The sequence below is a fragment of the Oncorhynchus tshawytscha genome, linkage group LG03 (assembly GCF_018296145.1).
Source record: "Oncorhynchus tshawytscha isolate Ot180627B linkage group LG03, Otsh_v2.0, whole genome shotgun sequence".
NCBI classification, from domain to species: domain Eukaryota; kingdom Metazoa; phylum Chordata; class Actinopteri; order Salmoniformes; family Salmonidae; genus Oncorhynchus; species Oncorhynchus tshawytscha.
Genome location: NC_056431.1, coordinates 16,455,942 through 16,516,889, shown reverse-complemented (window position 1 = coordinate 16,516,889; position 60,948 = coordinate 16,455,942). Strand labels below are relative to the sequence as shown.

The 60,948-nt window shown below is 43.1% G+C and overlaps 3 protein-coding genes and 1 pseudogene across 6 annotated transcripts; 2 read left to right on the top strand and 2 right to left on the bottom strand.

Moving 5' to 3' along the window:
• Positions 1-1,161: 1,161 nt before the first annotated feature.
• LOC112244939 (gonadotropin-releasing hormone II receptor-like) lies at positions 1,162-5,382 on the bottom strand. Its single transcript, XM_024412833.1, has 3 exons — positions 4,756-5,382; positions 1,755-1,956; positions 1,162-1,583 (listed from the first exon to the last, which is right to left on the bottom strand). Exons 1-3 carry the CDS (start codon positions 5,380-5,382, stop codon positions 1,162-1,164), a joined length of 1,251 nt encoding a protein of 416 aa, XP_024268601.1.
• An 8,299-nt stretch (positions 5,383-13,681) lies between these two features.
• On the bottom strand, positions 13,682-28,271 carry LOC112228644 (tetratricopeptide repeat protein 24). Its single transcript, XM_024394135.2, has 13 exons — positions 27,930-28,271; positions 27,259-27,513; positions 26,600-26,893; positions 22,207-22,408; positions 21,892-22,098; positions 20,297-20,425; positions 19,939-20,060; positions 19,712-19,804; positions 19,394-19,472; positions 19,081-19,264; positions 17,356-17,438; positions 17,032-17,080; positions 13,682-16,944 (listed from the first exon to the last, which is right to left on the bottom strand). Exons 2-13 carry the CDS (start codon positions 27,466-27,468, stop codon positions 16,833-16,835), a joined length of 1,764 nt encoding a protein of 587 aa, XP_024249903.1. The 5' UTR covers positions 27,469-27,513; positions 27,930-28,271; the 3' UTR covers positions 13,682-16,832.
• Positions 28,272-28,902: 631 nt separating this feature from the next.
• Positions 28,903-39,159, top strand: LOC112244662 (annotated as a pseudogene).
• A 1,991-nt stretch (positions 39,160-41,150) lies between these two features.
• Positions 41,151-60,093, top strand: LOC112228625 (transcriptional repressor p66-beta). Of its 4 annotated transcripts, none has more exons than XM_024394103.2 (11): positions 41,151-41,442; positions 51,443-51,846; positions 51,961-52,090; positions 52,476-52,607; positions 54,953-55,123; positions 55,476-55,640; positions 55,938-56,298; positions 56,445-56,644; positions 56,755-56,865; positions 57,740-57,989; positions 59,090-60,093. In XM_024394103.2, the coding sequence occupies exons 2-11, from the start codon at positions 51,449-51,451 to the stop codon at positions 59,224-59,226; spliced, it is 2,055 nt and encodes a 684-aa protein (XP_024249871.1). In that variant the 5' UTR covers positions 41,151-41,442; positions 51,443-51,448; the 3' UTR covers positions 59,227-60,093. The 4 variants fall into 4 exon arrangements, with proteins under 4 accessions (XP_024249871.1, XP_024249863.1, XP_024249890.1 ...); XM_024394095.2 differs by having other exon boundaries at positions 41,155-41,442; positions 55,935-56,298; XM_024394122.2 differs by having other exon boundaries at positions 41,158-41,442; positions 54,953-55,081; positions 55,935-56,298.
• The last annotated feature ends 855 nt before the right edge of the window (positions 60,094-60,948 follow it).

Below are 60,948 nucleotides of genomic sequence, written 5' to 3'. Positions count from 1 at the left end.
TTGCACAGTGCTCCTTGGGATGTTTAAAGCTTGGGAAATCTTTTTGTATCCAAATCCGGCTTTAAACTTCTTCACAACAGTATCTCGGACCTGCCTGGTGTGTTCCTTGTTCTTCATGATGCTCTCTGCGCTTTTAACGGACCTCTGAGACTATCACAGTGCAGGTGCATTTATACGGAGACTTGATTACACACAGGTGGATTGTATTTATCATCATTAGTCATTTAGGTCAACATTGGATCATTCAGAGATCCTCACTGAACTTCTGGAGAGAGTTTGCTGCACTGAAAGTAAAGGGGCTGAATAATTTTGCACGCCCAATTTTTCAGTTTTTGATTTGTTAAAAAGGTTTGAAATATCCAATAAATGTCGTTCCACTTCATGATTGTGTCCCACTTGTTGTTGATTCTTCACAAAAAAATACAGTTTTATATCTTTATGTTTGAAGCCTGAAATGTGGCAAAAGGTCGCAAAGTTCAAGGGGGCCGAATACTTTCGCAAGGCAGATATATATATATATATCAGGGGACAGCCAAGGGTTTTAATGGTTCGTAGAAAGTTGTGGAACGGCGCTTAAAATGAGTTTGCCTTTCCATGTGATAGTAATTGAAATAGAATGGCATGTGCTTAACTGTTGCTGTATAACTGGATATCCAACATTGGCAGAAACGTGTTGCAGTCCAGTTGGTTCTGTTCTGCCTCCCTCTGGACCTCTTGGAAACAACGAACCATTAATGTAAGCTCACAAGATCAGGGTGGCTCCCAAGTCTACCTCTGAACTGCCTTAGCCATGGTGCTTAACGCTGTAGATTAGGCCCAGAAAACATATATTTTCTGGGTAAAGTAATCCTGAATGATTTGAACCCTTCAACCCTTGGCTTCCAAGATAGTTTTGTCTCTTTATCCATCTATCCCTTTCATCTCAGGTTGGGCTTGACCCCTAACTCAAGTGCCTCCTCCCATGCTTCAACAATGTCCTCAAAATGTTAAAGATGGGCGTACAATCAGAGGGGAGATATTTTGGCGGTGCTGTTAAGCCTGCCATTGTCTTCACCTCACAGAATAAGTAGGTCGGTCTACATACTCCTTAGTAGCGCTCATTTCCAGGTCTGCTCTCCCTCAGCCCTCCAACCTTACAGATGTACTTACTGTCAGCTCCAGTCATCTACCGTCACCTCCAGTCTCTTTGGTCTGTTCCACACCGGGGGCGTCAGAGTCCTGCTCTCCGCTGTGGGGGCCCTGGTGGGCGGACAGGCGGTCCAGAGACCTGGGCGACATATTAATGTCCCTTCTTCTATAGCACCAGCACATGGCCAGGTCGGCCCGGAATGAGGGCATGTAGAAGCCATAGATGACCGGGTCAAAACATGTGTTCAGGTTGCCGAAGACAAACAGGGCATGGTGGATGTATTCAGGCGTGACCTGCAGCATCTCCGGCTGGAACCAGTACCAGATACCCAGGAGGTAGTAGGGTGTCCAGCAGACCACGAAGGACATCACGATGATGATGGTCATCTTTAGAGTCTTCATTCGTGCTTTGGGGATCATGTCTGTGCCACTGCGTCTCAGGCAGGACTCGCCATCTGGAAAAGTATGGCACTGGTTAGTAGCTTCCTAAAGCCAATGTAGCTATCAGATCTCTCCTGAACATTGTTAATGTATAATTAATGTTGGAACAGCATATAGGCCTACTGAGGTTGCCATTTTGGCCATGCAAGTATTGTGGTTGCCAGATTGGAATAGCTAGCTTGTACCTTTGTTCCTGTGGAGTTGTTGATTGATCTCAATGAGGATGTGTGTGTAGCAGAAGCTCATGACCAGCAGGGGGAACACGTAGAGAGTGACGAAGTAGAACATGTTGTAGACCGTCTCCTGCCATCGCTCTTTGAAGCTGCCATGGGTCACACACTGGGTGAAGTCTACGCCCTCGGCCTTGATGGCCCGGAAGATGAACAGCTGGGGAACAGGAAGTCACTGAGTAACAACAACCACAACATCTAAGATGTATGACAATCCACCTACTGTAAATACAGCAGCACCTTTCACACAGGTATACACTGGGATACTACAGTACTACTTTAGGTTATGTTGGGGATAATTTAATCTACCTTCAAAGTATAAAACTCAGTTGAGGTCTTGGCTGCTATTTTGTGCCAGAGCACTAGCCAGAAATGGGTAGTTTAATGAGAAAATGCAGTGGCTGAATCATGTCTGAAGTATTTTCTGATTAATGAATGCAATGGTCAGTAGCATCACAGTAACTTTCAAGGTGGATCCATACTCTGCAATGGCTTTCAAAATTATTTGGGGACATAAATCACTATGACAGACATATATAAATACTGAATTGATTTATGATTTTATACTAATTGTATCCAATCTGAGTTGGGGACGGAGTTGTTCGCTTTTTGCAACAATGCAATTTGACTTGTTTTCCAATTCCCCATGTATTAATAAAACGTTAGATTGATTTCAGTGTTTAAATACTTGCTTTTACAACATCTCCCGCCTCCCACTGCTGATGTTGCACTTTCCTAATTCTCAGGAATATAATCACATTGCACACTCTGGGGGGCACAATTAACTAACTAATATCAGCATGCCAGGAATTTAAAGATTTCTTGCTGAAATGCCTCCTCATTTCCAGGAAGACTCCAGAAGGCATATCCCTATCTGTCTATCTACCCCCTTGTCCTTGCCCCAGTGCTGCATAGGGGCGGTGATTACGTGGGATCTCTGACGGTGTGGCACTGATACGTAAATCCTGTTGTGCCCCTCTGCTGCATAGGGGCGGCGATTACGTGGGATCTCTGACGGTGTGGCACTGATACGTAAATCCTGTTGTGCCCCTCTGCACTCTGCAGCCCTGAGAATTAAATTACAGGGGAAGAGCCTGAGGCAAGACATTCAAGATGCTCATGCCCTGTGGTGAATCACTCGCCTACCAGCAGGTGCACTGATAAAACTCCCCAGCAGCCCCGGCGCCACTCTGACAGCAAATTAGGCTTATTTGTCTACTCAGATTAATAAATCTATTCTCATGAGGGACACGTGCCGCCCCCCTGAACCTCCCGTCCCACACCTTGACACTCTCCCCATTCAAGCAAACAGTCACTCTCCTGCCGCTTGAAGTAAGTCATCCAAACAATGTAGAGAAGGCTGGACTACTTTGAAGTTGTGCTGCAGTAGTATGCCATTACTCTTTGAAACCATTTTACACACTGCGCAAGAATATACCTCAGAATAATCTATGGTAAGTTATGTACTGTACATTTTATATTTCCTTAGGCTACATTCTAAATCAGATGACTTGTAATATATTTATTTATGTATTTTTTACAGGGGAAAAAAAGATGCCCCGCAGTGTGAATTTGAATAGGTTGTAGCCCAAAACAAATTCAAGATCACACTGTGAGGCATCTTTAATTTCCTTTTTTGATACAGCAGACAGGATTGTGTTTTTGATTCAAGGAACACCATGCCAAAGAGCCAGGGAGATCCCCAGCCTATATTCATTAAATCCCCATCTAGGTCCATCAGTATGTGTGCACAGATGACAGTTGAGATGACAGTTGAGTACAGTACACCATGCAGGAACAGAATCGTAGGTAATGCCTCCTCGTTCGTCACTGTGTGTGTATGTGTGTGAGTGTATTAGATGTACGCTTGACCTTGACCAGATTAATTCAGTATCTGTCACAATTGGTGACCTCAGCCATCCTTTCACCTGTCATCTCCCATCAGCCACTGGGTCGAGAGTGTTAATTGGTACTTGAAGCATCTGTGCAAACTGATTGATAATGTGTACACTTCCGCTCAGACCAGTCAAAGCTCTTCTCTGTCCTGGCACCCCAATTGTGGAACGAGCTTCCCACTAAAGCTAGGACAACAGAGTCTCTGCCCATCTTCCAAAAACAACTGAAACCCTTCCTCTTCAAAGAATATCTTAAATAAGACATCTTAGTCTCCCCCCCTCGCCACCCACCCAAAAAACTTCTGTATTGAGGCAAAATGTACTTATAACAACTGTGATATGTGGTTATCTCACCTAGCTATCTATTTTTAAATTTATTAATGTAATTTCTAGCCCCTTTTTCTTACAAATTTTGTGATTCCGATCTTGTCTCATCGCTGCCAGGCTCGGGAGAGGCGAAAGTTGAGTCATGTGTCCTCCGTAACATGACCTAACCAAAAGACGCTTCTTAACACCTGCCCCCGTAACCTGGAAGCCAACTGCGCCAATATGTTGGAGGAAACACCGTTCAACTGACGACGAGGTCAGCCTGCAGGTCGCCCGGCCCACCACAAGGAGTCACTAGAGCGCAATGAGCAAAGTAAAGCCCCCCCGGCCAAACCCTCCCCTAACCCTACGATGCTGGATCAATTGTGCTCCGCCATATGGGACTCCAGGTCACGGCCGGTGATCAAACCCTAGGCTGTAGTGACACCACAACATGGCGATGCAGTGCCTTAGACCGCTGCACCACTCGGGAGGCCCTCACCTAGCTATCTTAAGATGAATGCACTTACTCTAAGTAGTTTTGGATAAAAGCATCTGCTAAATTGCTCAAATGTAAATATATATTTCTAAGTACCTTGACTAACCCACAGATAGAGCTGCACTTGGCATGAACACGACATCTCAACAACATACCAGGACTTATCAAAATCACTTTCACTTTAAGGAATTTACCTTGAATTTCTTGGAGCGCCACACTATTTATAGTAAATAAGGCTACCAGGGTTTTAACTCACCTGTGGTAAAGCCAGAAGCACGCTGAGGCCCCAGGCCAGACCCAGCATCCTCTTGTTCCGGTGGTGGGAGTTGAGTGAGTCCAGCGGGTGCAGGATGGCGTGGTGCCTGTCCAAACTGACCACCACCAGGATGAAGGCTGACGAGTGCATGGCAAACAGCTTGAGGAAGCATAGCATCTTACACATGGCGTCCCCGCCATACCACTGCACCGTGATGTTCCAAATGGCGTCCAGTGGCATCACCACAAAGGTCATCATCAAGTCGGCGGCAGCCAGGCTCATGATGAGTGGTCGCAGGTGAGAAGCCAGGCGCCGGCCACGCCCCCGGCACACACTGACCAATAATGCAAGGTTGCTGCAGGCGGCAAATAGGAAGAGGATTAAGGTGGCGCCGACACGGAATTGGGCGGCTCGGGTGAAGGTGGGCGCCTCCCAGTCAACCAGAGGGGGAAACTGGGACATGTTTGAGAGGGTGGGTTGCATTGACCCGGTGACACCCACTAATGGAGGCCTCAGGAGGGACAGGTTGCCAGACATCCTGGGTTGGAAAAGACAAGGTTTATATGAATGAGTGTAGATAAAGTAAAACATGTATATCCTTATCGTGATTACATACATTATTATCATATACACATCAAAGTTTTTATGTGCCGTCAGTTATTCTACATTGCTCTTGATAGGATAAGTGATTATTAATGTAAAATAAGACCTCATGCGACTGAGAAACAGCATACACTACATTAATATGGTAGTTTTTCATTTCACCACTTAGTCCACCAACCAACTCATCAGAGAGAAGCGTACCCACTGGGCACACCACATCATTTCAACGTGGATAATTGGGTAATATTTGGCTGAGAAGTTGATCAATGAGATTACAACATATATTCACCCACTCAAAAAGACAGCCAAAAGTTAGTTGAATTGCCAATGTGTTATCACTATGCTTTCAACCATCTAAAAGCACAACCAAATTCCAATGGAAAAACAATGTCTGATTTTCGGTTTTAATTGTCACCCAAATGTCTATCACTGCACTTTCAACCATCTAAAACCACAGCAAAGTTAAAATGGGAATACAATGTCAGATATTTTGTTTTTAAATAAAAAATTTAAAAAACATTTTTTAGCCTTTATTTAACTAGGCAAGTCAGTTAAGAACAAATGATTATTTACAATGACGGCCTACCCCAGACGACGCTGGGCCAATTTTGCACCGCCCTATGGAACTCTCAAACACAACTGGATGTGATACAGCCTGGATTCGAACCAGGGACTGTAATGACACCATCTTGCACTGAGATGCAGTGCATTAGACCGCTGCACCACTCGGGAGACGTTAATGTTTAATGTGTTATCACTGTGTTTAATTAATCTAATAGCAGAACCAAATGACCTGTATTGCTTTTGAGATTACATTAATGCCGTTTGAGATTCTGTGCAGATTGTTACAGCAATTGTGAAGATCTCCATTGACCTGCAAGGTCCTACGCATACTATCTTGAACATGTTTTATATGATTACATAAGAAGAAATGTATAGTTACAGTAACCTAAAAATGTGCCAATGGACGTAGTACTAATTTTAAGGTTGAATGTTACATTAGTTTGGAAGATAGTCTTAACTTTAGGCTATTTACTCTATTACAAAAGTAATATTGAATTCTGTTTGGTTGACAACTCAACCAAATATCAACATATAAAGGAGATGTATATACTGCTTGGATAGTTAAAGCTAAGCCACTGTCTTAATCCATTTCTTTAACTTATATTTTTGGTTGAGTTGGAGACGTGAATCCAACATCTAATTTGTTAACTTGTGGACATGTTAATAGGCTATTTATTGTATTTCAAAAGTGATATTGAATTGTTTTTGGTTGTAAATGCAACCAAATATCAACATCTGAAGGAGATTTATATTCTGCTTGGATAGTTCCATCTGTACCACTGATTTAGTTTGGCTTTAATTCCAGTTTGTCTACAAATTAATAATTTATATGTTGGATTCATGTCTGTATCTCAATAAATAAATAAAAGTTAAAGAATAGGACTAAATCAAATGAAATCATACTTTAAATGCACCTTAAATTAAGTTTGTATTGTCTATTTTTTTGTTGAATTCTGGGTTTAATTCAAAGAATAGCTGTTGAGGACTTTTCAGGCCTAAATAGCATCATTGATGTTATATGAGTGATAAAGTATGGTCACATTTCATTTGCTCTGTTAAACCTACCCTTTGGAATGGCTTTAATAGCAACAGTGAATCTATTTAGTTTTAAGTGGAGATTTCCCAACAATATTTCTCATGATTGCACATTAGTAATAGTCAGTGACAAATATCATAGCTAAGCAGGGCTGGGATTGGTTAAAACCTTAAAACCCTGGATGGGAGACCAAAGGGTAGATTCTCCAGTAGGAGGTACTGCCCAGCCTATTGTTGTTTTCTGACAGTGGATTATTTAACGTTGAAGATCTGACGTTGTTTTAAAGGTACAAATTCAACATATTTTACACACGGTTTGTCTATGTTTAAAAATGGTTACCATAATGACATAATCCTGAGGCTGAAATTTCACCCTCAAAACCACAATTGATGACTTTTTAAAAATCCAATGTATTTTACACGCAGATTCCACATCACAATACGTTGGCAAATGAAGTTTAAACATTGTTGATTCAACCAGTTTGTGCATGGTGCGTAATGGCATCAAGATGATAAACAATTATCCGAATGACAGAATCGCACGGTGACATATTGTAATCTCCTGGTAATCAGAATATGACGCTGCCTGTTATTGCTCAACTATACACAGAAGGCCAGTGGAGAAGTATGGGTATTCAACACACTGTTTTGTCACGACTGAGACGAGCCAGCCTCCCCTGCTAATAACAAACCTCTGCGGTATAACTCACACAGTAATCGCACCAGCGCTGCATCTTCCTCTCTCATAACTGCTGTTTTTATGGCTCTAGTTGGCCCTCTATTCTGTTAGCTAGACACAGGTTTGGCATGTCAGCTAAACTCTTGTCCAGTGTAGCATATTTATCTGTCGTCTTGAACACCAGGAAAATGGCCATATTGATGCTACTGTAATTTTCACAACAGATGTTTGGGAGGAAATGTAAATAGTATGTATGCTTGAATGGAAGGCTCTGTGTGGAATTGGAGTTGGGATAAATGCTCTGTATTGAAAAAAACAGACATTAAATCCGATGCTTAATAAGCAATACCGGACTTACTGTTTCAAATAGGCTGTAGTGTTGGTGAGAAGCATTGCAATCATTTCTTTGGAAAACAGTGATCCAACCTGATCCGATTCTGTGACCCCAATTGGGTTGTAATAGAGGCCTTACCTACCAGTAAATAACCACGTTGACTCTGACCATGATGGATCTGTTTTTATACCACTTTATGGCCAATGCAATCAGCCCACACACAGAGCACAATAACATGGCCTGTGTTGTGTCCTAGCCCCAGAGGACTGCAATCAGTGCCCTACAGCATCATTGTGTGCACTGTTTGTGGACTGTGATTCATAATGGCACAGTGACGTACAGTACACCATGGACCATAGTGGGGGAGTGAGATGTCTTTGCACATAAAAGTGTAATGACAAAGCCTCAAAGTGAGAGGCTGATCCAGGAGGACTTTGTGCACTGTATACCACACACATATCAGAGGTAATAAGGTTGGAAATAGGATTATGATAGAATGATCAGATAAATTATCTGTATTCATCATCATTCATTTGATCTTACAGCATAATATCAAATGAGATAAGATTATCAGACAGTATGTCACAGTGACTGTACATCTTCTCTTAGCAAGTGCAGTAGATTTAAACACCACCAATCAACAATCGTCAAAATATGATCAAATACTCAAACACATGGACTGTTCACCTAGAGTAAGATGGAATGACACTGAACCTGGAAACACGAAAAGCCAGTGTTGTTTAGGCTACATGTGCCATCTGCCTGATGTCTATTGGCTTGAAAGTCGATGTAGAGGACTGCAGAGCCTGACCTTACCCCACTCCAGAGCTGTCAACACACTCTCCAAACACATTGCCCTGTGAATACTAAAGAAGAAGATCATGTGTTTCTACAGCAGGGACATTGGGACCGGGAGACTTCTGCTATCCGCCAGAGAGAAATGTCAAACCAGAATGTGCCGAAAAAGCCAACTGGTGCCACGGATTCCCCATTTAGTTTGTCAGCCTACCCTGGGAATGAATGGAGTTTATAAATCTTTTTAACAAAGGGCATTGTCATGTGTAATGACTCATATGCAGAGATGGTGTTCATTCTTGGTTTGTAGTAACACAGAGAAAGATTGATTAGATTGATTAGATTGATATAATGGTCATTTTCAGCCTCTTCTGACCATGACTTGTTTCTATTCGGCCCCGTCAGATCCCTGATGGTCCCAGTACTGATGCTGAGAACATTGACACAGTAGCAGCACAAAGACAGCCTTTCTCTTCCTGATATAGAATACCCAACCATATAATAGCGAAAGTAGATCTACCTGGTCTGTCATAATTTTTATTCATTTTAACCTTTATTTAACTAGGCAAGTCATTTAAGAACAAATTCTTATTTTCAATGACGGCCTAGGAGCAGCGGGTAAACTGCCTGTTCAGGGGCAGAACGACAGATTTGTACCTTGTCAGCTCGGGGATTTGAACTTGCAACCTTCCGGTTACCAGTCCAACGCTCTAACCACTAGGCTACCCTGCTGCCCCATCAGTTTAGATGACCTTGGACCAAGTGTGTGTGTCCTTATGCCACACACACACTCCCGCTCTCTATCACTTTGTCTCTCTCACCATCTCACTTTAATTAATTCAACATTAATTATGCCTTTCCTATGCCACACACACACACACACACTTTCTCTCTCACCATCTCACTCTCAACTAAGTCTTTCAACGCTGATCCTCACTCTGTCTCCTCTCAGTATGTTAACATTTTCAAAACGAAGTCTTGAATGCGTGTTAATCATGTAATAGAATGATGAGTTATTTTTAGTGGCTTTGACTGTTCTCCCATCCACTGAAGAATAAATGGCACCGGCACGCGAAGGTGTCTGAAGGACATTGGGATCAAGTTTCACGCAGTAAATTGATCATCCCAGCATGCACCAGTAGCCTACTAGGGGCTAGGGCAGTGTTTACAGTGTACATTCATGAATTATTTTTTTGGCGTCACTGCAAAGCGGCGGTAATATCAATCCTATATCGAAACCCCGAGCCATTCTACTCTTGAGCAAGGCAGTTAACCCCCAACAACTGCTCCCCGGGCGCCGTGAACGTTGTAAGGCAGCTCCCCGCACCTATCTGATTCAGAGGGGTTGGGTTAAATGCGGAAGACATATTCCGGTTGGCGTCATTGCTTTTGCTATATTAGTGTGTGTGCAAGGTAAAAGGTCGCGGTCGATTCGGAAACTGCAGCAATCTGATGGATGGGTCAATGGGATTACAAACTTTAGGTGGAGGGAAAAACCTTTAACCTAACCTTTGAAAATGGAAGGTAAAAAAAATAAAGTATAAGACCTATATATTTGTAACGTTTTGCCTTTATATTTTGGACATTTGTTTGTTTTCATGTTGTAACTGGACAAGAAGCGTAGATATGCAGGGATATTGCATATTGTATTCTATTGATTGTTTCGTACCATATAGTCCTTTAACAAATTAGGATATTTTGATTGTTATGCCACTATAATGTAGGCTATACAACAGTTAGTCCAATTTATCCTATAGCTATCCTATATGCTAGTCATCTGTCCACATAATGACAACATGCAGTCAGATATATTACAGGACTATGCTCACTCTTACCTTGTTTAACGCTCAACTCACTTGGAATTCGCGCATTCCCTCACAATACGCCACAAAGCACACTTTCTCTCTGATACAATGTTGTGTATTCCAATTGATCAGCTAAACCGTCATGCAATTAAATATATGTATTATCTTCAGTTACCGCAGTATCAAAAATAATTGAAACCCAAAATGACGTATTCTTCTCCAAAGTAGGCCTACAACAATTTCAGCGTTTCGGTTGATCCATCTTTCACTCAGTTTTCTTTTTGGATATGTCAATATCCATGGGAGTTTCCCAAATGATCCAATGTCCAATCCTTGTCGGGCTCCGAGGTTGGTGAAATAGGCTCTGCAGCTACAGTGCAGTTCAACAGACCACTCTATCCCACTACTTGCGTTCATCAACAATAGACATGGGAGGGGAGCTGTCCATACACGCAGGTGCTTAAGTGCTGAAAATAAACCTGGTGCATCAAAAACATAGACTACAGATTATTTGGCAATACTGATTTGCAGGCGCGTGCACAATATGGGTCTACCTGTGCCAGAACACCTGCCCCTTTTCCCTCCCACTTGCCAAGTGTTCTTTTGTGTGGTGGTATAATTTTCTATTTTTTGTATACAGTTTTTGTCATTGTTGTTCTGAACCCACTTCCACCTAGTCGTCGCGATGACGTCATATTCGCCACCCCACACCTCCACCCCAACCGTTGGTCTGCCTTGAATGGAGCTCATGTGAGCCCGGTTGTGACTTTTTCCCAGTTTTCCCTGCATGGAGAGAAGTGCTGAGCGATTAGGGCTTTATGAGGTAGGTTCGGTTTCAATTTCAGTTTATTTTTTAGACATTAAATGCACTATGCATTATGTGGGTCGAATGTCGTAACAACACAGAATAAAACAATTAAAAGTAAAAAAAATAATAACATATGTATAAAAATATCCAAAAAAAGACATATTCTGTATATATATATCATGTTAGTGATGCCCATTACTGCTTATCACTTATTAACCATATTTTATTAAAGTAAAGTGAATAAATGGTTTATTATTTCATTCCAAGTCATCATTCCATCTCTGTAGACCTGCTGCCTATGCAGTCTGACAAAAATCAACATTTTAGTAGTTCTTCAAAGTAAATAAGACATTATTTATTGACTGCTGAATGCCAAGTATCAATCACCCCGTGTCTGCTCCACACCGTTCTTATTATAGCTCAGTGCTCCACACAGACCGGACAAGTATGCAGGTGCGCAATGGATTATTGTCATTGTAGTTAATTACCATTTTTTCTGTGCTAATGTATGTAGAATATTGGCCTGTTGGAAACTAAACCTACTACATTGCATAGTTCAGGCTTGATCCGATTTATCTCTATATAAACTGCCCATTGAGCTGACAGAAAAAACTCTAACAAAATGGAATTCAAATCATTTAAACGTACATTGGTCAATTAGTTGTTTAAAAACCAAAAAAGAACCGACATTTCGGTTAATTGCTCAGCACTCATGGAGCTTGCGCTCCCCCAGTATCCAAACATGCATGGCTTGAAATGCAGTCACTGGTGGAGCGTGTGTAGCAAGCTAACTAGTTTAAATATAAACAGTAATACCAGAGCAGCATAACATTTGATTCACACTTCATAACACTTGATTTATAACACATCATTCATTTTCGATCTGGATTGCGAATAGCCTATGTGCAGCAGCACTTCATCATGCATTTCCTTATACAATCATAGCAGCGAGAGCGGTGCTAGAGGTGCTGCAGCACCCTGATAAGGGACTGCACGTTATTGACAATGAGGGATACCTGGAGAAAATCGGACCTCCCTGAAATTAAAATGGATGACCCTCCCTTCAGTAAAATATATTTTTACCTGACCCATTCTGAAAGCTTGAAAAAAAAGTGATCCTCCCCTATACCCAAAATAATAATTCAAAGAAAGTGGATAACAGAGAACATGCCTACGTTTACCCTCACTCCCATGATAGACAAGGGCTGGGTTTCCCAAAAGCATCGTACCACTAAGATCATCTTAACTCCACTGACACTAAATGGACAGAATAGTATCTTAGTGCTACGATGCTTTCATGAGACCCAAGCCAGAGCCTTAGATATGCAGTTTTAGAAACTGTTCTTCGTGTTGTAAGCATTACATAGCAAAGTAGCTAGAAGATTGTGGATTTGCAGACAATTGTAGGGATGAAAAGATATCCATTATAATAACAGCACTGCACGAATGTATCATCTTATTTGCAGTCCGAATTTCTTTTGCCTTTTATAAACACATTTCTTGCAATTCTACGTCGTTTTACATGACTGGAGAAAAGATGAATAAATAAAAAAATACCGCAACAGAAGATGACAACAAATGAGTGCATGCTGCAGCACCAAAGACATTTAGATTTCTATAAAGGCTATTGTAAAAAAATAGGATAGTCTAAGTTTGGAACAGTGCTAAAGTTGTCGATCAACTGTAAAAATGTTGAGCAACAGAATCAGTTACAACGGAATTATCTGATCATCAATGACAAAAAGCCATTTGTTATTTAACACATAGGTTTAAGGTTGAATTTATTTGCACAAGAAGAAAATAAGTGATACAACAATACAGTTCAAAACAAATAAATAAAAAACAGTGTGCAAGTGTGGTTGGAAGCCCAAGGGCTTATAAAATAAAAACACAAAAACTATATTCAATACATAAGTACAAAAATAAAAAAGGCTTGTTAAAGCAGACTCCCTTTTTTCTCCCCATTTCATTTTTGTGGTATCCAAATTGGTAGTTACAGTCTTCGCTGCAACTCCCTACGTACTCAGGAGAGGCAAAGGTCGAGAGCCATGCGTTCTCCGAAACACGACCCAGCCAAGCTGCACTGCTTTTTGACACAATGCCCGCTTAACCCAGAAGCCAGCCGTACCAATGTGTCAGAGGAAACACCGTACACCTGGCGTGCATGCGTCCGGCCCGCCACAGGAGTCGCTAGAGCACAATGGGACAAGGTAATCTCGGCCTGCCAAACCCGGACAACGCTAGGCCAATTGTGCGTTGCCTCGTGGGTCTCCCAGTCACGGCCTGCTGTGACACAGCCTGAGATCGAAACCGGGTCTGTAGTGAAGCCTCAAGTATGGCGATGCAGTGTCTTAGACCACTGCACCACTCGAGAGGCCCCCGCAAATTGATTTTAACAAACAATTGGTCCCCCAAAAAATGCGTCCCTCCGTTGAATTTCAAAATCCGGATGCGGCCCTCGAGCCAAAAAGTTTGCCCACCCTTGGCCTATAGTATAGGCTACAGATCATTTTATTGAGACCACACTAGGAATGCTTGATATTGCACACCCAGTAGAAAATCAGGGATAAGGGGTATCATACTAATTCTAAAACACTGAACAATATGACATTTAATCGATTACAAATTACATGACCCTCACCTGGACTAAAAAAAAGAAAAGACTAAACCCTCCCCCTGACTGAAATTGAAAAAGCATGACCCTCCGCTGGGTAACAATGGTGTACATTTCCACCTCTCCCTAAATTGAAATACATTTGCAAAAGTTAGAGTTACTGCTGTCTGTTCAGTAAGAAATGGAATAATTCAGAATAGTCTACTACACCATGAATTGGGAGGTGCTGGAACAAAAAGTGAGCACGAGGGGGGGGGGGGTTGCTCTCAGTTACTCACTTTTTGTTCCAGCACCTCCCGATTTACAAGTTAATCACTGAACACAGGTAGTCTAGAATCTAGCTAACCACCATATACTAAATTATCCACACAAGCCACATATCCCGAGTTAGAAGATTGAATAATAAGGTATATTATGAAGTTATTATTTAATAGCATTGAAGATAAATCCTAAATCAGTAAAAAAACAAATAATCAAGCTAGCTAACTAGCAGATTTACATCAATCATCAACGATCAGCTGATCATCTTTTCCCAATGTCAATCATGTGTTTAGGAGGCACTGTAACTAGCTTGCTTTCAATTTGTGATGAGTTAGTGTGTTGTTGCAGAACTAAATAGGCCTATGCTAAAAGAAAATGAATTAAAAAATGCTACAGAGGCATTTAGTAGGCTATGTTCTGAATTTCGAGATGGTTAACAATTCTGAAAGTAAAAATAAAATAGATATATATTTTGTTTAAATTGAGTTGAGCAGGGGGTGCCCTTTTTCATGTTGAGTACCTGCCCTCTGAAAGGTCTGAAGTAAAAAAAAAAACATTTTGAATACGGTTTACTCGCTTTCAGATTGAAAATTATCCGGCTACATTTTATTAACCATTTAAATCGAACCAGTTTATTAACCAGTTAATCAAAGATCATTCGATATATTAGGTGATATTCGATAGAGACCGACTCCGAAGAGTCAGAAGTTACGACAGCACTTTGACAATAAAAGGCAGGATTTTATTGACCATTTGGGCAAAGTAAACTTGAGCCTACATCATGAGTGACGCATGTTGCCCTGCGCGTCATTGGCATCATTTCTACATTGCCACTGAAAAGCGGCAAAGGATGTGATTACATATAGTTAAAAAAAAGAATACAAATTGTAGACCTATTATCAAGCCATGTGATGGGTAACGCTTACAATTGATGGGTAACGCTTACACTTTAGTTTAAAACACTCTTTACCATAAACAAATGCATGGAATGTGTTTTCTTTACAATAGATTGACTCTTGCCATCCCCAATTTGACTTGTGAAAACTGTGAACATGACCTCTGCCATAGCTGAGGCATAATGAAAATGTTTCATTAACATGTTTAACAAGTCGATTGAAGCGGCCAAGTTTAATTTACCCTCCATTTGCATTTAATTAAAAGTTAGGCCTATTTTCTCAAAGTGTGCCCTTTAGGAAAACCAATTGAAAACAGATTGGGTGCTCGTTCTTTTTTGTGTTCTCTTGTAGCAATGATCAACGGCGATGGCTTTGTTAAGCCTTGGGGTGACTATTAATTTACAAAGGATCAGAGTTAAATACTTCAAAAACAGATTACATTTATTTCAAATTGTACAACCATGATTCAAGAGAAGAGCAGAGATTTAAGTTAGCATGATCAAAGAAAAAATATCCAATATGACAATCTTAGAATATTGACTACCAAGATACCTTGAAATAAGGCAACAGTAAACATGTCATCCCCCACGAATGACTAACGTATGTACAGTTGATTACTATAGCCCCCTTCCCCACCGGCCCAATAAGTGTAATTTTGTCAATGCCAGATCTCTATGGCATGACTAATCATTCACCCAAATTTCATCAAAATTGTGCCAGTGGTGTCTGAGACATCGTGTGGGTTAGCTCATATCCCTAAACATGTGTGCCAAATTTAATCACTAAGTCAAATAGATCAACAGATATACGCCCGTTATAGCGCCACCGCAAGGTCAATATGAATGTTCTTGCATATGTTGAGTCTTGACAGTGTTTGCAACATGTGTACCACATTCTGTTACAATATGAATATCCTTGACTGATTTATATGCAGTTATGTGCCAAACCACACCTACGTGAATGTTTATTGGTCAATAGCAGCCATGTTGTTGTAGCTACCAGTCAAATATTACATTGAGAGATCGTTTTCCATAAATGCCACATATCAAGTTTCGTGCAGACCGGTCATTCGGTAACAGAAGAGTAGTGTTAACTGTTTTTCACACAATTCAAAATGACGGAAAATTAATCATGGCGGAACTTATGGGTCCCGAGACAAACTTGTTCCTTGTGAAGACAGGGATCGATCTACTACATTTCATGACTTAATGTCAAACGGGGTGAGGGGCGTGACCTTTCAAAGTTTGCATTTTCAATCTCGTTACAGAGCCACCATCTGGCCAATCAGTGTAATTTTCTAAATGCCTTAACGTTATGGCAAGACACATCATTCACCCAAGTTTAGTCAAAATCGGGCCAGTGCTGTCTGAGATATTGCTTGTGACTAACACGTGAACCTACTAACGGACGGAAACAGATCCAAAGTGCCTTCCCCGATTTCATTGTGGGGGACAATGACCAGCATACACACAGGGATTGTTTGGAAGACAAATGCAATGACAAGGCAACACTTGTACGTGCAGGAGATGAGATAGACAATATTATAGAGTAGCACTTACTTACATGTGCATTAGTATTTTATATACCAATTTGCAAAGAGCAGATTTTACCCATAGAAATACACTCAAGAGTCATTCCTATGAATACTTTCAAATAACCAACCACATTAGCCTGGACTTGCATCTACATGACCGTGCAGATTTGGGACTTCCGTTTCTTTAACAGGGGTATGGTCTCTTCATTATCTGACGCAGCAGTGGGTGAAACTTCGGAGCTCTCGGACAATGGAGTCTCACTAAAACACATGATACGTGTTCAGTCAGTATCAATGATTACTCAAACCAAAGCCGATCACTGGAAATAACTCACAAAAATTATGTACCTGTTAGTCTGTGTTGTCATCGGTTTAATGCGCTCATATAAATTCTCGCCTACAGAGGGATTATAACAAACAGTAAAAATTGGTTGAACAAAGCTTTTGGTAACACAGCCATTACTTTCTTGTAACAACATGTGCAGAATGTGGATGAAAAAAACCCCGGTAGTGTTATTTTAACATGCTAGTGGTCCTCTGTCCAAATAAGGACTACTTAGCCCACACACTAGTTATAGCTAGTAGCTAGCTACTTCCCCAATGGGAGATTTGGAAAAAAGTTCATGTTGTGTACCCGTTTCTCAGGTTAAGATTGAGGGGAGTGGTTCTTACTCTGCTGGGCGAGTACAGGGTGGTTTGATGGGTCCTGGTTCTGGTAATGGGGGTCGGGATGCTCAAAATGATTATTCAGGTTCCTGGAGGTGAGAGGAAGAGGCACGCTCAAACATCACCTCAAAAATAACTTTTCAATAATCATTTAAATGACAAGCAGCAGTGTAACATTGGCCACACACACACAGCAATGCCAAGTTAAAGGCATCTTAGATATATGGTTTCTCTGGGACTGAGAGAATAACAAACATAGTGCAGCTATGCAGAAATGAATGTGTGTTTACAGGGGGATGGTAGTGAATCATCAGTGGAAGCCAAGGTCATCCCCATGTACATTAATTATGTATGGGGTTTTGTTTTCTCTGCTGGTGCTCTTATGATATATCTGTGGCTGGCTAATGACTCTCCATTTCCCCATGAATCTATTCTTCTCTGCAGAGCAGACACTCCCAGAGCTAATTTTCTTCAGTGTAATTTAAGAAAACCCAATCGGTGTTTATACCTTAATGACATTCTGCAAAAAAACAAAAAACGATTTAAGAGGCTGGAGTCTGGTGGCACGAAATGAAAACATGTTTGATTTTCCAGTGTGCTAATCACAACAAGTAAAATTACCCTGGGTTTATTTATGGGTTGTCTAGGTGGGTGTTATTGGGCTATGTACGTGTGTATAATGGTGCAGCTATGTACACTATTACAGGCTCAAAATGGCCAGAAACAAATAACTTTCTTTCTCCTGAAACTAATCTATTCTTGTTCTGAGAAATGAAGGCTATTCCATGTGAGAAATTGCCAAGAGACTGAAGATCTAGTACAACGCTGTGTACTACTCCCTTCACAGAACAGCGCAAACTGTCTCTAACCAGAATAGAAAGAGGAGTGGGAGTCCCTGGTGCACAACTGAGCAAGAGGACAAGTACATTAGAGTGTCTAGTTTGAGAAACAGACGCCTCACAAGTCCTCAACTGGCAGCTTCATTAAATAGTACCCACAAAACACCAGTCTCAACATTAACAATGAAGAGGCAACTCTGGAATGCTGGCCTTCTAGGCAGAGTTCCCCTGTCCAGTGGCTGTGTTCTTTTGCCCATCTTAATCTTTTCTTTTTATTGGACAGTCTGAGATCTTCAGTTTCTTGACAATTTCTCGCATGGAATTGCCTTCATTTCTCAGAACAAGAAGACTGACGAGTTTCAGAAGAAAGATATTTGTTTCTGGCCATTTTGAGCCTTTAATCGAACCCACAAATGCTGATGCTCCAGATACTCAACTAGTCTAAAGAAGGCCAGTTTGATTGCTTCTTTAATCAGAACAGTTTTCAACTGTGCTAACATAATTGCAAAATGGTTTTCTAATGATTAATTAGCCTTTTAAAATGATAAACTTGGATTAGCTAACACAACGTGCCATTGGAACACAGGAGTGATGGTTGCTGATAATGGGCCTCTGTACGCCTATGTAGATATTCCATTAAAAATCATCCGTTTCCAGCTACAATAGTCATTTACAACATTAACAATGTCTACACTGTATTTCTGATCAATTTGATGTTATTTTAATGGACAAAAAATTTGATTTTCTTTCAAAAACAAGGACATTTCTAAGTGACCCAAACTTTTGAACGGTAGTGTATGTGTGCTAATATGTACAGTAAGTTAGTGATAATGTGCACTGTGTGAGCCTATATGATGATGTTTACATTGTGTGTGTGTGTTAAATGCCCTGCCTGTTTGCCCCTGGCAGCACAGTCCGATAGCCCGGCTGCTCAGTGAGAGATCCTGTCACCGGTGACTGGGAGTCACCTGCTTCTCTCATGGTCACTGAGTGTGCCTGTTCTCCATCTGGCCCCGGGGCATCCTCCTCCTTCCCCGGCTCTCCGGTAGACACCTCTGCTGAGCCAGCTCCACTCACTATGGAACAACAGCCCAATCAGTACACAGGAAATAAAACTGTATAAACGCATGAGTACACTTACAAGTTGAAAGTGGCTTGAAATGGAACCATTTTTCACAGTCAACATTTAAACTGAAGGTCCTCACCTTGGGGCTCAGTCTTTGCCCTATGGCCATTCAGAACAGCTTTTCTATTTTGAGTGTGTAGACGAGGGCCGAGACATCTCTATGCAGAGTGTAGTAATGGTTTTCACGCAAGCAGGCACATCACACACGCACATACACACACACACACACACACACACTACATTATAGTTCCCACGAACAGACCAGAAAATGGTTGATATATTACCTGGTTATAGTGTTGATATATTAACTAGATACTGGCTGATAGATAAACAAATCAGTTTGTTTTCCTGCAACTGAGTATGATGGTCAGGAGTGTGGTGTCCAGACAGCACCTACCTGGGGTTTTCCAAGGGTGATCAGTGACAGCCTGTGTTGCAGGGCCTCGCTCAGCTTGTTGACCAGACGCTCCTGGACCGAGCTGGACGAGTCCTGGAAATGAAGACGGCGGTTAACCAACGTTATACGGTCTGATAAGGTCTGAGCAACCACATATAACTGAAAAAGTATATTCTATTCAGGATCGATTGTATGGGTTGGTGTATTTGTAGTAGTGACCTTTTTACCTTGCACTTTGACAGTAAACCCAGAGCTTGTTTGTAGTAGAGGGTGGCTCTCTCCAGGTCTCTCAACTTAAAACGAGCTTCCCCTAAACACTCACAAGTCTGCCATTGGCCCTTATAGTCATCTAGAAATTATATATATATATATATATGAGAGAGAGAGAAAAGGAGGAAGAAGAAAGATAAATAAAGAGACATTGAGAAAACAAGGGAGAAAAAGAGAGAGACTTTAAGTGTCAAAAGGGGTCAATGGACGTAAAGAGTCATTAATAGTCTGTTCAAACATTTAGAACACACTTCAACATGAAATATGTGCTTATTATTATTCTTATAAAGAATGAAGTTGGACTTGATTTTGTACCAGTGTCTTTGAAGGCCTGCAAGGCGTGGAGGTAGTTCTCTGCTGCCTCCTCATGCTCCCCCAGCTGACTGAGAGCAAAGGCCAAGTTACTGAAGCAGCGGCCCTGAGCACGACGACTGCCCAAAGACCCTGACAGACACACAGAATGAGGGGGAAAGAGAAGGGGGAGAAGTATCAGAGAGAGATCAGTTGTTCCCACTTAAAAAAATAATAAGTAGCTATAATGTCATGCTCACATCCCCAACAGCAAAAAAATAATATGCACATACGCACAAGACATAACAGTGTGAGTCACTCAGTGGTGCTGTGGTAAGCACTCTAAGTACCCATGGGATTGCCTCAGTGGAATCTCAGCCCACACACCCCTGCACACACACACACACACACTTTTCTCTGTTGCTAATGTGAGAGCTGCTCACAGAGACAGATTAGAGGCATGGAGAGAACTGGACACACAGACAGACCAAGGTACTGTAAAGGATTGATCAGGGTAATGTAAACTCACCCCATTCTGTACAAATGTGCGCAACCGCGATATTCAAACGAGGATGCAAAGAAAACTAATGGGACTGTAGCGACTGTGTTGACTTCAAAATCTGGGGTGTGAACTACGTTTCTATTCAAGCGTTGATCAACATGGTAATGGCTCTATTGTACTGGAGAAAAAAACAGACCCTCCATTACATCGTGACGTGTCATGCCGTAACATATACAGCACGCATAAAGCAACTGTTTCTGACTTACAATCTCTCTCCACCAGGTGTAGCACTTCTCTCATCGTTTAAAAACAAAAATGGACAGTGACGGGGGTAAGGGGGATACCTAGTCATTTTTTGCATCATCACTGCAAGCGATCATGACTTTCAAAAGCCGCTGTTTACTTCTGAAGATCACTTTAGCACCGCCCTAAAAACCCCATTCAAATTCGACACAAACCTTCAAATAGGTATATAATGACACATTATATAAACTATTTATAGTGTTTTATTTACATTTTAGCAGCGATGTGATAAGTTGGACAGATCGAGTGAAAAAAAGCCGTTTCCCCACACGACATCACTCCTTCTCACTATCACACATTAGTTTCACTTCCCCACCCGCCATTTTTAAAAAGACCTGACGGAGCTCATTGCCTTCTTGAATCATGCAGAAACGGGCAGCGTGGAGGTCCCGTCATGGATGTTGTTGGAAAGTGGAGAAATTGTGCTTTACAGTGGTATTGACATTATAGTTGATCTGGAAGTATTACATTTTTTGGGCGCTAAAATAAGGTCAATTGTACGGACCAAGGCGATGTACAAAAGTGAGTGAGTTTACATTATAATGAAATGTTTGAGGAATGGTCTGCCCCTCTGCCTAAACAATTACTCCTACACGCCTCAGGTAACATGTTCCTCACACACACATGAATCTCTGTGGCTCAGTTGGTAGAGTGCTTGCACCACTCATATGAAAAAATATGCACGCATAATACTATGGAGAAAAGCGCATGCTAAATGGCATATCATTATTACATGCAGTATATAACAGCACTGAACTGTGCAGAAAATACAGTATAACTAAACTCTCCAGCGTAATTGCCATAATAAGCTCACCATGCAGGTTGGCTGCCTGGCGGTGGTAGTCCAGGGCCTGCCGGTACTGGCTCAGTGTGTTGTGAACGGCTCCCAGGTTCTGTAGGACCACGGCCAGCCTGCTGGGCCTGGTGCTGGCCAGGGGCAGGGCCCGCTCATAGCACCCGGCTGCCTCCTGGAACAACTTCAGCTGGGAGAAAATCAGGCCTAGGTCATTGTACACCTTACCTGAAAGACAGAGGGATAAAGTCACAAAACTGTGACCAAATTGTTGACTGACAATGCTGTTACTCATTTGTTTTTTCCTCAATTCAGTTACTCTGACAGTTTATCTACCGAGCAACTCTGGGTCTTTGATGTTGTTGCTCAGCTCGAGGCAATCAGTGAGAACGGTGATGATATCATCTGTGGTGAAGTCATCTGACTGGAGCATGTGACTCCCTGCCTCTTTGTAGGCCATGGTGGCTGAGTCCAGCTTGCCTGCCATCCTGTAGCTCTCTCCAGCCCTCTGGAAGCTTTGAGCTGCCTGGGTCCAGTCCTGCAAACACACATCTTGAATCAGAACCAGCTCTGTGTAGGACAGTCAGTGAGCTGTCAGTATATAGACCTGGCTGCTACACATCTCAAATAAGTCAGTCAGACATTGCAGAAGCTCTTAAAAATTAGGGATGTGCATCTTTCCCTTTCAAGATGATTCGATACATATCTAGATACATGGCCTACAATACAATACAGGAACGATACGTTTTAGTTTGAAACGATCTGTGTGATTCGGTTTGATTAGAGGTAACGAATCGATGCGATTCAGTTCGATGCAATGCACTAATATTTGTTGCATAAACACATTCCTTTTCCATTCCAAATTAAAATATGCTGCTGATGGAGCTTATGAGCTGGGCTTCTCTGAGCTGACTTCTGTGTGTGTGTGTGTGTGTGTGTAAATTATGTACTGTATATGTCTATGTTGCACCTGAGCTGAGCCATAAGGGAAACTGGGTATCTACCCCGCTTTGATCTGAAATCACCCACTAGTAAATGTGTCATTTTTGCAGAATAAAAGTGTTAGCTAGTAATGTATAAATATTTATTTTTAAAATTTGCTATGACATAGCCAATGAATATAAAGCACAACTTTGGATTTCACCCGTGTCTCAGAATCAAATGGTTTAGACCTTTTGGAAGTTGGACCTCGGGTGAGCTCCTCTTCTTCTCCCGCTTCCACCATGCAATAAAGGTAGCAAAAGTGATTGCTGTCCTCATTATGAAATTATCTACTTTACCATGTACAGTGGGGCAAAAAAGTATTTAGTCAGCCACCAATTGTGCAAGTTCTCCCACTTAAAAATATGAGAGAGGCCTGTAATGTTCATCATAGGTACACTTCAACTATGACAGACAAAATGAGAAAAAAAATCCAGAAAATCACATTGTAGGATTTTTAATGAATTTATTTGCAAATTATGGTGGAAAATAAGTATTTGGTCACCTACAAACAAGCAAGATTTCTGGCTCTCACAGACCTGTAACAACTTCTTTAAGAGGCTCCTCTGTCCTCCACTCATTACCTGTATTAATGGCACCTGTTTGAACTTGTTATCAGTATAAAAAGACACCTGTCCACAACCTCAAACAGTCACACTCCAAACTCCACTATGGCCAAGACCAAAGAGCTGTCAAAGGACACCAGAAACAAAATTGTAGACCTGCACCAGGCTGGGAAGACTGAATCTGCAATAGGTAAGCAGCTTGGTTTGAAGAAATCAACAGCAATTATTAGGAAATGGAAGACATACAAGACCACTGATAATCTCCCTCGATCTGGGGCTCCACGCAAGATCTCACCCTGTGGGGTCAAAATGATCACAAGAACGGTGAGCAAAAATCCCAGAACCACACGGGGGGACCTAGTGAATGACCTGCAGAGAGCTGGGACCAAAGTAACAAAGCCTACCATCAGTAACACACTACGCCGCCAGGGACTCAAATCCTGCAGTGCCAGACGTGTCCCCCTGCTTAAGCCAGTACATGTCCAGGCCCGTCTGAAGTTTGCTAGAGAGCATTTGTATGATCCAGAAGAAGATTAGGAGAATGTCATGTGGTCAGATGAAACCAAAATATAACTTTTTGGTAAAAACTCAACTCATCGTGTTTGGAGGACAAAGAATGCTGAGTTGCATCCAAAGAACACCATACCTACTGTGAAGCATGGGGGTGGAAACATCATGCTTTGGGGCTGTTTTTCTGCAAAGGGACCAGGACGACTGATCCGTGTAAAGGAAAGAATGAATGGGGCCATGTATCGTGAGATTGAGTGAAAACCTTTCATCAGCAAGGGCATTGAAGATGAAACGTGGCTGGGTCTTTCAGCATGACAATGATCCCAAACACACCGCCCGGGCAACGAAGGAGGCTTTGTAAGAAGCATTTCAAGGACCTGGAGTGGCCTAGCCAGTCTCCAGATCTCAACCCCATAGAAAATCTTTGGAGGGAGTTGAAAGTCCGTGTTGCCCAGCAACAGTCCCAAAACATCACTGCTCTAGAGGAGATCTGCATGGAGGAATGGGCCAAAATACCAGCAACAGTGTGAAAACCTTGTGAAGACTTACAGAAAACGTTTGACCTCTGTCATTGCCAACAAAGGGTATATAACAAAGTATTGAGATAAACTTTTGTTATTGACCAAATACTTATTTTCCACCATAATTTGCAAATAAATTCATTAAAAATCCTACAATGTGATTTTCTGGATTTTTTTCTCCTCATTTTGTCTGTCATAGTTGAAGTGTACCTATGATGAAAATTACAGGCCTCTCATCTTTTTAAGTGGGAGAACTTGCACAATTGGTGGCTGACTAAATACTTTTTTGCCCCACTGTATATCTAAAAATGACCGCATACTCATTGTTTCAAGCAAAACTACAAACAAATATTGCTGATGGTGTACCTGAACAATCAAAATAAAATCCAATGTAAGCCCTGATCAGCATGTAAAGCCAGATGAGAGCTGTGTGTCCCGCAGTAGCTTAGGCTACTTTATTCTGGTAAAACACCATTTTCAACAGCCCATTTGATAACAATAACCTAACAAATTACATTGGTTGTCACACAACTGAAAGCCTAATATTGCACAAGACATTTTCAAACATCTGAATGCTGAAGGTGAAGCGCAGATGTGCCAGATCAGGAATAGTCATGCCTCACGTTAGTCAGCGAGCGAAGCTGCTCGCAGTTTGACTACCGATTTTGTTTAGGGTTGTTCAGCATGCAAAATGACATGTCGATCAATGACTGTCAACACAATTGCATGCTTAGTTTGACACTGAAGTAGAGGATGCAATTGTCACAAAAGGTGAGAGGCATTTTCGGAAGGTAGAAAGAAATTAATGTGAGCAAACAACAAAAAATTGTGAACAGGTGATTTTGCAACATTTGAATAGATTTTTGGACAGATGCATGCTACATTTGGATCGGTTTGGGGTCCCGCTGACCGATGCACTCAGATCTTAAACATTTGAACCAGGGACTGATGCATACAGGTGAATCTTTACATCCCTATTATAAATGCTAATAATGATACTAATTTATTAACACCCACACACTGCCTATGGCAGTTCTCTAAATAATTTCATCGTGGCTTGACTCTGACACACCGACTGAGGGTGTCCCAATGAGAAACGGACCATAATGACAGCGACTGGCCCTTCATCAGTGGCAGCTGGTGATCAGCAAAGATGAGGGAGGTGGGCAGGTTCACTAAAGATCTGAAAAGGTTCATGGCATAATTTTTCTTGGTGTTACAATTGTATTGATTAAACTAATTGCAAAGCATGATTTCTGAGCACCTAATACATTAGAAGGAATATGGCTCATATGAATCAATCAACTGACAATCATTTAAAGGAGAAGTTGTATATTTATAACCAAATATAGGTATCGCTCAAGTTGCACAAAAGGAAATATAATGTTGCGGATAAAGTTTGGAATGACACAATTTCATATGTAAAACATCTAAAGCCCTATATCACTATACTGAGAGCTTTGTCGTTTCTAAAATTACATATTGTTGTTGTTTTTGGAACCTTTGTTCATGTTTTTTCAGGGCCCCTATACTATACAACGAGGATGAGGAAATTATTTGCTGTTTGTTTCTAAAAAAAATTTTTTTTTTTAAATCACAAAAAGATGTCTGGACCCTTCTATAAGAAACTATTTCCATAAAAAGCAACTATTTCCATTTGGTTGTAAAAAAATAAAACTTATTTAACAATCATTCAACTATCGCAATTTACTCAAGCATTTTTTGAGTACTTGAGCATTTCTTTTAGAAGAGAGGCTTGTTTTCTTCCTACTGTGGTATAGTCCTTACGTAACATTCAATTTTCAGTCTCGAGTATTCTAGGCCTCATGCATAAGCATCTTATTTTCTTTGCAGAAGATATGGGTGGTCTTCTAAATTCTGACTCAGCACAATCTTAATGTGCATGAAAGCAAATCTCCTGGTGGTAATCCCTCATTATAAAAAAGCACAGTTTGGTCTTTTCTCTGAATATATTGGATTGGTGTTAAATCTCTTTAGGAGAGTATCCCACCTACATTTTGGAATGGCTTAAGGTGAGGAATATAAGTACAGTTTACTGCTGTTTTACAATTCCCCTCTAACGAGATTTTTGGTAGGGTAATCTGATCCTTGAGCTGAACCATAAACAACATACACCTGGAGCTGACTGACCTTTAGGAGCAGGTGACAGTGGGACATTTTCATACAGGAGTCCCCCTCACTGGCCCCGTCCCCCTGGGAGCGGTACAGCTGGGCTGCCTGGAGGTAGTAACCAGCCGCCTGGCCATGGTTCCCCAGGATCTCATGGGCTACGGCCAGATTGAACTGGAGGTCTGCTACCCGCTCCCCCTTCTCTCCTGGCTGGGCCCGCTTCAGGAAGTCCAGCCCCTTCAGGGCTTTACCCGCCTCCACGTAGGCAGCTCCCAGGTTAAAGGCACATGCCTGCTGGACCCTGGTCTCCTTTAACTGTGGATGATAGAGTATGGTAAGACAGGCAACTTAAACATTATAAAAGCTAACATAAGTACCAGTAAACATTATGCAGCATATTTGACTTTCTTCCATACAGTATGTCTAAATATTGTGGTTGTCAGATGTATGTCGTTGTGAAAACCAATTACCATTTGAGGGACAATAAAGATTGTGTAAACACTGTAATCCATTTGGACTTGGAACCAGACAAGATTTTGTTGCCTGGACATTTTCCAAACAATAAAATCATGTGCTCAGTTCTCCCTCTCACAGTTTTAGCAAGCCCTATATTATATGGGTGAGGTGCAGGACAAAATGTCTCAAAATGGACAACATGGAAGTAGCCTAAGTAATGTCACCTCTATGGAAGCTTTGAAGGCCTTTTTGAAACAGCAGAGGGCTTCTTCACAGTCCCCTTGCTTTAGGGCAATGTGGCCAGAGGCTGTGAGTTCCTCTATGTCCACCTGGACCTTCAGGACATCAGCCTCGTTGTCTTTGCTCTTTACACATTTGTCACCCTTTTTCTTCTTCTTCCTGCCCTCATGTGATGGGTAGCTATCAGATGCCATATTGATTTCGCCAGGGGGTCGCTACAGGATAGCATTATGAGGAGACTGATGGAAAGAAGAGAGCAAAATAATGATGAAGTTCAGATTATAGTCACACTCACTCAGGTCATGACACTGACAGTACTGCCCTCCTTTGGTGACAATGAGTACTAGCTATGTGGCAAACCACATGAGGACTCACTCAGTGCCTGTCCTCTTCAAATAAATGTTTAATTAAGTCTATTACGTGATCACTGAACATGCATTTCTTTTAGGCATATATAGCCAGAATTTTCGCATTCAAATAAAAAAAATTGAGAAGTAGCATGGACCGATGTCTATCTGGTTTGCTAGCTAACTTGGCTACTTTCCTCTCATCTGGTGTGCACCGAAGTTGAAACCACATGACTAGTTAACGCATTAGCTTCTCGAGTCTTGGTAACATGGCTAACGTAGCTAGTTTAGTTAGCTATTTCACTCACATTTTCAAGATGAACAGCCATCCAAAACAGAGCAGTCGCAATTAGTTAGTTAGCTTGACAAATACATTGGTAAATTATCCGTACAGCCGTAACCCCTAGTTAGTCTATATCACAAGTTTTAGCTGCCTTTTCTTGTTAACTTGCTAGCTAGCTAATGTTAGGGAGTTACTGGTTTGTGGAGCCAGGGAAAGCTATGAAGTAGCAGGTCTGTTGCTATGGCAATGTTAAATAGGAAGTGAGGCGTAGTTGGCCATATAAATGATTTTAGGCACAATTAACAAGGAGACTGAAGCAGCAACTTAAATATCGTACTGCTAGTTATGACTATTTACAAATGTATGATATTTATATATTTTTTTATATTTGTTTTTGTTGTTGTTGTATTTATTAATTTTTATTTTATGTATTTATTTAATATATATATTTATATTTAAAAATTAAAGAAAGGAAACATCTCCCAGAAAGTTATTTATGGGCGGCAGGTAGCCTAGTGGTTAGAGCGTTGGGCTCGTAACTGAAATGTTGCTAGGCCGTCATTGTAAATGAGTGATTGGCCGGCTCTTGTATGTCAACGTTGGGAGCCGGCTCGCATATCAGAAGAGCCGAATCTATTTTAAAAAATTAAGATATGAATAATCAAAACATTTAAATGAATAGAATTAACTAATTCAAAGAATAATAATATACGCCTAAATGCTCAAGCGCGCACACACATTCGTTCTGACTGTCTGCTCAGACTAACAGCCTCACCTGTTGTTCCTGTCAATCAGACACGCAATATCAACCAAAGACGCGTAAGGGAGGGCCCACACTTTGCAGCTAAGGAGAGCAGCTGTGAAAACAACAGCTGGAAAATGAGGCAGAAGCACAGCATTTGGAAGCTTTTTAATAATGTAGACAATGTTAGATTGAGCACAGTGTAGAATTTGCCAAAACAGAACCTCATATAAAGCCAGTTGAGAGTGGCCAGAGAATGGCAAGTAGATGGAAAAGTGGTCTATCTAACATAACCAAAGCCATGAAAATGTTAAATGGAACCCATCATCCATGTCTTGCCCACACAATCAACCTGATAGTAAGAGATGCTCTGAAGGTGATGAAGCCCACTGTGAACAAAGTGAAAGCAGCTGTGGAATACTTCCACAGGAGCACAGTAGGTGCTGAAAAACTAAAGTAGACACAACGCCAGATGGGGATGCCTGAGCTGAGGCCTAAACAAGACTGCACTACAAGGTGGAATTCAACATTTTATATGTTGAAGTGGTTTCTTGAGTCAAAGGATGCCATCATCTCTACCCTGGCCATTGTCAATGCACCTGTTGATGCTCTGACCCAAGAAGAATGGGAGGTGGAGGAGGTGTGCAGTCCTGGAACCCTTTGAGCAGGTCACTGTGGAGATCAGTGGAGAGGGGTAAGCAGTTATTACTTCATCATTATTTAATCCACTATTATATATGTATATGAGGAGTAGATGATAATGTAGTATCAGTAGACAAAACATGAACCTGAACTAATAAGTTACTGTTCTCTCTTTTCAGCTATGTGACAGCCTCAAAAATAATACTCCTGTGTAAGGTTCTGCAGGGTCTGCAGCAAATCACAGCCAGCCGCCAGAGAGAAGCAAATGTTACCACAGGACATGTGACAGAGTTGATGGACATCCTATGTTCATCAATGGACAGAAAGTTCCACAGAATCCCAAGTTCTCTCATTCCTGTGTTTTTGGGGTAATATTTATTCTCCAGAGGAGGAGATAAACAACATGAAATGGGAGCTGGACTAATATGGCATCCAGATGCCAGCCTTTAGCAAGATTGGGGGAATCTTAGCCAATGAGATAACAGTGGATGAGGCTGCTAGTAAGTAGAGGCACAGATGTTTTGCTTTGATGTTTTCAGATGTAGAAAATACACCTTATTTCAAGTTAAAATATGAATTCACACTGGCCCAAAATGTGTTTGTTTTCTCTCTACTATTACTCTCTACTTAAACTGATATGGATGGGATTCCAAAATTGAAACGCCAAGAGACGCATCGGATACTATTGAAGTTCCTCGGTCATCGACTGTCATCTAAGAGTCAATGTTTTCACTGTCCTTGAATAGTTTATCAAAATGTTGCCTCCAGCTCCCTTCTCTCTCCCTCCAGTCCATGCTGCAGTTATAGCGATCAACGAGGCGGTGGAGAGGGGGGACCTGGAGGTCAATGCCCAGGCCCTGCGGAACCCCAGCGCCATGCTCACCAACCTGCAGGAGCACTTGATGCCAGTCTACCAGGAGATGCTGCACCAGGCACGGGCACAGAAGGCGGCTCTCGCCTACACCAAGGTGACTAACAGACTGAATTAATATGATAATTTAAAAATGCATTTATAGCCGTATCCCTGGTACAGAGTTTCTGTTGGTGTCAGGATAGTAATCATGTGTACTGAATTTCTAGTGTAACTGTTCAGAGGAGAAGGATATCTATGAGGAACACCTGACCCAAAGTGAGATTCAAGAGAACATCGACAAAATAAATGGTGAGTTGACTTACCCATCAAACAGATAAATAAGAAGATGAATAAAAATCGTAACTAAACCAAATATTTTGTCACTGTGTTTGCAGTGCGTGCGGCCATAGAGCAGGTGGACGAGGCCCTGGATTGTGGGGACTCTGGCCATCCTGGCAGCCCTCCAGGTCCCCTGTCTGGCCCTGAGGGGCCTCCAGAGATACCATGGTACCTGGAGCAACTGGCCACTGACCATGAACAGAAGGCCCTGGTGAGAAACTGCACATTAACACCACACACAGAGACACTGTGACCCCCTGACCTTTAGTCTCTGACATGTGGCAGGACCTGGGCTGTGTGGACCCTCTGGAGCGAGATGAGCTGCAGAAGGAGGTGTGTGTGGCTAACGAGGAGGCCCAGAGCAACCAGACAAGTCAGTACACACTCAACTAAATACTGTATCGTAGTCTGTTCTTATCACAAGGGGCATGCACTATATCAATTCCAGTGACTCTTGAGTTGCTGCATGTGTGCTTAAATATATTAATGCCCTGTCCTTTGCAGTCCCAACGTTCCATTGTAGATCCATCCAAACAAAATATGTGTGTTTATTCAGTGCAGAAAGCTGTAAGGTCTATCAACGATGACCTGCGTCTTGGGGAGCCCAGGCAGACTGTTCGTGCCCTCATGGACCCTGAGGACATCTCACTCAACTCCTTTTCTCTGCAACTTTGTCTTGTCTGTAAACAAGACTGTGTTCCATTAACATTTTGGTTAAAAAAATGAATAGTAATATAAACAATATAGGGGGAAATGACCAGGTTACCGAAATTGAATAATTTTGTTGTATGTAAACTAACTGTAGTGAATATGGTCCTCTGTGCCTGCAGGGGGACCTGCAGCAGGAGGAGCTGTATGTAGCAGTGGAGATACTCTCGGCGGTGGCTCTCATCAACCAGGCGGTGGAGGCCAAAGATGTGGGAGCCTTCTGTGCCACGCTGGTCAGCCCTGCAGCCGGTCTGGCCGATATAGACGACAGCTTGGTCCAGAGGTGGGTTTCCAGTACCACTCTCCTGACAATTGTCAGTTGTCTCTGTAGCCTGGGTGCAGATCTGTATACTTTAACTAACTCCTTTGCCATTTGCCTCAGGTACTTTGAGGAACTGGGTGATCAGAGGAGGAAGGCTGGGAGAGCTCTGCTGACGTGGAACAATCTCCAGAGAGGACCGAACTCTGTAAACGCAGCAGCACAGGAAGAGCATGACCGTACATTGGAGAACTGAACACCAACTCCCAGAAACACTGGGTTTAGGTCCATTGACAGAAATATTTTGTTGGGTGCTATTTGATTCTAAAACCAGAGGAACACCTTGTATTTGACTGGATCTGCTTCCTGTTTGTCCACAGAGATCCTCGCCATCGGGCTGATTAACCAGGCCCTGTGTCGAGGCGACCTTCAGAAGGCTCTAGCTGCACTGCTGCTCCCTTCTAGTGGCCTTGAGGAGCTGACGACACTCAATGCCCGCCGCTACCATGATGTACTGACCAGAGGCCGGAGGCAGAAGGCTGAGGTATGTCATCCAGGAAGACATAATAGTTTAAAACAGGGAATCTAAACAAGATTTTGTGGTTCATTGTTCAATGCTGTGCCCTATCCTATCATAGGTGAACCGTAATCCAGGAGCAGAGTTGTGGTTGGCTGACATTCAGGAAGGAGTGAGAAGAGCCAATCATGACACTCAAAGAGCCCCAAAGAGTGAGTTGGCGTAATACCTTCACATCGGGTTTTTAAAGCCATGGTGAAATTCTATGCTGATGGGTTTCCTCACAACAGTTGTAATTCATATTATCACAAAATGTATACCGTTATCTTAACTGTGTGTGTGTTTCCCTGGCCAGTGTCCCTGGGCTTGGTGGCCGTGAACCAGGCAGTGGAGGAGGGCAAGACGTCCCAGACGCTGCGAGTCCTGCATCTGCCAGAGGTGGCGCTGTGGAGCGTGGTGGAAGAATGTGCTGGAGTGTACAAGGCTGAAATCACCACCCTACTCTTGAGCCAAATCTGTGGGAGGTCAGTACCCACCACTTGTGTACATGCTGGTTGTGATCTATGCACTTTAGTAGCATATTAGCTGCTCATAATTGGTCAGGATTAACCGTAGACTCAGCGACGCAGTAAATGTCATATCAGGTCAATTTCAGCAACAACTAAGAGCGTTGTTTTGGTCCCACCACATTGTAGCAGACTGAGTGTACCCTTGCTCATCCGCAGATACTATGTTGCATCGCGCTCATCTCAGTATCTGCGGTGCTGCTCTTGGCAGCGTCATAACACTGAATCTACCTTCAATCTTCTAGGTAATGACAAGCCCTAATCTCTATGTACTGGGACTCAGGGGACAACTGGAGCCCATGACTGAAGACTAAGGACAGCCCCTACTACTTCCACCTGACAGGCCCCCTCATATGTGGCCTGTGCTGAGTTTTATGCAATGGCTTGCTTAATTTAAGTGTATGTTCTCCAGACTCAGCCTCTGTACCTGGCCCAGCTGATCTTCCTGAAGCCCCAGAATAAAACGACTCTCTTCATGGAGACTGTCATCTTCACCCTGTTCAACTACGGCTCCGACTGCAGGGAGGCCTACCTGCTGCTGCAGCTCTTCACCCCCGTGCTGCGCCATGAGATCAAGTCAGTGTACACACACTATTCACACACTATACAGGTGGTGACTGGGAACCCCACAGTCATTAAGATGTTGGTGAGTTTCTACCGCCATGCCCGCAGTCAGACCGCATTGAAGGAGATCCTAGGGCTGGCCATTAGAGAGGTGCTGCAGGACTGCATCCTCAGCATCCGCACGGACCCCTGCGAGATCGACAAGAGCTGGGTCAACCAGACCGAGACCCAGACCAGCCACAAGAGGTCAGCACTGAGCCAGGAGCAAATGTAGTGTCGTGGTGGTTCTCCTATAGAGAGCCTAGACAGTTTTAGCTTGGCCACTGGAGTTCAGCATAAAGCAAGAAATACATATACTCTGCAGACTGATTTACTTACTTTAGTTGAATGCACTGATTTTGATTTGCTCATGACAAGTATTTAAAGATATGTACGCTCACACTCTCAGATTGGCTTCAAGAGGTCCAATGAGAAACATAAATGCATACACACACAGCAACATACTATGTCTCCTCTCCCCAGCTCCCTGCCCTATGAAGTGAGTGCAGAGCAGCCTGGACATCTCTATCGTCAACCTCAAACACATTACAGACCGCCTGCACAACGCAATCACCAGCAACCTGCATAAATTACCGTAAGAGGCCCTTCATATGCACTCTGCAGAGCTTCCTTTTCATTCTCAGTGCAATTCATTTGAATCACCAGAAACTTAATCAAACAGCTGTTGGGCGCTCACGTCTTCCTCTCACCAGATTTGGCTACTTATTGTTTTAGTTTGATTTGTTTCTGTGATGGGAGTTCAACACTCAGGCGTTCTCCTTCCTCCCACAGATATGGGAGGCGCTACACAGCCACGGTCCTGAGAGATTCTCTACATGAGAAGTTTCCTCAGGCCAGCGAGGATGAGCTTTACAAGGTACACTACTGACCAGACTCGATGAATAAATTCAAAAAGGTCCTCGTGTCAATGACAGACAAACGATAGATATGGAGTCAAAAGACCGAGCCCAGTATTTGATTAGTTTAAAACAATAAACAATTGGGACACAATGAATATCTTCACATACACTACATGACCAAAAGTATGTGGACACCTGCTCGTCAAACATCTCATTACAAAATCATGGGCATTAATATGGAGTTGGTCCCCTTTGCTACTATAACAGCCTCCACTCTTCTGGGAAGGCTTTCTACTAGATGTTGGAACATTGCTGCTGGGACTTGCTTCCATTTCAGCCACGAGCATTAGTGAGGTCGTGCACTGATGTTGGGCGATTGGGCTTGGCTCGCAGTCGCCGTTCCAATTCATCCTAAAGGCGTTCGATGGGGTTGAGGTCAGGGCTCTGTGCAGGACAGTCAAGTTCTTCCACACCGATCTCGACAAACCTTTTCTGCATGGACCTTGCTTTGTGCACGGGGGCATACATTGTCACTCTGAAACATGAAAGAGCCTTCTCCGAACTGTTACCACAAAGTTGGAAGCACAGAATCGTCTAGAATGTCATTGTACACTGTAGCGTTAAGAATTTAAATTCACTGGAACTAAGGGTCTTAGCCCGAAACATGAAAACCCGCCCCAGACCATTATTCCTCCTCCACCGAACTTTACAGTTGGCGCTATGCATTTGGGCAGGATTGTTCTGTGAGCTTGTGTGGCATACCACTTCCCGACTTTGTTGCTCCTAGACGCTTAAACTTCACAATAACAGCATTTACAGTTGACTGGGGTAGCTCTAGCAGGGGAGAAATCTGACTAAGTGACTTGCTGGAAAGGTGGCATCTTATGACGGTGCCACTTTGAAAGTCTGAGCTCTTCAGTAAGGCCATTCTACTGCCAATATTTGTTTATGGAGATTGAATGGCTGTGTGCTCGATTTTATACATTGGTACTGTACTTTTGTGTATATGTAGTGTATTTACCAAAAAAAGTAATACATCCACCACCGCAAAAACAAGAGAGGGAGCCCGGCAGATAATTGCAGACAGAGTAAATGCGCAAGTGAAGAGTGCTTTTCATGACAACACGAGCAGCAATGTATTTGGTTTTAGTTGTAACCCCATGGGAGTCATAGATCATCTGACCAAAAAGTAAGGAAAATCATTGAATTTAATGACTGTTTATGAAAATTATTTGGTTTGTTGGAACTGTTGGCTACAATATTAAATAGCTGCCTGTTTATGCTGTGAAAATATTTTCTATTAATTTAGTCTCCTTCATTTGGTCCAGAGGGTCTTTTGAATTGGGGATATGTGTCCATCTATAGCACCAATGACGTTTTGAAAATCTGCAGGATGAATTAGGCGATGTATTATTTTTATCATATTGCCTAGGTTTATTCATTTGAGATTAGCATCGCTGGCAGTCAACTGACCTCAGTTTACTCTACCTGCAGTTCTGTAGAAGTCCTCCATGATTATATGGAAAACTTGATAGCCAGCAAATGCAACAAAGACATAAAATACCTCTTCAATGCGAGGCACTTATTATGGCTCTACACACAGTTGCCTTGCCAAATAGTTCAGCTTTGCCCATATTGTACAGGAAACTTCCAATGGCAAAACATCGCAAAGCAATACAGTTTGTATAGCAGTCAAAGCGAAACCATGCTGGCTTAGATTTGCTATATATGGGTTAAGTAAATTGACCAGATATGAGTGATTGTATTTTTGAGCGTTATTGTTCTTCTGCATGATCTAAAGGATGTATTCAAGGTCCAATAATTTGTTCTCTTTTGTAAAGCACTGCCAACAACGCAGGCTCCAATGTCAAGTGGATTTTCTCAAATGATGAACAATCTTATTGGCGGAGAAGTCCCGTATTTATTCACTAGAACAGGCTAAGGTCAAGTAAACCTAGTAGGTAGCCGTTTTACTTCAGAGAATTCGGTGTTGTGGTTTCTGATCAGACTGTCTTTCAAGTTTTTTTTTTTCTGGAGCTGAAAATTCAGAGTTTGCACGTTCTAGTTTGACAGATCTCGCTAAGTCACTAATCTTGCTTTCTGGAATACTCGTGTTATTGTCAGATTGTGTGGAACCTGGTGTTATGATGGTTGTGTTGTGGTCAGATTGTGGGGATCCTGGTGTATTACCGCTACATGAACCCAGCTGCTGTGGCTCCGGATGGTTTTGATGTGGTAGAGTTCTCGTCTGGCTCCTCACTGCTCCCTGAGCAGCGCCACATCCTGGGTTCCATCGCACGCATCCTGCAGCATCCTGCCGCACACAAACACTTCCATGGTGACAGCCCTCACCTGCGCGCCCTCAACGACTACATTACCCTGACGCACTCCAAGTTCCGGTGAATCGTCCCGTCATTTTAGCGCATCATCCACCCCCTTTTTAGAGGAGAGCTTTATTACTATAATTAGGCAATACATGCTAAATGGTTCTTAAGCAGATCTTCCGCACTAAGTTCCTGCATGCTGCGTGTGTGCATGCTGCGTGTGTGCATGCTGCGTGTGTGCATGCTGCGTGTGTGCATGCTGCGTGTGTGCATGCTGCGTGTGTGCATGCTGCGTGTGTGCATGCTGCGTGTGTGCATGCTGCGTGTGTGCATGCTGCGTGTGTGCATGCTGCGTCTGATGGAGCACCAGGACTCCCTGTGTCCCGACCAGTCTGAGCCGTTGCTGACTGCTGACCTGGGGAAGGTGCCCACTATCCAAGCTCTGGTTGGTGAGGGGGCTGTGAGCGCTGCGGAGCCCCAGACAGAGCAGACCCTGGCCCAGTACAGTAAGATGGAGGTGTCCCTCAACCTCACCAGCAAGTTTGATGTGTTCAGGGGCTCTGACGACCACCCTGACGCCAGGGGGATTCTCCTCAGGTAGGGGCTTAAACTTTTTAACATTTCAGTGAGGTATGACTATCACACCATGAAAATGGCATGTCTAACGTGAAGTGTGTTTTGTTTCTGTGTGGTTGTGTTTTGCTGTACCAAACAGTTGATCGTCGACTTGATCCGAGACCAGCCTGGAAAGCTTCTTCCTCTCAGGATCAGGTATATTCCACAGCTCTTCACTGGGCTCCCACACGCCCTCTTCCTCACACTCTCATCTCTCCGTAGGGAGTTGGTAGTAGTTAACCGGTGGTGTATTCCTCTCCCCTCAGGAGGTGCAGCACGGGTGGATGATGCACTGCCGTGCCCAAGGGATGCCCGCACCCCTGAGAAGATGAAGAGGAACCAGTTGATCGTTTCCGACGGCAACCTGTCTCTGGAGGAGAAGAAGCAGAAGATCCAGCGTAGCCTGAGGAGGCTGGAGAGCCTGGAGGTCCTGACCCCACCTGACTCTGAGACACAGATACTACAGCTCATAGCCAAGGTAGATGGAGACATACACTACACAGCACACACACAATGGCATTTTAATTGTAAAGTTATCACACCAAATCAACTAATGATAACCCCCCCCCCAGACAGACCATGGGCAGCCTGCACTGCAAGACCTCCTTCCACAGCTAACAGGTGGACTTCTACAGCAAGTACATCACCACCTGCCTGGGTAACCTCACTGCCAAACACAGGCAGACACAAACACATGTGGGAGTGTGACCACACTGGAAGATGGCTTTACACTGCTACTGTGCTGAGCTCTCTCTCTCTATCACTCTCTCTCTGTCTTTCTTCAGATCGAGGAGTGAGTATGCAGGAACGTGCACACACACCACCCTACCAAATTACCATGGATGGTTACCTAGGGCATCAAGAAATTAAATGTATTTGATTATTATATCTCCTCAGGTTTAAGAATGTCATCTTTGACATTGTGCCCGGTGATGAGGGCGGCACGTTCCAGGTAAAGGCTCGCTTTTCGTTATTACTGCATTGTCGGAACTAGAAGCACAAGCATTTCGCTACACTCGCATTAACATCTGCTAACCATGTGTATGTGACAAATAAAATTTGATTTGATTTGATTTATGGGTGTGGACATGGAGAAGTTCCCCCTCAAATACCAGGTGAGTCTGGGGAGTAGTATAATGAAACTAGAACAGACATTTCAATACAAACCTATGGTCTGTGATTGATGCAAATCCCAGTCTCTCACTGAAATCAGTGCTCTATATTGTATGTGCTGCAATGGTAAATTATTTAGTGATCCTATTTTGAAAGATCTTGGATTTCAGAACTGTATTCAAACGTGTATGTGTGTGTAGGACCTGCTGCAGCTCCAGTACGAGGGAGTGGCGGTGATGAAGATGTTCGACAAGGCCAAAGTCAAGGTCAACCTGCTAATCTTCCTTCTCAACAAGAAGTTCTTCAAGAAGTGAGGGGGTTAGAATAGTGCCAGATCTCCCACCCCAACACGGGGAGCAGCCTACACAATCCTCTAGTATTTTGTGCACTACTTAAAATGAGCACAGGACCGCCGCTAAGCTACATTTGCCACCCGCTCCACATACATATGCTCTTAGGGGATTTTATGTTGTGCAACTTAATGATTCAAATGCCACTTTCAATGCCATAGGAACTGGTACTGTAACATGTACCTTGAGACTTCCTGTGATTATGGTTTATTGTCTCTCTGATGTGTAGGTTACTGACAGGTCTGGCCACATTGTAAGGAATTTGTGTATTTGACTGTAAAGACAGATGATATTGCAATGAGGGTGATTCCATTAGCTAGGCTTATGTCAGCTGAGATGTGGTTGAGCCTTGTGGTCCAACCTTTGACCTCTAACCTAAGAGGCTTGACCTTTTTGTTAGTCTGGGCTTAACTTTTGTTCAAACCTATGTACATATTTTCTGTCATTTAATTGTTTATCTTCATATTTTCATCTGTCATTCTGCTACCCTTATGTCAGTCTTGATTGGTTTAATCTTTTTCTTTTCAACACTAACATGTTCAGGCCAGTCACAATTTCCACAATCGGTTGCTAAATATGAATGTGGACCAACATGACAATACAACTGTTGTTATTTCTTTACGTATCAGTGCTGTAGCTGTAAAGGAAATTGGTTGATTAATCTAACCAGACAACAGACCAACTGCCTGATAAATTGTCCTAATGAAACTGTTAATACTCCTGTTTTTTACTTTTATATTTAAATAAAAATGTAGTTTCTGTCAGTTTTGGTTTTACATACTTGATTTTATCTATTTTATTAACCTGTTATTCTTAATGAGAGCTTTATTTCTACTAATGAGAGCTTTTTCTACTAATGAGAGCTTTATTCTATCTTAATGGCCATGAGACATTTTTATGCAAACCATCTCAGCAGATGCTTGCTTGCTCTGTGAGCTCCACAAACTGGTAAATAACAAAGCCCACCATAGATATTCACCATGTATATTACATGACCAAAAGTATGTGGACAGCTGCTTGTCAAACATCTCATTCCAAACTCATGGGCATTAATATGGAGTTGGTCCCCCCTTTTGCAGCTATAATAGCCTCCACTCTTCTGGGAAGGCTTTCCACTAAATGTTGGAACATTGCTGCGGGGACTTGCTTCCATTGAGCCATGAGCGTTAGTGAGGTTGGGCACTGATGTTTGGCATTTAGGCCTGGCTCAGTCTGCGTTCAAATTCATCCCAAAGGTGTTCGATGGAGTTGAGGGCAGGGCTTTGTGCAGGCCAGTCAAGTTCTTCCACATTGATCTCGACAAACCATTTCTGTATGGATCTCGCTTTGTGCATGGGGGCATTGTCATGCTGAAACAGGAACGGGCATTCCCCAAACTGTTGCCACAAAATTGGTAGGGCAGAGTCGTCTAGAATGCAATTTTACGCTGTAGCGTTAAGATTTCCCTTCACTGGAACTAACGGGCCTAGCTGGAACTGTGAAAAACAGCCCCGGACCATTATTCCTCATCCACCAAACTTTACAGTTGACACTATGCATTCGGGCAGGTAGCGTTCTTCTGTCATCCGCCAAACCCAGATTAGTCCTTTAGACTGCCAGATAGTAGAGCTTGATTAATCTCTCCAGAGAACACATTTCCCCTACTCCAGAATCCAATGGCGGCGAGTTTTACGCCACTCCAGCTAGCACTTGGCATTGCACATGGTGATCTTAGGCTTGTGTGCGACTGCTCGGGCATGGGAACCAATGAAGCTCCTGATGAACAGTTATTGTACTGATGTAGCGCCCAGAGACAGTTTGGAACTTGTCAGTGAGTGTTGCAACCGAGGACAGATTTTTTTTTTTACCCGCTTCAGCACTTGGCAGTCCTGTTTTTTTTTAGCTTGTGAGGCCTACCACTGAGCGGTTGTTTCTCCTAGACGTTTCCACTTCACAATAACTGCACTTACAGTTGACCGGGGCAGCTCCAGCAGTGCAGAAATTTGACGAACTGACTTGTTGGAAAGGTGGCCTCCTATGACAGTGCCATGTTGAAAGTCAGAGCTCTTCAGTAAGGCCATTCTACTGCCAATGTTTGTCCACGGAGATTGCATGGCTGTGTGCTCGATTTTATACACCGGTCAAAATAGCCAAATACACTAATTTGAAGGGGTGTCCACATACTTTTCTATCTACATAGTGTATTTGGAAAAATATAGTATAATGCCTTTACTGTACAGTACAGTAACGTGTCCACGCAATACTACCAGGTAGCCACTAGAGGACGCATTTTGCATTGCGGTCAAAAGCTTTCATGCAGAATCATTTGCAGAATAAATAAACAATGGTTTAACAGTATTTGTTCAACTAAATTGTATAAGCATATGGCTGATAATCTTAATGTTCAAAGGTAGCTTACAAAAGTTGGAATGCCAATTAAAATGCATGTAGATTTGCATGTAGGCAATTAAGTGTTGATTACTCATGCCAATTAAATGGCCTTTGCTTATTGTTAAACCGGGTATAATGCATGCTGAATGCTGGTCCCATACTGGTAGCCTACCTCAGCCGTGAAATATGTTTCAAATACATAATGTCCAAGTGATTGCATAAGAAACAGTCTACAAGAACTTGACAAAACTGCCCCTTGACTAAAAATAGTATAAATGCATCAAAGTAGGCCCAGTAGGCTACAATCAATGAATTCGACGCGATGTCTACAGTAGAATAACTGACAACATGAGAAAATGTCATGTTTTCGATGGCATATAGCCTAAATATTGTATTGTTCACAGGATGGGCATCTCGGTCAATTTCTCCTCTTTTCTCCCCTCCAGACAACAACATACACCTTTTGAGTAGAGGCGCGTCAGTGACACAAGCGCGGTCCAATAATTTGTCTGTCTGGTTACGGACAGAGAGCGTGAGAGCTTGTCGGGGCCCAATCAGCGCTTTTGTATTGCCTGCCAGTGCCGGGGACTGACTGGTTGTGAGGATTTACTGCAGCGCCCCAGGATCCCAAAGCCAAACCCGAAGCCAGTGGAACCTGCGGGGTGAAGGCGAGTCAGGTGAGACCGAGGATTTTTCCGCGGCCTATCTGAAGTGAAGTTTAACTAAAAATCCCCGGATCATGGTTCTAGATGTGATAAGGCTCCAGACTTCAGTCCAACTGAAGTACTGGGACAATGTGAGATGAGTAGCGAAATAACGGTTACATAGTAGTTCTATTGGGTTAATAGTTATGTGCTTTGCCGTTATTTTTAGTTCCAACATGTAGGTAATGAAAGAGGTCTGTCTAAAACAGCTGACACAAACGTTGATAATGTTTTAACGTTCCAAATTTGTTTACATTGTAGCAATAAATGATACAGTGAGCGCGGATCATATTGATACATATAGAGCAGAATACGTTTATTGTTTAATCTCGAGTCCCTTGAGGTTAACCTAGATTGGTTGGGGGAAAAAATGCGTCTTCGTGGTGTCGTTATGAACAAAATGTTAATCTGAAACCGATGGTTGTAATTTGATTGTTTAAATATATTTATCAACGTTGCTACGATCGAGTTTCTGAACATGGATATTTGTTGAGCGAACTGGAGACAAATGGCATGAAGTGTTGTGCATATGTCATACAATAAAATGAATTCAAAATGCATCAGCCATTTACGTAAGTGAAGACGTGTTCACCCTCTCAACTTGTTTCCTAGCCCTATGCAAATGGCCACCATGGTTGGCGATGACAAGTGCTGTTGAAGGAATCAGTGAATGACTGTAGTGATACGTGGGGCAACCAGACGATCAGAGTTCTTATCAGTTGACTTTAATCAAATTTTGTTTGGCTGATGTCAACCTCGTTTTTTTTCTCTGAGTTTTATGAACATTTCAGTGGCAGGTATGTTTCAGTGACAGGTCAATTGATGTATTTTTGCATCAGAAATGTCACTTGTGAAAACCAATAGATAAGCAGATAATCTATTTGGTTTATGTAAGTGTTTATTTATTAACATTTTGTAACTTCTGTATTCATTCCCACTAGGGTTAGACTTTGACTTCACCTCTTTGGTTTTTGTGACCAACACAGAGGGACAATGTTTCACTAGTCATTGCCACTTTTTCTAGGAATCCAATAGTAAATCTTTTCCATCCTTGAGAACCACTTGTTCAACCTATCATGGCATTTACTCATGGAGGCCAAACAGAGACCGTAATCAGTTGCACTGATTTATACAAAGATAGAACGAACCGTAACAAACAGATAAAAAGCCAAAATCTTTGATTTATGCCGAATTTTGACTGTCATTTTCCTGATTTTTTTCCTGTAAGAACTTGTCTAGTTGACTTTTGCAGGTGAGATGAACGTTTGGAGATTCCTCTGCCATACATTTTATTTTTGGAATAGAAATGCAGTAAGGGGATGGACAGGTGGTTGTCGACCCTTCCGTGCTCTTCTGTCATTCTAGTCTCCATTTGTATATCTCCTGGCTGCAAATTATACATCTCTTGGGCTGTTCATCTCCAGAAGCAAATTGGAATGAAGTGTGCAATTAAAGGAGCACAGCCTGGGTTGAACTGAAGTGGGACCCGAACTGGCAACTCTTTAGGGTTCATATACCTCACATCATCATCACAACACAAACCCTGACACGAGTGGTTGGCAGACGATGTGTTGGTTAATGTAGGTTAGAAGCCGTGTGGAGGGTTTGAAAGGCTTCTACAATACAAACTCCATAGAACTAATCTGAATTTCACACACATCACGCGTTTGTACTCCCACCCACACACACGCACACATATTACCACCTGTCTCTCTCTCTCTCTCTCTCTCTCTCCCGTGTAATGTCACTAAAGGCTTCACATTAAGAGATCATTTCATATCCTGAGGTTATAGACCGGCTCAGACTGGGTAGCGCGTTAGGACAGTGCTTGGCACCACAGGGGAACAGAAAGGAGAGATAATGGGTGACTGTCCTGTTCTTAAAGGGACAGGAGGCCCAACTCTGTGAACTATGTTATAGACTAGGCCTTATTGACCTAGATGGGATAGGCCTTATGGCAGATGCAATGCATTTGTGTATGTGCAATTCCATGGCAATGCATTTGTGTATGTGCAATTCCATGGCAACAGAAAGATGCTGAGGCTCACATGTTTCACTTTAAAATGTATTTCAAACATAAACCAATGATTGCAACGCTTAACAAATTATACAACCATGCAGAAATACTACTTAAACAATTTCCACTGAAAATGTTACAAAAACACATGTACTTGAAGAACAGTGCAGATGCAAAGTTTGGTAACAGAATGATGGTTTGTGCTCTTTGTGCCATCATTCTTTTACCAAACTTTGCATCTGCACTGTTCTTCAACTAAATGTGTTTTTGTAACATTTTCTGTGAAAATTGTTAAAACTCTTCCTTGTGTATAGAACTTTTTTGGTTTGTTTAACAATCGTCGGTTTTTGTTTGGCATACATTTTAACCCAATGAGTCCCATCATCGCGCTTTGGAGTTCTAACCCCCTTTAAACGTCATGTGTTTGACCTAAAGACCATCCGGCTCCCGAGTGGCGCAGCAGTCTAAGGCACTGCATCTCAGTGCAAGAGGCAAGTTCTCATTTACAACTGCGACCTGGCCAAGATAAAGCAAAGCAGTGCGACAAAAACAACAACACAGAGCTACACATAAACAAATGTACAGTCAATAACATAATAGAAAAATCTATGTTCAGTGTGTGCAAATGTAGAAGAGTAGGGAGGTAAGGCAATAAATAGGCCATAGAGGCAAAATAATGACAATTTAGCATTAACACTGGAGTGATAGATGTGCAGATGATGTTGTGCAAGTAGAGATACTGGGGTGCAAAAGAGCAAGAAGGTAAGTAATAATATGGGGATGAGGTAGTTGGGTGTGCTGTTTACAGGTTGGCTGTGTACAGGGACAGTGATCGGTAAGCTGCTCTGACAGCTTAAAGTTAGAGAGGGAGATATAAGACTCCAGCTTCAGTGATTTTTGCAATTCGTTCCAGTCATTGGCAGCAGAGAACTGTAAGGAAAGGCAGCCAAAGTAAGTGTTGGCTTTGGGGATGTCCAGTGAAATATACCTGCTGGAGCTCACGCTACGGGTGGGTGTTGCTATGGTAACCAATGAGCTGAGATAAGGTGGGGCTTTACCTAGCAAAGTCTTATAGATGACTTGGAGCCAGTGAGTTTGGCGACAAATCTGTAGTGAGGGCCAGCCTACAAGAGCATAAAGGTCGCAGTGGTGGGTAGTATATGGGGCTTTGGTGATAAAACGGATGGCACTGTGATAGACTACATCCAGCTTGCTGAGTAGAGTGTTGGAGGATATTTTGTAAATGACATCGCCGAAGTCAAGGATCTGTAGGATAGTCAGTTTTACGATGGTATGTTTGGCAGCATGAGTGAAGGAGGTTTTGTTGTGAAGTAGGAAGACAATTCTAGATTTAATTTTGGATTGGAGATGCATAATGTGAGTCTGGAAGGAGAGTTTACAGTCTAATCAGACACCTAGGTATTTGTAGTTGTCCACATATTCTAAGTCCGAACCGTCCAGAGTAGTGATTCTAGTCGGGCGGGAGGGTGCGGGCAGCAATCGGTTGAAGAGCATTCACTTAGTTTTACTAGCATTTAAAAGTAGTTGGAGTGTTGTATGGCGTTTAATCTCGTTTGGAGGTTTGTTAACACAGTGTCCAAAGAAGAGCCAGATGTATACAGAATGGTGTCGTCTGCGTAGAGGTGGATCAGAGAGTCACCAGCAGCAAGAGCGACATCATTGATATTATACAGAGAAAAGAGTTGGCCCGAGAATTGAGCCCTGTTGCACCCCCATAGAGACTGCCAGAGGTCCGGACAACAGGCCCTCTGATTTGACACATTGAACTCTATCTGAGAAGTAGTTGGTGAACCAAGGCTATTGAGTCTGCCGATAAGAATGCGGTGATTGACAGAGTTGAAAGCCTTGGCCAGGTCAATGAAGACTGCTGCACAGTGCTGTCTTTTATCGATGGCGAATCCAGGCTGTATCACATCCGGCCGTGATTGGGAGTCCTATAGGGCGGCGCACAATTGGCCCAGCGTTGTCCAGATTTGGCCGGGGTAAGCCGTCATTGTAAATAAGAATTTGTTCTCAACTGACTTGCCTAGTTAAATAAATCAAAAATGAGTGTGTGATTAACAGGGGCTGAGCTAGAGTGGTGTTTGTGAGACAAGGGCGGATCCCAAAGGGGGCCGGGTCTTTTTATAAAAACGTCTTTAGATCTTTTACCAAAAACATCCGAATGGTTTGTGCTACAAACTACTATAAGCAATCTATGGAAAGCTGAGACCCTCACGGACACTTACATGTAACACGTTTTGCTCTATGACGCTCACAAGCTACACAACGGTCGTTAAAAGATAAGGGGTTCTTATAGATACCATTTGACCATTTTTTGTTGTTGTTGACATTTGTCAATAAAACTCATGAATGCAACTGTTTGTCAAGTTGTTTTGTGTTTTACTTGTTGCCATGGTTGTCTTGAAAATTAAATGGTAGGTCTAAAACACTTAATTGGCTTAAAATAAGGGCTGAATATGCAGATAATTGAAATTCAGATAAATGAAAAGCAGATCTTTGCTGGGGTCTTGGGACTGATAGGGTTAAAGTGAAAAATCTGAGTCTCAGCATCATTCTGTTACCCGTGGAATGTCCTGTATTCATAATATGCATGTACATGTCTGTCCATCTTAGTCCATTTCAAAATCCTCTTAACAAAGCTTCTGTCTAGATCAATCATGGTTCATGTATCATTAGGACAAAGGTATGGATGTCTTTCTGGGGAAATTCAGCATCTCCACTGTACACAGAACACAGAACTCTGACATCTCTGCTCTCTCCTCCTCTTCTTCTTGCTCCCTTTGTCCCTTGCTCCCTCCTTTGCTTAGGCAACCGCAGAAATTAAATTGATTAGTGGTGCGGTCTATAAATAGACAGGCCATAGTTGCCATGGCAACCATGTGATAAGTGTTGTGTGATGAAGGGCTGGGCCTCCTAAGTGTTGTTGTAGTGTAGTGGGAGCAGGATGATGGGTGTTGGTGTGTAGGTTCGTTTGTCTGGATTACATGATCTGACACTACAGGTGTGTGTATGATATGATATTACAGTGTAATGTTGAACTGTGTGTGTTTTGCATTTGAATTGTGCCAGATTCATTGTGTGAGTAAATAGATTCATCCAATTGAATAGATTCTGATTTTTTAATTCAATTTTTCTGACTTTTTTGTCAAGGTGACCAGCTACCCCTTGGTTTCCATGGACACTGTTTCCTAATCAGTCTCATGTCAGGAACCCTCTGTACCCTGGGGTTGATCGTGTGATGAAACCCTATTGGTTGTAGACAACAACCCCTGATGCCATCACCGCCATGTCCTCATATATTTTCCCCTTTCTTTTCAGTCAATACAGTTTTCATCAGGCTACAGTTATGAGATAAACTTAAGGCCCTGTTAATTATTTGTGTCCTGTCCTAATTTCTCTCCTCCTCCCATAAACACTGATCTTGAATGGAATTAGATATGATTGTGTTTGATTCCCTCCTAATGACCACAGTGACCCAGCATGAACCACCCGTGTTCTTTATGAATGGACCATTACATGTTATTATAGTAATACTGGTGATTTATAATGATGATAGGATTTTTAGATTAGCCTGATAATCATTTCTAGCGATTCAGTCTGACAATACATATTCATTTAAATTAAATACAACTTTATTTATCCCCTCGGGGGCAATTATGAAAGACAAATCAGTTACAAGTATCACAACACATATAAAAGTTGCTCGTTTTACTATTACACAAACCAAAGAATAAGGAAACAATATCACCTTAGCAGAGGACAGAAAAATGTATATTTTTAAAGCTAATTTACAGCTGTTCTACAAATTTTGCCGTAGAGCTGAGATCCTTTTTTTGCAGTTAATAGCTAATCTCCTGCAATTACATTTTTTTTTAATGGCTAATGCTGTGTTCTTATGCTCAAATATTATAGCAAAATGAATGGCGGCCTGATAGTCTAGCATTTATTTTGTTGTATGCTCTCAAAGATTCTAGGCTATTCTATAGGTCCATTATCTTTTCTACATACTTTCTATTTGATTTTAGTCATTTAAATTGACACTGAAAGCATTTTTCCATCCCGAAAATGTATTTCTAAATATGTGCAATGCACACTTTTTTTTTATCACGCAACCCACCTGGACCCCTGCCGGAACCACAGTTTGGGAACCACTGCTGTAGGGTATTATGTTGGAACAAATGTTAAAACCAGATTTTTTTGGTGTTGGTGTTTTTTCAGAACTTAGCTCAGGGTTTTCCCACATTAAGTCAGGACTCATGGGTGGGTTCATGGCTGATTCCTTTCTTCCATTCGGTTGCACCTTGCTACCAATGTGTTGTCAAATGTGGGGTGATCATCAGTACTTCATTATTTGCATACAACCTGTGCTCTCTCATTGACAGGTTTAGGCGGTGGGTTGGTGGGTTTCTAACGCTGCTTCTGCACTGACTTCTGCTAGTACCAAGCAACAATAAGGTTAACGAAGTGAATCACATCTCTGTTTGTAATCTACTCCTCATTCACCACGTACATGCACATACTTGGTCCCTACATAAATCAAAGCCCTTGGGACTATATTCCTAACAGTACGACATAAGCCCTTATTTGTCACTTCCCTTCCCCCCTCGGGGTCTTGCAAACACAACTATGCAGCATATGTTTACGATAAAAAAAGTTGTATTTTCTCCCCAGTGTTTTTTGAGGGATGGATGGAGGGAAGTGGAGTCAGGACGGGGAGAGGGGAGGGGAGTGTTTATACGGGTGCTTTGTTGGCATCGCACAACTGTAGGAAAATGGAGGAGGGGTGGGGGTTGAGGAACAGGAACAAAGGAGCCTTATGTTGGCATGGTCTCTGAAATCCCTGTGTGTGTGTGTGTGTGTGTGGGTGCGCCCGCCCGTGTCTTCTCGCAGGGCTGGGTATGGCTGAAGAATACTGTACATATCTTTATCTGTTACTGTGTCCGTCTTCTATTGTATAGCTCTCTTTTTACAGCATATAGGCTACAGTGATTATAATATACTGTATCATAGCGGTCTTTGTCCATAACCCCTGTAGGATTGTCTTATTTTAATGCCAATATGATCATTGTAAAAAAGAGAAAGGACAGTAAAGACAGCTTTGTGTATATCCCTGTATTTTTTTTTAATCGAGGGTGCTGGTCCCAGTAGAATGTATTTTTGTCCAACCTCTACATCACTTCAACAGTAGCTTCACTTTGCAGGATAATGATTATGTAGCTTTAAGGGAATGTTAGTGTGTATGTCTTTCTGTCTGTCTGTCTGTGTGCTGTTTAAGTATGTGTGTGTGTCTGTGCTTATGCTGATCACCCCCTCTCGTTTACCATCCTTCCATCTTAGCACCCCCTTTTTCTTCTTCCTCTCGCGGTATGGAGGCGTCTGACTTGTGTTGTTTGGCAGCGGGCCCAGAGTGTGGTGTGTGTGTGTGCATGTGTGTGCGCATGTGTGTCGATGCGTGTTGGGGTTGGGCGCTGTAGGAGGAGACTGGTGAGAGAGGGAAAGAGAGATGGTGGTTTGTTGCAGCTGAGGGAAACAGTCATCACATTATATAAGGAGCAATAGGGACAGAGAAGGGGGGGGGGCAAGAGGTGCTGGGTAAAGATGATCACATGTACACACACAGACACAAACACACACCACAATGCAATTCTGATTGGCTTGTTAGCCACGTTTGGTTTTACTCGCACTTTCTCACTTTTCTACCTGCTCCTGATCTCTCTTGCTCTGCTCTCTCTCCACAGTTTTGTACGTGGGTTACCACTTCCTTTTTCATTTTGTAAAGGAAGTGGTAACTTCCATGTCTCATGATGACTCTCTGGACCTGGAGAGAGAGAGTAGTAAACATACAATGCATTTTTTAAAAAGATTGCTACATTGAAAAACCATACCGTGTGTGTCCTTATAAATGGGCGTGTTAGTGTGTGTGTGTGTACACAAGAGTGCTACCATTTCTACATAGCAAGGCATTATGCTCTAATTATAACCAGTCCACCATCTAGTCCCTTGACAACCCCTCCCCCCACTCTTCTGGGCCAATCCTCATCACTCTCTGATTTCTTTAAGCGTATTATTGGTCTAAGTTGCAGGGCAAACTAACTCCCTGTGCACAACCTACATTGCCTGCCTGTGCATCCTCAACCAACCTTCCTATGACTCAAGTGTGTCAAATACAATCGGATTTGTGCACACACACACACACACACACACACACGGTTAACCATTTCAGGGCCTGATAGAGGACACGACATATTAATTAAATGACCGTCTTTATGCGCATGTGTGTGCATGTTTAAGGCATCATATGTGCCCATGCATGTAATAGTACACACACAGGATACAGTATACATCCATATATATACATAAAAGCCCTCAAGCATGTTCTGTCTTGGGTACATATCATATTACATACCCCTTTAACTCAGACTGGAGAAGGAGGTCAGGAAGGAAAAAGTGTGGGTGTGTGCCTTTTTCTGTATCTGCAGCCATGTTAAAGGGCAGCAAGCATTTCTCCCATTGTTTTCTGTTGGCTTTGATGGAAATATGAACTTTTAGGATGGAGGTATGAATAATGATTATTGGAGTTGTAACACAGTTGTTACACATGCTTATTTCACTCTTAATTCAATAGGATAGCTGTGTGTGCTGCACTGTGTTAGCCTGCTGCTAGTCTATGGTTATGGGACAGGGGTAATGACAGCTAACTGTTAGCGTTGTCTGAGGTGGCAAAACAAACAATATGGTGGGAGAGCAGCAGACCTGTCAGCTATGCTTCACTGTGGCTGCTGCAACATTTTTCCATTGAAAATTAGAAACTTTTTATAAGCTGGGTAATTTTGATCAGTCGAAAGGGTCCCACAGGGATGCTGGCCCATGTTGACTCCAATGCTTCCCACAGTTGCGTCAAGTTGGCTGGATGTCCTTTGGGTGGTGGACCATTCTAAACCCAGTTGCGTTGCAGTTCTTGACACACTCGAACCAGGGTGACTGGCACCTACTACCATACCCCATTCAAAGGTACTTAAAAATGTTGTATTGCCCATTCATCCTCTGAATGGCGCACACATACACAATCCATGTCTCAAGACTTAAAAATCTTTCTTTAACCTGTTTCTTCCCCTTCATCTACACGGATTGATGTGGATTTAACAGGTGACATCAGTAAGGGATCCTAGCTTTCACCTTGATTCACCTGGTCAGTCTGTCATTGAAAGAGCAGGTGACCCTAGTGTTTTGTACATTCAGTGTACATACTGTATTGAGTTTGTCATGTTAACTGACAGATATCCACGCGGGGGTGCATGCTAATCGTCATTAGCATGCTAACCGAAACCCATGCTATGTTAATCGGACTAACAGACTAATTCGCTAGCTAGCCATGTAGATTTTACATTTAGTTTTTTGTTTGGAGTTTTTTTGTATGTTAAACTAGCTGGATAGCTTGATGACCATTTACACTTACTAGCTTAGAATTGTGAAGCAAAACGTTTGCTAAATGTAGTTATCCGTATGTCTGCATTGCCATTGTTGACTTGACTGACAGTAGGTTGAGTTCTTTGTTGCTTGTTTGTTAGCTGACAAATTCCAGTACCAATGTGTCAGGCAACAAAAAGCTATAGGAGATGAGTAAATAAATGGGGAATTTTAGATTTTATGTTCATATGCTATTCATGGCCATATTGCTTATAATTGCTCCAGTGTCTCATACCCCACTCCATTGCCAGCAATATTGTTTCCAAAATTTGCTTGAGTAGAGATTTTCATTGTTTTTGTTTGAGTTGCACATTTCAAGATATGTCATAATCATGTTGCTCTTTTGATCTCAGAAAATCTTTATTTTACCTTAGGACAAATAATCACGGCTAAGTTAGAGATGTTCCTACATACTCCTCTCCATCCCTTCATCCCTGTCTCTCTCTTTCTCTCTCATCCATCCAGTCCATTATGGAGCGACTGAATGAGGAGGCGGTGCGGCTGAGCCTGCTGAAGCGAGGCCTGGACTCCTCCTCGCCTGCAGGCGGCGCCACGAGCAGTGAGCGAGACGAGCTGCTCTCCAAACGCATCAAGATGGAGGGCCACCAAGCCATGGAGCGCCTCAAGATGCTGGCCTATCTGAAACGCAAGGACCTGGCCAGCCTGGAGGGGGGAGTGTTGGGAGGGGTCTCAGGAGGCGGGGCCCTAGGGGGTGAGGTCAAGGGTCATGGGTCTTCAGGGGGAGGGGCTTATGAGGAGAAGACCAATGGGAGCCTCCGTGGTCAAGTTGTGGGAGCCCATGGCATGGTGGGAAAGAGCGGGAAGGAGAACATGGGCGAGGAGCCGGTGGATTTCAGCGCCCGGAGAGGGTGAGTGGAGGAGAGAGAAGAGAGGGGGAGTACAAGAGGATAGGAGAGAAAATAGAAATCTTTCTTACAATTAAAAATCAGTCAAGAGTTGAAAGTGTGTGTGTTCCTCCACAGTGACGTTGACCGGGAGCGACACACACCCTCCCCTGATGTGATCGTCCTGTCAGACAATGAGGCGTCCAGTCCAAGAGGGCCCAGCCAAGGGGAAGAACGCCTGAGGGTAGCGAACCTGGAGATGTTTAAGGTTTGTGTGTGTTTCAGCACATATTATTGCAGTCTTGAAAAATGTAGAAGTATGTGCATATTGTCTTTTTGTGTGTATGAGTGTTAGAATAGTGCATAGTTGTATAGAGTTATTCATACATTAATTAATAAAAAAACACATTGTGGACCACTCAGATTGTTTTGAGACACTCTAGGAAAACACTACAGATATTAATTTGGTATTAGCTATAATACATTATAACCTCTATACATAATTGGCATCAGCTGTAACACATCATCTATACACCAAAACCAAGTACAATAGATAAAATGACAAGTTTTATAGTTGTATATGTGTGTATGCAGAGGAATGGCAGAAGTGGGTGCAGTATGTGTGCTCATTTGTTTCTATGTGTGTGCTTCAGGGTAAGACAGGGGAGGAGAGGCAGAAGATGATCAGGGCTCTGAGAGAGGAGCTGAGGCTGGAGGAGGCCCGGCTGGTGCTGCTGAAGAAGCTGAGGCAGAGCCAGATGCAGAAGGAGAACCTGGTGCAGAAGGTCAGTCAGTCACCCACCCAATGCAGTCCCATCCATCCTCTATACTCATCTGCTTCAGTCAAATCAAATCAAATTTATTTGTCACATACACATGGTTAGCAGATGTTAATGTGAGTGTAGCGAAATGCTTGTGCTTCTAGTTCCGACAATGCAGTAATAACCAACAAGTAATCTAACTAACAATTCCAAAACTACTGTCTTATACACAGTGTAAGGGGATAAAGAATATGTACATAAGGATATATGAATGAGTGATGGTACAGAGCAGCATAGGCAAGATACAGTAGATGGTATCGAGTACAGTATATACATATGAGATGAGTATGTAAACAAAGTGGCATAGTTAAAGTGGCTAGTGATACATGTATTACATAAGGATGCAGTCGATTATATAGAGTACAGTATATACATATACATATGAGATGAATAGTGTAGGGTAAGTAACATTATATAGGGTAGCATTGTTTAAAGTGGCTAGTGATATATTTACATCATTTCCCATCAATTCCCATTATTAAAGTGGCTGGAGTTGAGTCAGTGTGTTGGCAGCAGCCACTCAATGTTAGTGGTGGCTGTTTAACAGTCTGATGGCCTTGAGATAGAAGCTGTTTTTCAGTCTCTCGGTCCCAGCTTTGATGCACCTGTACTGACCTCGCCTTCTGGATGATAGCGGGGTGAACAGGCAGTGGCTCGGGTGGTTGATGTCCTTGAGGATCTTTATGGCCTTCCTGTAACATCGGGTGGTGTAGGTGTCCTGGAGGGCAGGTAGTTTGCCCCCGGTGATGCGTTGTGCAGACCTCACTACCCTCTGGAGAGCCTTACGGTTGAGGGCGGAGCAGTTGCCGTACCAGGCGGTGATACAGCCCGCCAGGATGCTCTCGATTGTGCATCTGTAGAAGTTTGTGAGTGCTTTTGGTGACAAGCCGAATTTCTTCAGCCTCCTGAGGTTGAAGAGGCGCTGCTGCGCCTTCTTCACGATGCTGTCTGTGTGAGTGGACCAATTCAGTTTGTCTGTGATGTGTATGCCGAGGAACTTAAAACTTGCTACCCTCTCCACTACTGTTCCATCGATGTGGATAGGGGGGTGTTCCCTCTGCTGTTTCCTGAAGTCCACAATCATCTCCTTAGTTTTGTTGACGTTTTCTCCTTTTCTCACAGTCAGTCATTTATACATTTATTCAGTCATCCACTTGCTCATCCTTCTGTCATCCACTGCTCACTCTGTCACACTACACTCTCTCAGCCACCGCACTCATCCCTCTCTCTCTCTCTCTCTCTCAGCCACCGCACTCATCCCTCTCTCTCTCTCTCTCTCTCTGCCACCGCATTCATCCCTCTCTCACTGTCTCAGCCACCACTCATCCCTCTCTCTCTCTCAGCCACATCACTCGTCCCTCTCTCACTCTCTCAGCCACCACACTCATCCCTCTCTCAGCCACCACACTCATCCCTCTCACTCTCTCAGCCACCTCACTCATCCCTCTCTCACTCTCTCAGCCACCGCACTCATCCCTCTCTCACTCTCTCAGCCACCTCACTCATCCCTCTCACTCTCTCAGCCACCGCACTCATCCCTCTCTCACTCACTCATCCACTGCACTCATCCTTTTCTCACTCACTTACTGCTTATGCATTAACACTTTATACTCAGGGGAATTGGCCTATAGGGCCTAAACATAAAGAAAATGAGAAGCATATGCATAACCATTGTAATTGAAAGGCAACACTTTAGAGAGACCCTGAATACAGGCTCCTTCTGTTCAGAATAACAACCCAGGGTATGACGCCATGTCATCCTCGTAACTGTTCATCAAACATAGTGATCATTAATGCCAAAGTAACCCAATTGGCATGAAGGATGGGGGCATCTTCTTGTTGCCCGCTTAGAATGTCTGTCAGTTGATTCCCATGTCATGTGTTGCTGCCATGCTATGTTGTCGTCTTAGGTCTCTCTTTTTGTAGTGTTGTGGTGTCTCTTGTCGTGATGTGTGTTTTGTCCTATATTTTTATTTTATTTGAAATCTTTTGGTAGGCCGTCATTGTAAATATGAATTTGTTCTTAACTGACTTGCCTAGTTAAATAAAGGTTAAATAAAATCAAATAAAAAATTAAAATATACCGCTTTAAAACAGATACCCAGAGCTCTGATGTAATGTATATTATGTTACTATACCACTATCCAATTTATGGGCATATCAGTGACCAAATCTGCTATTTCACCCAATATACAGTATGGAGTATAAAGGGCTTACCTATAGGTTGCTTTGGATAAAAGTGTCAGGGTAAATAAACTTATTATGTTAGTATTATTCTATGTATCACCTCTACTCTCCGCCCCCATCAGGTCCCTGTGGTCCAGAACACAGTGTCTGCCCTCCAGAGCGGTGCCGTCCACGGGGCTCAGAGCATGAGCAAGATGACTGGCCGCCCTGGCCACCACACCCCAGAGCCCCAGAACCATCGCACTGCACAGGTGGGCTACAGCATTGCACAGGTGGGCTACAGCACTGCACAGGTGGGCTACAGTACTGGTTCTCTTAGGGTTCCCTTTGTGCCTTGGGTTGGTCACAATGCAAGTTGGGCAGGCACAAGGAAGACATAGAGGGGGGTTGGGGGATGGGATTGAACAATTATTTTTACATTTTGCATGAGAACCATCTCACAATAAAGCAGTGGTATCCTGTTTCTTTAATAGCACAGTGACACCATCTCGTGGTATGAAGAGGCATTACCCTCTTAAATAAACTCTGGTGAATATGAGCAGGAAAAAGACATGACACTGAAAACTGACAAACACCACCCATGTCTTACTTATGATCTTTTTCTCCTTCTCTTCCTCCTTCTCTTCCTCCTCTTTCCTCCCCCAGGGTCACTCAGTGATCAGGTCAGCCACCAACAGCTCCATGTCTCAGATGATGATGTCACAGAGCAGGGTGATAGCGCCCAATCCTGCCCAGCTGCAGGGCCAGAGGCTGGCACAGCAGAAGCAGGGTGGCATGCGCTCCTCTAACAACGCCGTTAGCTACCAGCAGGTAAACCCCAATGTCATCCCTGTTATTGGTCAAAATCATCATAGAGCAGTGGAAAAAATGAAATAAGAGTATAGATTATTGTAGGGGATAAATGCACACTTTTTGAGAGATAATTAGAAAATACAATTTTATTGATGAAATTGTATTTATTGGTTCTCTTAAACTAAAGGGATAGTTTACCCAAATTACAAAATCACATATTGGTTTCCTTCATCTGTAAGCAGTCTATGGACAGGGGACGTTCTCTGAATGATGTGTATGGTTCTCTATGTTTACTTATAGTCTTCTACCCAGCAGGTGGCAGCTTCTCAGCGCTCTGGATCCTCCTCCTCCTCGGCCATCTACATGAGCTTGACCCACATGCAGGCGGCCGGAGCCGCGGGAGGGGTCAGCGGGGTGTCGGGGGTGGGGGCGGTCAGCCCCTCAGCCACACACAGCCCAGGGGGGACATCGGTGGGCTCCTCCATGGTAGACACAGCCAGTAGCCAGGCGGCCGCCAAGCTGGCCCTGAGGAAGCAGTTGGAGAAAACCCTGCTGGAGATCCCGCCTCCAAAGCCACCGGCACCGCTCCTCCACTTCCTGCCGTCAGCAGCCAACAGCGAGTTTATCTATATGGTGGGCCTGGAGGAGGTTGTGCAGAGTGTCATTGACAGTCAGGGTGAGGGAAGGAACTGGAACCATTTTGCTGATGCCTAGCAGCCATTTGTCCTGCACACAACCATCAAACCAACAATGTTATCAGATGAGTCCATTTGGAATCGGGCCCCTCTCCCCTCACTGAACTCTTGTGGCTCTCTCTTTTAGGTAAACTGCGTTTGCCCTCCTCCATGGAACCCTTTTCTTGTGCCCAGTGCAAGACGGACTTCACCCCTCACTGGAAGCAGGAGAAGGGTGGGCGCATACTCTGCGAGACCTGTATGTCATCCAATCAGAAGAAGGCACTGAAGGCCGAGCACACCAATAGGCTGAAGAACGCCTTCGTTAAGGCTCTACAGCAGGAGCAGGTCAGCATTCCATTGGATCCTTGTTCTCTGTTCAGGCAACCATTGTTTACAGGGAAAGTGTGTATGTGTGCGTGTGTGTGAATAACCATATTTTACTAAATGGGTCACAGGAGATTGAGCAGAGAATCCAGTTGCAAGCCGCTCTTGCCACCAGTTCAGCTCAGACTGTTCCAAGCGTCAGTAAGGCTGAGTCCATGAGCAGACATCACACACACAGACAGGTATGTCACTGTCACCGCTGTTAGTAAGTGCTACCTGCTGCAACAGACACCCTGTCATCTAGCATTGTTCAGCAAAGTTGATGAAAGGTCCAATTGTAACAGCTGCATAAAGGATACTTGATACATCTTTTTTTTTATTGATCAAATATTGACTGAATTATAACTCATAAACTACATAAACCTCTGTCTTGTGCAATATTAAACCCCCTATTTATGAGATTTGGTTGTACATTTTCGGGAGCGACTTGCTGAGTTTTTATGTAAACACTTCAAATGAAATAAATCTGTACTTTTTAAAACTTTACAAAAATGTACCACCCTCTTGTGCAATGATCACTTTCTCTTCTGTCTTTAATCCCTGTCTAAGGGTGGGCATTGAAGTAGATGTATATCAAAAACCACATGTGCCATTGTTGACATTTTGAACTGGACTGGCATGTGTTTGAGCGGTAGTTAAAAAGCGATTGGAAAGTGTATTTACAAGCAAGGGTTGGAATGTGCGTTTCTTTTATGTGGTCCTCTGTAGCTCAGTTGGTAGAGCACGGCGCTTGCCAGGATAATGGGTTTGATTCCTGGGACCACCCATACTTAAAATGTATGCACGCATGACTGTAAGTCGCTTTGGTTAAAAGTGTCTCCTAATTGGCATATATTATTTTGAAATAAATTCATCCAGCAATGATTATGTGACGCGTGAATTTACACCCCACAAAAACAGGGGTATAATGGCTGCAAAAAGGGGAATCCTGAGGTGGGCGGGGAAGGTGCTTTGCTACTTTCACATTTCCACATCTGTCATCACACCCCCTTTAGTTGTTGAGGATGTCCCATGCTGACAGATGGACTCTCTATCTGATGTGTGTGTGTCCTCCAGGCGCCTCAGCCCCAGGTGACCCAGTCACAGGCCTCCCTCCAACGGGGTCTGTCTGGCTCGGCCCGGGGTGTTCTGTCCAACTTCGCCCAGGCTTCCCAGCTCTCAGTGGCCAGCAGCCTGCTGGGCATGACTGGAAAGCGCAGTGGACAGCTGAGCACTAGTGGGCACAGCCGGGCACAGCAGCAACAACAACAGCAGCAGCAGCAGCAGCAGCATCACGACAACCGCCGCCAGCTCTACAGCATCCCTGGTGAGTAAACAGACCAGGGGCGGGCTGGGGATGGGACTGAGATCAGCCAAACAACTGTATAGACCAGGAGTTGGTCTGGGGATGAGACTGAGATCAGCCAAACAACTGTATAGACCAGGAGTTGGTCTGGGGATGAGACTGAGATCAGCCAAACAACTGTATAGACCAGGAGTTGGTCTGGGGATGAGACTGAGATCAGCCAAACAACTGTATAGACCAGGAGTTGGTCTAGGGATGAGACTGAGATCAGCCAAACAACTGTATAGACCAGGAGTTGGTCTGGGGATGAGACTGAGATCAGCCAAACAACTGTATAGACCAAGAGTTGGTCTGGGGATGAGGCTGAGATCAGCCAAACAACTGTATAGACCAGGAGTTGGTCTGGGGATGAGACTGAGATCAGCCAAACAACTGTATAGACCAGGAGTTGGTCTGGGGATGAGACTGAGATCAGCCAAACAACTGTATAGACCAGGAGTTGGTCTGGGGGTGGGACTGAGATCAGCCAAACAACTGTATAGACCAGGAGTTGGTCTGGGGGTGGGACTGAGATCAGCCAAACAACTGTATAGACCAGGAGTTGGTCTGGGGATGAGACTGAGATCAGCCAAACAACTGTATAGACCAGGAGTTGGTCTGGGGATGAGACTGAGATCAGCCAAACAACTGTATAGACCAGGAGTTGGTCTGGGGATGGGACTGAGATCAGCCAAACAACTGTATAGACCAGGAGTTGGTCTGGGGGTGGGACTGAGATCAGCCAAACAACTGTATAGACCAGGAGTTGGTCTGGGGATGAGACTGAGATCAGCCAAACAACTGTATAGACCAAGAGTTGGTCTGGGGATGAGACTGAGATCAGCCAAACAACTGTATAGACCAGGAGTTGGTCTGGGGATGAGACTGAGATCAGCCAAACAACTGTATAGACCAGGAGTTTGGCTGGGGATGGGACTGAGATCAGCCAAACAACTGTGTTGGGCTGGGGTTGGGACAGAAATAAGCCATACGACTGTATAGACCAGGGGTTGGGCTGGGACTGAGAGGCAGGCCTTTCTGACAGTCTCTCACTGCCTCCCTCCCTCTTCCTCCCTCTCCAGGGGTGAACATTGCCTACCTGAACCCAGGCAACGTGGTCGGCCACAAGGGGTCGAGCCTGGCTGACCGCCAGAGGGAATACCTGCTGGACATGATCCCGCCTCGCTCCATATCCCAGTCCATCAGCGGACAGAAATGAACCTCACCCCGCCCCGACGCAATACCACAGCCCTTCCCCACACCACACCCCAACCCCTATCGCATGCAGTGCCTGTTAGTGTGCCTACCAAACTAACCTGTATGAAGAACACAATCAACGAGTCAAAAGAGGCCACCAAACTCTGAAATGACTTTTCATTTGAACGTGATGCAAACCCCTTTTAATTCCTCTTGTTATTAATATCGTCATTAGTGCTATGGATGTTGTTACTACATTGCCGCTACCAGTTATGAGCGTGCCCATCTTTGTGGAGAACCCCTGTCTTTATATGCTTGTGGCAGTGTCCCGAGTGTGGGGTGTCTTTTGTTTTCGATTTATGCGCTTGTTTTTGAAGCAATATTTTGTCTCGCTTGAGCTTTCCTTACCGGACTCAAGTCTTTGTTATGTCGGGAATTACCAAGCTATCTTTTTGAGAACTGCACCACTCTCCATCCCTGCTCTTAGTCTGATTTCTGATTTCAACCATCACTCTGTTTTTCCACATTTGGTTGTGAATTGTTGGAGGAGGAATTCTACCAGCCCGGCCAAACCTTTGTTTTAAAAAGGTGATTGTGATGGTTTAACTTTGACCTGAATCTGTCAAGCCTTTGAGCTTGAGCTTTCTTCAAAGATTTGTGGGGAGAAAAGAGGATGTTTGAGACCCTGGAGTTGTCTGGAGCAATGCTCCTCTAACTGATTGTTGAAACAAGGATGGATACATATCCCACAAAGAGAGAGAGAGCCCAATGTACCATCTGGACTTGGATTGGATGCACCGCTGAAAAAATGCTACTCCCATTGTACATGAAGGCATAGAAACTGAACCTATAGCAGAGTTGCCCTGTATCCTTTCACCTTTTCATTTGAGGGGGGCTGTAGTTCAGAAGATAGTATCCTAAAGCATATATAATTGATGGGGTATTGATTGGAGATATCATTTAGAGGGATTTGATTGGAAGAGAGATCATGTGAACGTACGTAATTGGCTGAGAGATCAGGTGATAAGGTTGTTATTTAATTGGAGAGGATACAGGTATTGGATTTGGTGGGAGGGAGGGATCATCCTTAGACTGAAAATTGAAGGGGTTTCCAATAGGACCATGGTTTGTACTTATTTAGGAGTGGGAATGGGGGGGGGCACAGGGGTTGATCCCCCTCTCCCCTGTTTTCATCTCCTAGCTAATAGGATTTGCTATTGTTCACTCTACCCTGTCATTCAAAGTTCTGGATTCCGTTTAGATACTATTTGAACTTTCTTATGTCAACATTATCCCCATGGTGTCTGGGAGGCATTTGAAAACGGTCAGGGAGAGTGGCTAGCTATTAGCTTTAAGCCTGCTCTAAGCTATTTAGATGTTTGGTGTCTTCTGAAGTGTTAGTGTATCTGAAAGGTACTTTGCACAGGAGACAATAAATAAATACAGAATGACAAATGCAACTTGAATATTTACATAAATCAAACAGTTATATAGGAGACATATACAGGATATACATTAACAGTCAAAAGTTTGGGCACACCTACTCATTCAAGGGTTTTTCATTGTTTTACTATTTTCTACATTGTAGAAAATAGTTAAGACATCAATACTATAAAACAACACATATGGAACCATGTAGTAACCAAAAAAGTGTTAAAGAAATCAAATTATATTTGAGATTCTTCAAAGTAGCCACCCTTTGTCTTGATAACAGCTTTGCACAATCTTGGCATTCTCTCAACCA

What these genes read in the sequence shown, in the direction of transcription:
- LOC112244939 (XM_024412833.1), bottom strand. Translation starts at nt 5,382, where the DNA reads ATGATAATAATGTATGTAATCACGATAAGGATATACATGTTTTACTTT. An exon ending in TGCTTCTGGCTTTACCACAG is followed by an intron (nt 1,957 to 4,755) that starts GTGAGTTAAAAC and finishes CCTGTTCCCCAG; the next exon opens with CTGTTCATCTTCCGGGCCAT. An exon ending in ACAACTCCACAGGAACAAAG is followed by an intron (nt 1,584 to 1,754) that starts GTACAAGCTAGC and finishes ATACTTTTCCAG; the next exon opens with ATGGCGAGTCCTGCCTGAGA.
- LOC112228644 (XM_024394135.2), bottom strand. Translation starts at nt 27,468, where the DNA reads ATGGCATCTGATAGCTACCCATCACATGAGGGCAGGAAGAAGAAGAAA. An exon ending in CAAAGACCCAGAGTTGCTCG is followed by an intron (nt 22,099 to 22,206) that starts GTAGATAAACTG and finishes TCTGTCTTTCAG; the next exon opens with GTAAGGTGTACAATGACCTA. An exon ending in CCAGGCAGCCAACCTGCATG is followed by an intron (nt 20,426 to 21,891) that starts GTGAGCTTATTA and finishes TGTGTCTGTCAG; the next exon opens with GGTCTTTGGGCAGTCGTCGT.
- LOC112228625 (XM_024394095.2), top strand. Translation starts at nt 51,449, where the DNA reads ATGGAGCGACTGAATGAGGAGGCGGTGCGGCTGAGCCTGCTGAAGCGA. An exon ending in GATTTCAGCGCCCGGAGAGG is followed by an intron (nt 51,847 to 51,960) that starts GTGAGTGGAGGA and finishes GTTCCTCCACAG; the next exon opens with TGACGTTGACCGGGAGCGAC. An exon ending in TGGGCTACAGCACTGCACAG is followed by an intron (nt 55,124 to 55,475) that starts GTGGGCTACAGT and finishes TTCCTCCCCCAG; the next exon opens with GGTCACTCAGTGATCAGGTC.